A 72,089-nucleotide genomic window follows, 5' to 3' on the forward strand; every position below is an offset into this window, starting at 1 on the left:
TATTTTTCCCACGAACAATGCGCTTTCACTTTAATTCAGCACCTGCAGCACAGCAAAAATAGACTCAGTACATTAACAATCGCTGCACTGCTGCAGACGACGCACCGCATCTTGAACGCACTGACGGACCGCAACCTCGTGCAGTTGGAATCCGCTAATATGCACTGCAGACGGACTGTGTGTGAAACAGGCATTGTAAAGTAACACCAGAGCACTGCTGTGTTTACCCTCACCACATCTCGCAGTCACTGCTTAGAAGTGCAACATTGTAAAGGGTCCGTCTGAAACAGTGTCGCACGGCCGCAGCGCAGCATAACGTTACCGGTATGGCGGTATATTCCAAATTAACATCATAACGAAAATATACACCGGTTTTTGGTATGAACCGGTTTACCGCCCAACACTAACGTAAACACATGAAGAACATCTCCAGAACTGCTCTCAGAGTCACTTCATGAGCATTTGACAGTTTGATTTGAGTAAAACTAGCGTCATATATCACATCATAGACTGTAGTATCACATACACAGAACTGTAAAGGTACGGTAACCCGTCAAAATAAAAGTCTGGTTTAGTTTAAAGACAAGTATTTTCCAGAAATCTATTACTATTGTTCAGCAGAATTTACATAGCCTACTACTACTACTACTACTACTATTAAAGTTAAACGAACATAATTTCTTTAAGGAATAATCACACAACATTTCTTCCATGTTTTATTTTTAATAGTAAATCCCCTTTGTTTACCAAAAAAATAAAATGTTTTCTTAATTTTCAATAATTAAAAATAAATTAAATGAATGTTTTATGCCTTCATTTGATAACCAGAAAAATGTGAATACACAGAATTTCAGAGGGGAAAAAACATTTCATAAGGCTATTTTAAGAAAAAATAAAAATAAATTAAGTTGTTTTTATGCAATTAAAAAATTACACATGCTAAAACACAGAATTAGGTAACAATAAAACATATGGTGAAGAAAAAATAAAACATTGTATAGGGCCCTAAACATTTAATATTTGGCATATTTGTTTTTGCAGTAGTTTTGGGGGGTTATTTTTCCTGTAAAGATAGAGATATATCGTATATCGAGATATAGCAAAATATATCGAGATATATTTTTTGTTCCATATCGCCCAGCCCTACTCCATCAGGTTGGATGGGGAGTGTCGGTGAGTCATTTTTCAGATTTCTCCAGACTTGTTCAGTCGGTTTCAAGTATAGGCTCTGGCTGTCCCACTCAAGGACATTCACAGAGTTGTCCCGTAGCCACTCCTTTGTTATCTTGGCTGGGTGCCTAGGGTTGTTGTCCTGTTGAAAGGTGAACCTTCTGCCCAGTCTGAGATTCTGAATCATTATCATTAATGCAATCTCAATATTTTGGTGTACTGAGCTTTTTTTCTACTCTTGACAAGTCCCTCAGTTCCTGCCACTGAAAAATAGCCATAAAGCACGAGGCGGTTTCCACCACACTTTACTTTTGGGATGGTACTTTTCAGGTAATGAGCAGAGCTGGTTTCTTTCAAATATGATGATTGAAATTGAGGTTTATCAGACCAGAAAAAACTTGCATGAGGTAGTCTGTCTGAGGCTTCTTTAGGTGCTTTTTTGCAAATGTCAAAAGTTTTTTCATGTGTCTTCACGGAGGGGAGGATTGAGTCTTGCCAGATTGTCATAAAGCTCAGATCGATGGAGTGTTGCAGTGATGATTGTCCTTATGTAGGTTTCTCCTATCTCCACGCATGATCATGGAGGTGGAGGATGATCAAGTTCTTGGTCACCAGTCCAACCAAGGCCCTTCTTCATCTGTTACTCAGTTTGGCCAGGAGGTTAAGACACTTTTTTGATAAAAAATTATATGGTTGCTTTCAGGAAAAAAAAAAAAAAACATTCAGTCTTTATTATAGCAACAGAGTGAGATTTAATTTAACTTTTATATTTGCAAATACTGAATTAGTGTGAGGGACACCTGATTAAAAGGAAAATGTTGATTTCATTACAAATACATTTTATGATCATATTCAGAGAGCTCCCATAGTGTCCATAACTGGGTTGAATATTAATAGTGTTCATATCTTAAAATAATGGGCAATAAATAATAGTGATTTGAAGCCTGAGGTGGAAAAATATGTTTTTCAGGAAGTTAAATATGTCATTAATGCTGTGGGGTGTTCAGAAAAGTTATATTTTTTTGGTAAAAAAAAAATCTAAAAATGTGTAAGTCCAAATTATACCGGTTTCGTGGAATGACTCAGTTGTACTTGCTGTTATGTTTCCAACAGCGTAATGCAAAATAATGAAAAGTGTTTTTTCCTTCAATATACAGCATGGAGCCACCAGAACCCAGCTCTGTGTCCATGAAGAGTGACTGGTCAATGGAACCTCCACTTAACTTTAGTGGACACACTGTTACATCCAATAAAGCAAATTGTTACAACACTAATCTTGGGTTTAGGTAAATGCTGTACTAAACCTTACATCTTGTTGCACCTTTACTTACACAAAGAAAGAATTGTGCAAATTCAATACTGTTAAAGGTCTTCAGTGCCTGTTTGCAATGCATTTCAGAATGAAGATCGTAATTAGTAGCTCTGATATGTGTATGTCAACACAATAACAGTTGCACTTGCTGCATATGTATCCAAAGACATAATACATATTCATGAAATAATTTAGTCACCCAAATTTTATTGCAGTCATAAATATAAGATTATATGAATTACATTCACTTGTTTTTATCTTCAATATACAGCATGGAGCCACCAGAACCCAGCTGTGTGTCCATGAAGAGTGACTGGTCAATGGAACCTCCACGTACCTTTAGTGGACACACAGTAACATCCAATAAAGCAGATCGTTACAACACTAATCCTGGGTTTAGGTAAATGCTGCACTAAACATCTTGTTGCATCTTTAGTGAATTGTGCAAATTATTTTTTGTAAAGCAGTTATATTCAAATGGCCTGGCTCCAACAGGACTGCAAGACAAAATAGCAACAACAGAACCACTTTACCATTTATAATTAAAGATAGTGCTTCAAAACAATGGAGCAGTTCACACCAAAAGTGCTCTGGGTCGTTTAATGTGTGTTTGTCTAAATATATATATATATATATATATATTTATGTGTACTGTATGTGTGTATATATGTGCGTTTATATAATTTTTTAAATCTAGACCCAAACAGGCTTTATTCAAGCCTTTCCCGTCTGTGTTGCTTCTCTATAAAAACACTAAAGCACCATAAAGAGTGGTTTAAAAAAAAAACACGCAAACAGTGAGCAGCAAAACAGGTCGATACTTTTGATGAAACACTGCAGAAAACGATGCTGCTAATAGTGTTTTTTTTTTCTAATCTACATTTAGCATTATTAAAGCATTAAGCATATAAGAGCATTTTTTTATAAAAATGGTACAAGAGGAAACACCAAGAATACTTCAACAGGAAAACCCTGGCCCATCTGAACCCCCATACAGTATATGTTCTGTCACATGGTTTTCTGCCTTACATATAAATGTCAAAAATAATAATGGCTTGATAAAACATCTGATCTTATATTTTAATATTAAACTGATTATTATTATTTATTTATTTTGTTTGTATAAAATATCTGAAGCCACTGCCCTTTGCCCTTTGGGTATCCTGAATATTATATATATATATATACACACTTTTTCTGGACCTCCACTGGGAAGGAAATATAGAGACCGTATCATTTGGAACTTTAATTTAATACCCTGTTGTAAAGGGTCTTCTATCTTCTGTGCATGTAAGTAATTCATTTCAGAATGAAGATCGTTATTAGTAGCTCTGACATGTGGATGTCAACATGATAACAGTTGCACTTAATATATTTCATAATACATATTAATGAAATTATTTAGTTACCAAGAACATTAAATCATTACAAAAGTTGTTAATATCAGAATGTGTGAATAACATTTACTTGTTTTCATCTTCAATGCACAGCTTGGACCTGCCAGAATCCAGCTGTGTGTCCATGAAGAGTGACTGGTCGATGGAACCTCCACGTAACTTTAGTGGACACAATGAATTTGGGTTTAGGTAAATGCTGTACCAGACTATTTATCTTATCAAATCTGTAACAACTGTAACATCTGTAGATACAAAAAGGAATTGTTCAAATTTAACGCTGTAAAGGGTCTTTACAATGCCTGTATGCAATGCATTTCAGATGAAGATCTTAAAGTACCCCATTATGCCATTTCAAAGGTTCCTATTTTTTTTTAGACATCTATAGGTTTACATGCAAACAGTTAAAAAATAAATAAAAAAAATACCTTTATTTGTCCTACATTGTAGATGAGATGTTATACTTAATTGTAATTGTGTAATTCCTTTACATGAGCGGTAACATTTATGTCACTGACTCTTAACATCCTCATGTTTTGGTAGTACATGCAAAGTGGTTCTGCTTTCTTAGTGCAGAATAAAGTGTCTTCTAGACATGGCAACAACACAAAGCTATTCAAGGCCTCAGCTAACTACAGTGTTTGAGGGCTGTTGAAAGTACATGTTGTTCGTGGACAGACCATCGTGCATATTTGTTACAAATCTATGTAGGTTTGTGCATAAATGTAAAGGCTGGATTTATTACGACTCATTTCAGGCACTTCAGAACCGTGTTATCTTCTTTTGGGAGACAATAACTGCATTTGTTATGCACTTTGTAGAACTATTATATTCACAAACAGCTATATTACATGCTACCTGAAAGGTACTATTCATGAGAAATAAAAGAAAGAAAAAATAAACATAAAATAGGCACTTTAATAATAAGTTTGGATGTGAACGTGAACACTATAACAGTTGCACTTGCTGTTATGTCTCCTGCAGCATGATGCATTTTAATGAAATTGTTTAATTACCAAGATATCATTTATAAGTGAACTAATATAAGAAGAGTGTGTATGAATTACATTTAAATTTTGTGTTAAATGTCAATGGACAGACCAGAGCTGCCAGCATCCAGCTGTGTGTCCAGGAGGAGTGACATGTCAATGGATCCTTCACTTAACTTTAGTGGATATACAGATCTTTGGTTTAGGTAAATGCTGTGTTAAAAATGTATTGACTTGTTTATATTTAAATGTATGCATTTGAAAGATGCTTTTAATTTATCCAAAAAGACTTACATAGTGACTTAGTGTACATTCTAATAATTTGGTATTTTAATATTGCAGCCATGGCCCTCAACATGCCAAAGTCCTCAAGACATTTAGATCTAATCTGAAGAAGAAGTTTCAGTGTCTGTATGAGGGAACAGCAAAGCAAGGAAACCCTACATTCCTGAATGAGATCTACACAGAGCTCTACATCACAGAGACTGGAGAGATCAATAATGAGCATGAGGTGAGGCAGATTGAAATACAATACAGGAGAGCATCAACAGAGGACACACCAATCAAATGCAGAGACATCTTTAGACCTTTACCTGGACAAGACAAACCCATCAGATCGGTGCTGACAAAGGGAGTCGCTGGCATTGGAAAAACAGTTTCTGTGCAGAAGTTCATCCTGGACTGGGCTGAAGGGAAAGAGAATCAGGACATCCAGCTCATATTTCCCCTTCCTTTCAGAGAGCTCAACATGATGAAGGACAAAAAACTCAGCCTTTCAGATATTCTTAATATCTTTTTTCCTGATACCAAAGAAATGGAAATATCCAGTGACAAACATAAACTGTTGTTCATCTTTGATGGTCTGGATGAGTGCCGTCTGTCTCTGGATTTTCAGTCCATTCTGAAGTTGTGTGATGTACGTGAATCAGCCTCAGTGGATGTGCTGCTGATGAACATCATTGCAGGGAATCTGCTTCCCTCTGCTCTCATCTGGATCACCTCCAGACCAGCAGCAGCTGATCTCGTCTCCTCTGAGTGTGTCCATCGAGTGACAGAGGTACGAGGCTTCAATGAGTCACAGAAGGAGGAATACTTCAGGAAGAGAATCAGTGATCAGAGTCTGGCTAATACAATTATCTCACACCTGAAGTCATCAAGAAGCCTCCATATTATGTGCCACATCCCAGTGTTTTGCTGGATCTCAGCCACTGTTTTAGAGAAGATGTTGAGTGAAGCAGAGAGTGGAGAGATTCCCAAGACTCTCACTCAAATGTACACACACTTCCTGATCATTCAGACCAACATTAAACACGAGAAGGACTATGAAAAGAACGTGAAGGATGAGGACATGATTCTTAAACTGGGGAAGCTGGCTTTTCAGCAACTTGTGAAAGGCAACCTCATCTTCTATGAGGAAGACCTGAGCGAGTGTGGCATTGATGAGACAGAAGCATCAGTGTACTCGGGACTGTGCACTCAGATCTTCAGAGAGGAGTTTGGCTTGCATCAGGGGAAAGTCTTCTGCTTTGTTCATCTGAGCATCCAGGAGCATTTAGCAGCTCTATATGTGCTACTTTCATTCCTGTTAAACAAGACGGATGTGCTCAATGAAACAGTCAGCTCAAAACATGCACACAAGTTCACATGTCACACAATTTCTGACCTGCATCAGAGAGCTGTGGACAAGGCTTTACAGATGAGTAATGGACATCTGGACCTTTTCCTCTGATTTCTTCTAGGTCTCTCTTTAGAGTCCAATTAGCTGCTCCTGAATGTCCTTGTGACACATGTTGGAAACGTCTCATACAGGAAAGAGAAAACAATTGAGTACATTAAAACAAGAATAAAAATGAATCCATCACCGGAGAAATCCATCAATCTGTTCCATTGTTTAAATGAACTGGGTGATCATTCTCTGGTGAATGAAGTCCAAGAGTGTCTCAGATATGGAGGTCTTTCAAGCACCAGATTGTCCTCATCACAGTGGTCAGCTGTTGTATTTGTTTTATTAACCTCCAAGTATTTGGATGAGTTTCATTTGGGTAAATACATAAGCAGCAAGCAAAGTCAAGATCACCTGACACCAAATGAAGTACTTCAGAAGCTCTTGCCGGTAGTTAAAGCCTCCAGGTCAGCTCAGTAAGTAGCACTTTGTCCAGAATTTTTTTTAAACAAAAAGACACACTTGAGTTCCCTTTTCCCTTTAAAAGAGAACTGGAGCTTAAGATGCATATTTCTTGGCCTGGGTTTTGAATTTCTGACACCTATGTTGTCTGTGAGATTTCAACTAATGCCCATGCAGTAAGAATTTCTCTAACCTTCTGATATAATTTCACCAAATCTTTTGTACATATACTAAATTGGCCATTAGTGTTTGTTGGATTTTCATTAAACTAGATATGACATTTGCCCAATAAAGGAACCATGATTGAAGTGTTTACATGATCTTACACATTGATTAGACTTTTACTCTTCAAGTATAAAATGACAAATAGCCTAATATTTGTCTTTTTGAAGAGCACAGACACAGTAGAGAGAACACAAAAACAAGCGAACAATTAAAAACATTCTATATAATTATTATAAAAGATCAGTACAAAATGTATTCATTCAAATTCAAATTCATAGCAATTTGCATTAACACACAATAAAGCAATAGTAGATAACAAGTAATAAAAACATAAAATCTTCTCAGATTTAGGATTTAATATTATAATCTATCTGTGGTTGTGCAGTAGTTCCTGCAGTATTATGAGAGTGAGGAGTGTGTCATTGTTCTGCAGGTTAAGTCATTGTGGCATCACAGATATAGGTTGTGCTGCTCTGGCTTCAGCTCTGAAATCAAACTCCTCAAACCTGAGAGAACTGGATCTGACATGGAATAATCTACAAAATACAGGTTTGGCATTTCTTGCTGCTGGACTGAAGGATCCTCACTGTAAACTGCAGAAACTGACGTAAGTTTTTTTTTATTTATTTGGTCAGATAAACAAAAAAATACTTTTAGAAAAATTATCCATCTCTTAGACTTTATAATGCAAATTTATAGAAACCCCAAAGTTGATGCTTAAAACGGTCCAGTGCATTAATCGATCAGTTTTGTAAGAAATAGAATATAAATCATAGCTTCTGGTCAGCTCTCTTTGCTTGATTTTATATGGATAATTAAAGTCATTTACATCTGGGAGTGTGAGTAAAAGATAATATAATTTCCATTTTAAGAGGTGAACTTTTGCTTTAACAATGAACTAATTGAAAAGTACTGAAAAAAACACACAGATAAGGGATTTAATACACTTTAAAAAAACAAAGTAACAGTAAAAGACTGAAAAAATACTGTTTAACAGTAAGTTTCCATACTATATTCAGTGAATACATGTCATTTCATTTAATGTTATTTGACAGTAAAATACTGTTAAGAATTCCCTGCATGACACTTGTCACGGATTGGCCAGGTTCCTCCACCACAATCACCCAGCGATCACAGTCACCTGAGTTCTAACAATATACACCTGCACCCCATCAGCCATCCTGCTTCATAAGCACACACCAGGCTCCTCTCATTGTCCGGGATCATTAATTCGAAGCGGACTCTAGTGCTTCTCTCTGCGAGTGTCACTAACCAATCTTTCTTGTGTTTACTTACCAGTATTCGCTGACGATCCCAGTCTGTCAAGATCCTCTCTCCAGTGGAGTGCGAGCCGTGAGCCAGTCAGTCCTGTCAAGTGGTGCGTGTGTGTGCGCAATCAGTCTGTCTTCCACTTCAAGCGAAGATCTAATCTATACTGGAAAATCCCTTCCGTTGTTCCTGCAAAGGAAAGTCCTGTCATTCATTCAAGGATCGCACTCAAGGATTCCCCACACCTGAACTCTGACACTCACCCATTCCTGCACGTTAATTCACTCTGTTACTCTGCTGTTAAAAATAAACCACCTTCACTGTTACTTACCTGGTTGTCCGTCTGCTTCCGTAACAGTAAGCCCGGACCCAAAAAGACAGTAAACAGCATGAGTGTTCCAGATCCCTTCCAAGAGCTGGTGGATTCGCTGAAGAGGGTATTAACGTCCTCTCCTACCATCACGCCTCCTGCACCACCGACACCACCACCACCGAGCACTTCTTCGGCCACCGCATCTTCCAGTCCCATGGCCCGACCGGCGCCCTATTCTGACGGGGCGGAGGAGTGCAACGGATTTTTGCTTCAATGCTCCTTAATATTCACCATGCAACCAACTCTATATCCTACCGACCAGTCCAAAATAGCATTCATCACCTCTCTTCTCACCGGTCCAGCTCTCCAATGGGCCGAAACGATCTGGAAGCAAGCCGGACCAGCTATTAGTTCTATACAAACATTCGTCTCCCACTTCAGGGAAGTATTCGGCCGAACGGATGGAGAGATATCAGCCGGTGAGTAACTCTACCATTTATCTCAAGGTACGATGTCTACTCATGAATATGCCCTTCGCTTCCGCACTCTAGCTGCAGCTAGCGGATGGAACGAGCGGTCCTTACTAACCACCTACCGGCTGGGTCTTACACCCCAACTCCGTCTACAGCTAGCTGCATTAGATGACAATATGGGGCTTGAAAAATTCATACAACAATCCATCAGATCGTATACAATCTTATCAGTCCCATTCTAACACTAATGCACTCCTCCGCCCATCTGAAGCCGCCAGTCCTCCAGAACTAGAACCTATGATCATTGAATCTGGCAAAATTACCGCCGCTGAGCGACAGATGAGGCTGACCCGGTGTCTATGTATGTACTGTGGAGCCAGTGGACATGTTCGGTTGAACTGTCCAATTCGTCCCATACGAACATCGGTGAGTGTTTTCCGTACTGATGATGAAAAGATGCATCCTCTCACCATTTGTGTCCAGTTAGCCACCCCTACATCCTCTGTTTCAGTTCACGCTCTCATCGACTCCGGGTCAGCAGGAAATTTCATCTCGGGGACCCTCTGTCGCCAGCTCCAGCTCCGTACTGAAGCCTCGTCAAGTATTTACCAGGTCCAACCCATAACCAAGTTCATCACTGCACGTCCACGTATTCACCGGAAATGTGAGACCATATCACTTCAAATTGGAGCCATACACAAGGAGGATATTCAGCTGCTGGTTCTGGAGGGAGCCAACATGGATATCATCCTAGGGCGTCCGTGGCTGGTGAAGCACGATCCCATCATCTCTTGGGGCTCCGGGGAAGTGATGAAGTGGGGCAAAGAATGCGTACCAAAATATTTCCCGGTTCTTCCACGTCCTATTCCGAATCCTGTCCCAGTCTATGTCACGTCAGTTGAAAGCCCACTCGAGAAACAGCCCACAAAGATTCCTGACATCTACTCGTCTTTCCAAGACATCTTCAGCCCCAAGAGAGCTTCCCAGCTACCTCCTCATCGGCCATGGGACTGCGCCATTGACCTGATTCCTAATGCCCCTTTGCCCAGAGGAAGGATCTACCTGTTATCACTCCCAGAGACCAAGGCCATGGAGGAGTATATTCAGGAAGCTCTCAGTCAAGGGTATATTCGGCATTCTACATTTCCCGCAGCATCCAGTTTCTTTTTTGTGGCCAAAAAGGATGGAGGGCTGCGGCCATGCATCGATTACTGGACCCTAAACCAAGGTACCATCAAATTCAAATATCCCCTTTCTCTCGTCCCTGCGGCCCTCAAACAACTTAGGTCTGCTACCATCTTCACGAAGTTGGACCTCCGCAGCGCTTACAACCTGGTGAGAATATGGGAGGGGGATGAATGGAAGACCGCTTTTGTGACCCCTACTGGCCACTATGAATATCTGGTTATGCCCTATGGTTTGGTCAACGCCCCTTCCATCTTTCAAAACTTCATACATGAAGTCCTCCGGGAGTTTCTGCATCGCTTCGTGGTCGTTTATATAGATGACATCCTCATCTACTCCCGGAATGAAGTCGAACATCGTCACCATGTTACGGAGGTCCTCCACACACTCAGGGCACATCACCTTTTCCTGAAGGCAGAGAAGTGTTCATTTCATCTCCCATCAGTCCAGTTCTTGGGTTACATCATTGACCGACAGGGGGTCCGCATGGATGAGAGGAAGGTGGCTGCAGTAACTACCTGGCCAGAACCAACCACGTTCAAAGAACTTCAGAGATTTCTTGGATTCGCCAACTTTTACAGACGTTTCATACGAGGTTACAGCATCATTACCACTCCACTCTCCAACTTGCTCAAAGGGAAACCAAAAAATCTTCTCTGGACTCCTGAAGCGGCCGCAGCCTTCCATTCCCTCAAATCCGTCTTCACACAAGCTCCACTCCTGACGCATCCAGATCCAGAACTCCCTTTCATCGTAGAAGTGGACGCCTCGACTGCCGGAGTTGGAGCCGTCCTTTCTCAATTTCATGGGACACCCAAATTACTCCATCCATGTGCCTACTTCTCATGGAAGCTCAGCCCGGCGGAGAGGAATTACGACATCGGTAACCGAGAACTCCTGGCCATCAAGCTCGCCCTGGAGGAGTGGCGGCATTGGCTGGAAGGTGCCATCCATCCATTTCAAGTGATCACTAACCATAAAAACCTCCAGTACCTCCGTGATGCTAAACGACTCTGTCCCCGTCAGGCCAGGTGGTCATTATTCTTCTCAAGGTTCCACTTCTCCATTACTTACAGTCCTGGCCCTAAGAATGTCCGTGTCGATGCCTTATCTAGATTACATGATTCTCCAGAAACACCTGAGAAAACCCCCAACTTATACTCGAAGATATTATCATCAGCCCCATCGAATGGTCCGATCCTCCAGCCGTCGCCACTCCTGACCCTCGACCTCCGCCGGGTTGCCCACCTAACCATCAGTTCATCCCTAGGATACAATGGGTAGATCTCATTCAAACCATTCGCACCTCCCTGGGCACTGGGCATCCCGGGGTCAACAACACTCTCTCGCTGCTATCTGAGCGCTTCTGGTGGCTGGACATGGCAAGGGATGTGAGGAGGTATGTTCTAGGTTGTAAGGAGTGTGCAATGTCCAAAAGTCCCCGACATCTACCTGCAGGAAAGCTCCATCCCTTGCCGATTCCTAACCGTCCCTGGTCACACCTAGGAGTGGACTTCATGACGGATCTACCTTCATCGGATGGAAACACCTGCATCTTCCTCATAGTAGATTGATTCTCAAAGTTCTGTAGGCTATTGCCACTGAAAGGTCTCCCCACTGCCCTGGAAACCGCCAAACTTCTCTTCAATCACGTCTTTCGCTATTATGGGATCCCAGAGGATATTGCATCAGACAGAGGACCCCAATTCATATCCCGGGTATGGAAGTCATTTTTCAAACTCCTAGGTGTGACAGTCAGCCTCTCCTCTGGCTACCACCCTCAGACCAACAGCCAGACGGAGAGGAAGATCCAGGAAGTGGGACGATTCCTCAGGACCTTCTGTAATGGTCACCAGAACTCCTGGAACCAGTTTCTGGGCTGGGCGGAGTATGCCCAAAATTCACTGCGGCAACCCACGACAGGCCTCACACCTTTCCAATGTATTCTTGGATACCAACCCCCTCTATTTCCCTGGGATGGTGAACCATCTGAGGTCCCCGCCATGGATTACTGGTTTCGGGAGAGCGAGAGAGTCTGGGACGAAGCTCACCACCATCTGCAGAGGGCAGTTCGCAGATCCAAGACAGTCGCTGACCGGAGGAGGATTTCAGGCCCAGTCTATGTTCCGGGAGATAAAGTTTGGCTTTCCACTCACGACATTCGTCTGCGACTCCCCTCCAAAAAACTTAGTCCCAGGTTTATTGGCCCCTTTACCATCTTGGAACAGGTCAATCCTGTCACCTTCAAACTCCAACTACCACCGCAATACAGAATTCACCCCACATTCCACGTCTCCTTGCTCAAACCCTTTCACAAACCTCTTATTCCCTCCACAGAACCTGGCCACGAAGAGGAACCCCCTCCCCCCTTGACGCTAGAGGAAGGGTCCATCTATTCTGTTCGAGAAATCCTGCAGTCCCGACGTCGTGGTGGTCAACTGGAATATCTCGTCGATTGGGAGGGATACGGACCAGAGGAAAGATCATGGATCCCAAGAGCCGACATCCTAGATCCCACGCTCATGGAAGAGTTCCATTCCAGTCATCCTCAGTACCCTGCACCTCGTGGACGAGGGAGACCACCACGACGCCGGAGATCTCGGCCCTCAGGAGCGGGCCCTGGGGAGGGGGGTAATGTCATGGATTGGCCAGGTTCCTCCACCACAATCACCCAGCGATCACAGTCACCGGAGTTCTAACAATACACACCTGCACCCCATCAGCCATCCTGCTTCATAAGCACACACCACGCACCTCTCATTGTCCGGGCTCGTTAATTCGAAGCGGACTCTAGTGCTTCTCTCTGCGAGTGTCACTAACCAATCTTTCTTGTGTTTACTTACCAGTATTCGCTGACGATCCCAGTCTGTCAAGATCCTCTCTCCAGTGGAGTGCGAGCCGTGAGCCAGTCAGTCCTGTCAAGTGGTGCGTGTGTGTGCACCATCAGTCTGTCTTCCACTTCAAGCAAAGATCTAATCTATACTGAAAATCCCTTCCGTTGTTCCTGCAAAGGAAAGTCCTGTCATTCATTCAAGGATCGCACTCAAGGATTCCCCACACCTGAACTCTGACACTCACCCATTCCTGCACGTTCATTCACTCTGTTACTCTACTGTTAAAAATAAACCACCTTCACCTGGTTGTCTGTCTGCTTCCGTAACAACACTTCATATTTGATTTATTTATATTATTTATTCAATTTATGTATTATTATCTCATCAGTTGTGTACATTAGGGTTTAGTCTTACATCTAATGTTCTTAAATTAATGTTTATTGCATTTTTGCTGTATCATGTGTGTCACCGTGATGGGGTTTAGTGTTTGTGTGAATGACACTGTGCACCTTCTATATATATATATATATATATATATATATATATATATATATATATATATATATATATACACATACATATATATACATATATATATATATATACACATACATACATACATACATATATATATATATATATATATATATATATATATATATATATATACACATACATATATATATATATTCACATACATATATATATATATTCACATACATATATATATATATATATATATATATAAGTATTGTTCTCCTCAGCTCATAGAAAAGCTGTTTGTGATGAGCTTTAGTTCATCATGTCACTTTCTCATCATCACCAGTTTACGGTGGTTATCAGTGCATTACACTGGTTCAAAATGGATATTAGTACTTCATGTACTTGGTTCATTAACATTACATCAGTTAATGAAATACTGTATTTAATTGTGAATTTAAGTTAAGTCTGCAAAACTTAAAATGTTACTATATATTTTTTAAAGCAAAGTTCTGGCAACCATAGCTGCCGGTATTTTGCTGTAAATGTCACAGATATTTATGTTTTTTTATAGTCTGTGTGGTTGTTCATTAGTGTTTGCTGAACTAAGAGAGTAACGTGTGTCATTGTTCTCTGCAGGATAAGTTATTGTGATATCACACATAAAGGTTGTGCTGCTCTGGCTTCAGCTCTGAGATCAAACCTGAGAGAACTAGATCTGACTGGGAATAATCTAGGAGGAGGTCTGACGCTGCTCTCTGATGGACTGAAGGATCCTCGCTGTAAACTGGAGAAACTGAGGTGAGTTCATACATTAATCTCAACATAATATTAATGAAAATTTGCCAATATGTGACTGAATGCAGTGCTCTCTACAAATTTTGGCACCCTTGGTAAACATGAGCAAAACAGGCTGTGACGTAGTGATTCTGGCTATGGCAGTTAACTCAAATCACACTTCACAGAACAGTAAATGAACCACCATTTTACATTTGCAAAATGTTTTCTCTTATTCTTTTTAATGTAACTCAAAATGGGCTTATTTCTTTTTACAATGTCCCTTGCTTCAAAGCATGTTAAAGTGCACAACCAATAAACACCCGAAAATAAGCATGTCATGAATTAATTCACCATATAGGACAGCATCAAGGGATCGTTTGTCTTTCAAATGAGTGAGAATAATACCCGGGTCAACGACTCAAGACAACATCAATAAATATTCAAACAGTAACATTACTTCGGTGCATCAAGTCCATAACTGAACCAAACATAACCCATCAACTAATATCACATTAATTCATATATGAACATAAGGTTCTATCAACAGTTCTGATGACTCTTTTGAATGATTGTGTTCTTAAATGGAGAGTTTAAAGGGGAAATTATTGATGTTTTTTGTGTGTGTGTGTGTGTGTGTTAGATGTCCAATAGACCCATCTTTTCCAAGAGTCATTGATGATTAATTAGCTTAGTGGATATAATGAACTTTTCAAGGCCTACCTGGAGTCCAATGCACAATCAGGGGATTTGCAGTCCAGCCAAAACACCACAAACTCACTCAAAGTTACAGCGATCCAATCCCGCGTAGTTCAAACATAGCTGATAAATTAATGGCATACCACCTATGGTACCTACTGTCTGCTAATTCAGCTTTCATATGGCCCAGACACCACGAGGAAAGGAGCAGCTTGCAGGAATAGTAGAATCCAGGCACTCCTCCGCAGCGCAGCGAATGATGCTTACTGAAGACAGTTATCTCCAGTTTTGTTGCTTCATATTTTGCACATTTTAAACATCTATCTCCAGGCAGTTCAAACTTCTGACCATCGATTCAGCAGACAAAGACTCACCTCTCAACACTCACGCACACCTGTTTTAAATGGATTTGATTTCTCAATTTCCTCCAGCTGACTGACTCCTCCCACTTGATGCATTGTATTTTGGGCTTTGTAGTTCGTTTTGCAAAAATGCAAAAAAACATTAAACTTTTTAATTTAATTTTTTTTTTCTCATATGTATTGATGCCCCTTCATTTACTAGTGCAGCTCCTCTTTGCCTTCTCCTATAATGCATGCTAAAAGGAGAGACGTGACGTGACATTCAGCCAAGTATGGTCACCCATACTCAGAATTCGTGCTCTGCATTTAACCCATCCAAAGTGCACACACACACACACTGTGAACACACAGCCGGAGCAGTGGGCAGCCATTTATGCTGCTGTGCCCGGGGAGCAGTTGGGGGTTCGATGCCTTGCTCAAGGGCACCTAAGTCGTGGTATTGCCAGCCCGAGATTCGAACCCACAACCCTAGGGTTAGAAGTCGAACTCTCTAAAAACTAGGCCACAAATTCCCGACCACAAGGCAAGCCAAAATTCCTCAGATTTTGATAATATGTATCCTAAAAAGTTGTCTGGCTAACAGTTGGTATTGAGTATGTCCTTTGAAGACAGCAAAGGGCTTTGCAAGTGGGCCTTAATTAATGGTGCGTTCAAGTCATGTCGGATAGATCATATTTACGAGTTGATCACACATGCAACCACAAAGTCGTAAATCTGAGTAGGAAACTCAGGATATTATTTAAACCCAAAGATTATGAGTTGGTGGCGTATCAGTGAGAAAACATGTTGAATGCAAGAGCCATTGGCAAAGAGCCATTGAGAGAGACAATAGAAATAAAGTTGTTGAAATAAATTAAATTATTCTCTCTCTTTTTTTGTAATTTACAATAAAACTAATTTGCATGTGTAAAATATGAAAGTATTGCACAATTATGATAGTATATATAATGATTCCATTTACTACACCTTCAGAAATTTAATGAAAACAGGAAAAAAAACACAGCAATGCACATTCTTTATTCATAATTTTCTAGATGTAGAGTTAAATAAAAACATGTTGAATTTTATATTGAAAAGGCAGGCTACATCATCATCTAAAAATAAAAAAATAAATGTACAATGTGATTTTGAATATTCAGATTTTTACTCATAAGAGTCCTCCTGTCATGATCTCCAGCTGGAGTGCCTGTGAACTCCACCAGAGGGCACTTTACCCCTGACTCTTGCCACTCTTACAGACTATATTTCCCATAATCCTTTTCCCGGACTCATGATAACTTATTTCATTCACCTGTGTCTTTTTTACCGCCATCAGTCTCACCCTATTTATAGGCTGTCTATTCATTAATTCATTGCTCAGCATTGCCTATAGCGTTTTACATGGGCTTCATGTTAATTAACTTTTTTTGTTATGGACTAAAATTAACCATTAAAAACCATATTCCCCTGTGAGGGTCCTCGAGGGTCCCTATGTCAGTTTTTGGATTATGCCCTGTTGCTAACCGGTTCCCCATTCGCTTTGGGAGAGGCGGAGGATGTTAAGACCATTAAGAGTTTTATGGGAGGGGGCCATAACCGGCAAGTTATGCTGTCACACCAGAGCATCTTGACAAGATGGCCACCAGCTCAGAGCCTCTCCACAAGATGGATACCATTCCAGAGTCTCGTTCTGTTATGGCCACCATTCCAGAGTCTTGTTCTGTCATGACAACCATGTCCAGTGCCTCAAGGTCAGTCCCAAGGCGTCTGAGACTGGCATCTAGTATGGAGGATCCACCGTTGATGTTCAGTTCAATTCAAGCTTATTTGTATAGCACTTTTTACAATACAAATCATTGCAAAGCAACTTAAAACAAGAGGTAGTCAACCAGATGATGACCACAATTAACAGCAATTATTATATGATGCAATCACACTTGTAGCAATATTTGATGTTGGTGTGAGCAGAAGGCATCCCAAGGGCCTCAGCACTGGTTCTCACAGAGACAATGCTCCCTGTAATGGCGGTAGCCATCCTGTGTGTTTGGACTACTCATTGCTCTTTTACTCTTTCTGAGCCCACTCCAGTCCACGAGTCCATGCCAGAGCCTGCTCCAGTCCTTGAATCAGTTCCTTAGCCTGATCTAGTCCTTGAATCTGCTCCAGTTCCCTCATCATGTTCAGGAGTGCCGTTGCCTGTTCCAATGATTTTCTCCTTCTGAGGTGGCAGTTTGTGCTGCAGAACCTCCCGAAGCAGCGGCATTCACTCCAGCTCCCCCCGAGGTGGTGGGTTCTGCTGCACAACCTCCAGAGGTGGCAGCATTTGCCTTTGAACTCTCTGCCAGTCCAGCCACGACCAAAGAGGCTGTCTGTGAACCCTATGGTCCTGTCATTGCCAAGGAGGCTTTCTCTCTGCCTATTCAACCAAGGCCAAAATAATTGAAATATCAACATTATTGCAGTTTTAAAGAAGTTATGAGTTGGGGGCGTAACATGTTATGCCACTGAATGTATAATCATAATGTAACAGCATAATAATGCAAGAAGGCCTAAACACTTCCAAATGACAACAAATGTTTAGTATTTTTAATTATAATTAGATCATGGAAATTAAGTATCAAAATATTATTGTAATGGTCCGCCTACTGTGGTGGAGACGAGGAGATGAAAGAGCGCGGAGGCGAAAAGGATTAACATGAAACGTCTCTAGGTTACGAATGTGACCCTAGTTCCTCGAAGGAACGAGACGCTTTGTCGAGCGCTTTGGGGAAACGCCTTTGGCAAGATCAACTCTGAATATCGTGTGCAATCTGTCCAATGGAAGAGTGTGATGTCACAGGCAGGGTGACGTGGCGGCCAGGAAGCTATAAAGACACATGCCACTCAGCTGGCTTCAGCTTCGAGTAGGGAAGCAAGCACCGGCAGGGGTGCCGAGAGTATGGCTCCATAGTTCCTTCGAGGAACTATGGTTACATTCGTAACCTAGAGACGTTCCTCTTCAGGAACTCGAGCTGCGTCGAGCGCTTTGGGGAATGATGTGCCAATGCTGCCAGACTACCAATCCCCTGCCTAGTGTGTATCCGAAGAGCACAGCTAAGGCAAGAGGACAGAAGAGCCAGGAGTGGCTCGCATATCGAGATTGTAAAATCTGGCAAATGTAGAGGACATGGACCATCCCGCATCGTTGCAGATGTCCAAGAGGGACACACCTGCTAGAAAGGCCTTAGAGGCAGCCATATTCTGCGTAGAGTGAGCCTTGGCTCCCAAAGGAAGGAGAAGACCAGAGGACTCATAGGAGACGTTGATAGCCTCGACTATCCAACGACTAAGGGTCTGCTTAGCGGCAGGGGAACCCTTTTTAGGAGGACCGCAGCAAACAAGCAATTGGTCAGATTTTCTCCACAGGGCAGCTCCGTGGACGTATGCGTCCAGTGCTCGCACTGGACACATACAATTTAGCTTCTCCTGGTCTGGCTCCCGAAAGGGAGGAGGGCAGAAGGCCTGCAGTACTATAGGCTGTGGTGTAACAGAGGGAACTTTGGGAACATAACCCGCTCGAGGGTATAAGAATGCTTTGGCCATACCAGGGGCAAAGTCTAAGTAGTTAGGGGCCACCGAGAGGGCCTGAAGGTCTCCAACTCTCTTTAGAGACGTAATCGCCAGTAACAGGGCAGTTTTAAGGGTCAGATGTCTATCTGATATAACTTGGATTGGCTCGAATAGAGCTTTACAGAGAGCCTCTAACACCACAACCAAGTCCCACCGGGGAATACGGGACCGTACTGGAGGTCTCAGCCTCAGTGCACCGCGGAGGAAATGTGAAACTAGGGGGTGCCTACCATCGAAAGGGATGTGGTAAGCAGCTATGGCCGCCACGTACACCTTTAAGGTGGAGTGAGTTAACCCCGCAGAGAGCCTAGCTTGTAGAAACTCAAGAACTGTACCAACTGGGCAGTTAACAGGGTCAAGCTGGCGGTCTCTGCACCATGAGGTGAAGAGTTTCCACCTCAGGGCGTACAGTTTCCTCGTAGAGGGAGCTCTGGATTGGAGGAGGGTCTCAACAACCTCAGTTGAGAGACCGGAAGCTATGAACTGTGCCCCCTCAGGGGCCACACCCACAACTTCCACAGCTCCGGGCGAGGGTGGATTATTTTGCCCTGCACCTGAGAGAGTAGATCTGTCCTGATCGGAATCTCCCATGGAGAGCCGTCCTCTTATCTGAGACAGGGTCAGCCATAAATGCCTCTCCGCGGCCACCAAGGCTGTCTCTTTGGTGGCGCGGAGGGAGAGATCAGCGGTCCGTCTAAGCTCTGCAATATCGTCAGACTTGATCCCCTCTCCCTCGTCTACGTCTCTCAGCAGGTCAGCTTGATATGCCTGGAGGACGGCCGTAGTGTGAAGGCACGCCCCCGCCTGACCTGCTGCCACATAGCCCTTGCCCATTAACATAGATGTTGTTTTTAACGGTTTTGTGGGCAAGACCGGAGCCTTCAGAGACAACACTGAACCGGGTGACAGATAGCTCGCAAGCGTCTGCTCAACCCGGGGCATCGCTCTGTACCCTCGCTCATCGAGCCCTGCGACATTGCCGTAATATTGAGAGTCGGGGCCGAAGAGACGGGTCGAATAAGGGTGGTTCCACAATCTCGCTATTTCTTCGTGGAGATCAGGAAAAAAGGGAAGGCTCCGGGATGGAGGTGGCTGTCTCGGCCGCAGAAACCGCTCATCTAATTGACTTTTCTGGGGTTCTGATTTTTTCTCTGCAGGCCACTCAATTTTTAATTTATCAACTGCACGTGTAACCACCTCCAACAGCTCCTCATACTGGGGCGATAGGGGGGGCGAATCCCTACTAATAGTCTCCACATCCACCTCATCAGACGAAGAGAAGAAACCGACGAGCGTGCTTCCGAACCCAGGGTTTGGGCGCCGGATCTGGCAGATGAGGAAGGAGATAAGGACTGGTCCGTCTCCATACCCTCTGCCAGATCCACCTGCGAACCCCACGAGTGCAGCAGCCGCTCTGCCTCGGCAGAAGCGGGGCCAGCACCGCGGGGAGTGCTGGCGAAGGCTCCCTCCTCGAAGAGAGCCCTCCGGGATCGAATCGTCAGCATTGGCAATCGTTCACAATGCTGACAGTTGGCTCCCTCGAGAGCCGACTCAGCCTGCTTCGATCCCAGGCAAACCACGCATAAATTGTGTGTATCCCCAAACGTGATGTAGCGTGGGCAGGGAGGAACACACAATTTATAGCGCGATCTGGATTCGCCCTTCATATGTCTGGTCTTAGCTTTGCTCTTAGGCATTGTGTTGCTTTATTGGGACAGACAACAATAAATAAGACTCACAAGACAGACTTTTTGACATGCACACACAGAGCGCTTGCTGAAAGACACAAAGCTGAAGTCAGCTGCGTGGCACGTGCCTTTATAGCTTCCTGGTCGCTACGTCACCCTGCCTGTGACATCACGCTCTTCCATTGGACAGATTGCACACAATATTCAGAGTTGATCTTGCCAAAGGCGTTTCCCCAAAGCGCTCGACGCAGCTCGAGTTCCTGAAGAGGAACTGTATTTTATTTGACAGAAACTCACATGTAGGACGGGGGTTGATGTTCAATTCCAGACAAAGACAGACTGCACAGATGCAAACTTAAATACCCAGCGAAACTATGATAATGACTAGACTCAACTGGAAAACATTGAAAAACAATTAGGACAGGAACAGGAAGTAACAAACAAGGAAAAAAAGAACTGTTTTTACTTGGCAGTCAGATGTCCATATGTACAAAGGTACAGATCCTTAAAAAAGACCATAACTTTTTTTAGAAGCTTTTTATTAATTTTAAATAGCACTGCATGACTACACCACATCATGTACAAGAAGCTGCAAAAGACATGGGAGCAAGTGCAATGTAAAAAAACACAATGATGTTAATTTAAGTAAATATAATGGGCGACATATTGCGTCACCGAAAATTATTGTGGTCATGTATATATATTGCGTGAAAAGTTGATATATTGATTATTGCTTCTGGCCTACCTCTGCCTGTCCTGTTTCAGCCAAAGAGGCAGTTTCTCTCTGTCTGTCCTGTTCTGACCAGGGAGGTCTATCCTGAACTCTGTGACTGTCCTGTCCTGGCCAGGAAAGCCGGTCTTGAACTTTCTGACTGTCTAGTATTGGTTATGGAGGCCATCTGTGAACTCTCTGCCTGTCATGGCTGTGGAGGTTGCCTGTGAACTCTCTTCCTGTCCAGTCATGGCCATGGAAACCATCCATGAACTCTTGTCCTGTCCTGAACCAGCTGTGGGGATCTTCTGTCCCATCTGTTCTGCTGTGTTGGTCGTCTGCACCGCCGTGGGGATCTTCGGTCCCATCCGCTCTGATGTGTTGGTCATCTGCGCTGCTGTGGGGATTTTCGGTCCCGTCTGCTCTGCTGTTGTGGTCGTCTGCTCCGCTGTGGGGGTCTTCAGTCTCATCTGCTCTGCTGTGGTGGTCCTTTGCTCTGCCATGGGGATCTTCAGTCCTGTCTGCTTTGTCCTCGTGGTCTTCTGCTCCACCCTGGCTCCCTGATCTACTGGCTCTGCCCTGACTTCCTGCTTTGTCCTAGCAACCTGCTCAAACAGGGATCTGTCACGATCTCCAGCTGAAGTGCCTATGAACTCCACCAGAGGGCACTCCACCCCTCACTCTTGCCACTCTCAAAAACTACATTTCCCACAATCCTTTGCTGGCCTCATCATTACTTATTGCATTCACCAGTGTCTTTTTACCGCCATCAGTCTCACCCTATTTATAGCCTGGTTATCCATTCATTCAATGCTCAGCATTGTCTTAGCATGTAGCGTTGTCTAGTTCCTTTATTTCCTGTGTTTTCCTTGTTGCCTTGCTGCTTTGTTTTGTCTTTGATCCTGGACTGTTTCTCCGTCATCATGCCTCCTATGTTACACCTCCAATCATAGTGACTATCCAGAAGACAAACCCCAAACAACTGAAAAACATATAAATTATTCTTATTTGAATTTTTAGAGGTGTCAGTAATTTTAGCACTCATTTAGGTGGAAAATATCATGTTAAATGTAAAAATAACATAAATAGTTTCATGCAATTTTCAGAAAAAGTGATCTGCTTAAGTTATTAAAAGTGCAATAAACTGCAGAAGAGAGCTAAATTTATCACTTACACACTGGCAGTCAGCGGTCTGTGCCAAAAATAACAAATAAAATGAATTTAAAATTAATGTTGCACCTATGCATATAGTATTTTAAAATTCCTTCTCTTTCTGAGTTGTAACCTCTGATTTTGTGGTTCATATTCATTATAGTAGTGAACATCAGATTGATTGAAACATGAGACACCTCGAAATATATATTACAAATGTCAAAGTGTGTTCAAATTCTGAAATCTGAATACAGATTTATGCTTTCAAGTCTTAAACAGCTTTCTCACAATAATAATAATAACAATTTTCCTGCTGTGCATGTAAACAAAAAAATTTTCTCTGCAGGTTAAGTGACTGTGATCTCACAGCTGAAGGCTGTGCTGCTCTGGCTTCAGTTCTGAAATAAAATCCCTCACACCTGAGAGAACTGGATCTGACTGCGAATAATCTAGGAGACAGAAGTATAAAGTTGCTCTCCGCTGGACTGAAATCTCCTCACTGCAAACTGGAGACACTAAAGTAAGGTCTTACATATTAATCCTAACTGAAACAAGACATGTTATTTTAACATTTTAACAAAGTTGAAGTTAAGTTCCAGTTATTCTGGAACTTTCTTAAATGTATTGAATTCGATGTGAAATTACCCTATACAGTATATGTGAATGTAAGTGTGTCATTGTTCTGCAGGTTGTGGGACTGTGATATCACAGATACAAGTTGTGCTATTCTGGCTTCAGCTCTGAGATCAAACCCCTCACACCTGAGAGAACTCAATATGTTGGAGAATAAACTAGGATATAGAGGTTTAAAGCTGCTCTCTGTTTTAAAAGATCAACCACTATATAAACTAGAGACACTGCTGTAAGTATTGTTGATTCGTATCATATATCATATCATATCATATATCATATCATATCATATCATATCAAATAATTTCATACGAAATGCTCCACAACGCTTTGTTACTGTACTGTATGTTTTATTTTACTATTTTTATTTTACAGTTATTAAATGATGGTAAATATGGGGCCAATACTGGGACAGTATCATCAAAATCACAGTCATGGTGACCTCACTGGTGTGTGTCTGTGGTATTTCTATTAATTACTTTACTGTATATAATTGCAAATATGATGTTTTTGTGTACAATCTATTAAAATCACCCTCCTTCTTCATGTTCTGGTGGACAGTTTTTTAAATTTATTGATCATATAATTTTTTTTTTTTTTTTTTTTTTTACCAATTTTTATGTTTTATTTGCATTATATAGTATGGTTGTTTTATGAACTACTTTGTGATACTTGAACTGACCTGCAAAATACAGCATGGAGTTGAGGCATCTTTAACTCTTTTATACAACTAAGTACAGTAGTACAAACCAATAGAAGCCTACAAAAGCAGGTATCTTCTGAAATCCTCAAACATCCAATTTGTTGTTTCCGTGATCATCTTCTGTTGTTTTATTGCCATTCCCAACTTCTTCTTAGACTAGTTAAAAGTCATAGGATGCGCAGACGACAAGATCAGACAAGACACACAGATGAGTGCAAAAATATAAAACAACTGACATCAATTAAGAATACTATATGTGCTGTAGAAACTGTTCCTCCTTCATCAGAAACCAGAAAAAATACTTTATTGTGTCTTCCCCATTTCCCTCCCCTTTCCTGTTCACTCAAGGTTATGTTCATAATCAAAGTGAGAGTAAAATGTTTAAATGTCCATGTTTAAATGGAATATATATATATATATATATATATATATATATATATATATATATATATATAGTACAGACCAAAAGTTTGGACAAGAGTTTTCTTTATTTTCATGTATATGAAAATTGTAGAGTCACACTGAAGGCATCAAGGGTGCGCCACAGTGACCTGGCCTCCACAGTCACCAGACCTGAACCCAATCGAGATGGTTTAGGGGTGAGCTGGACCGCAGACTGAAGGCAAAAGGGCCTACAAGTGCTAAGCATCTCTCGGGGAACTCGGGGAACTCCATATATATATATATATATATATAATACTTGTATAATATAAATTTACTAGAATGTACATTTCCTGAAGAAAATGTGAGTGGTGCTTGCAGTGGCAAAACTCTGTCCTCGGTTGCTAGGGTGTTGCTAGGGCGGTCACTAGGGTCCCCAGGATGGTTGTTAGGGCCGTTGTTAGTGTATCTAGTGTGGTTGCTAGGGTAATCTGGGTGTTTACTAGGTTGTTGCTATGTGGTTGCTAGGGTACCCAGAATGGTTGCTAGTGTGGTTGCTTGGGTATCCAGGGTGGTTGCTAGGGTGTTGCTATGTGGTTGCTAGGGTACCCGGGGTGGTTGCTAGGGTCCCCAGTATGGTTGCTAGTGCAGTTTCTAGGGTCCCCAGGGTGGTTGCTAGGGTGTTGCTATGTGGTTGCTAGGGTACCCAGGGTGGTTGCTATGGTAATCAGGGTGGTTGCTAGGTTAATAGGGGTGGTTGCTAGGGTACATGGGATGGTTGCTAGGGCCGTTGTTATGGTACTTAGTGTGGATTCTAGGGTGTTGCTATGCAGTTGCTATGGCAGTTGGGGTTGTTTCTAGGGTGTTGTTTTTACGAGGTTGCTAGGGTATGTTGGGTAGTTGCTAGGGTGGTTGCTATGGTACCTGAGGGGTTGGCTATGCAGCTGCTAGCTGTCAGAGATCATTACTGTATAGTTTTATAGAGTTCTTGGCCTGATTTAGAACTTAGCTAATCAAAATTAGCATGTAGCTATTCACTACTAGCATGACTAGCATATTGGAATTCCTGTTTACTAGCATGGGCCAAAAGAACCAACTCCCATGTCTATACGATTTTCTGTTGCAAAGATATAATACTTACTACAAGGTTGCTAGGGTACTCTGTTTGGTTGCTAGGGAGTGGCTTGGCAGCTGCCAATGATGATTCTCCAAAGGCTGCTTGCCAATATAAACCAACGCCCACGTCTGTACGATGTTCTGATGCAATTATATAAGACTTACTAAATGGTTGCTAGGGTACTGTGTTTGGTTGCTAGGAAGTGGCCTGGAAGCTGCCAATGACGATACTCCAAAGGCTGCTTGCCAGTATGAATGATATAAACCAAGCCCCATGCTTTTACGATATTCAGATTTGAAGATATTTCTCTATGCTTTGGGTTGCTAGGGTGCTCCAAATGGTTGATAGGGCGTGGCTATGAAGTCTTGAAGGTTATTCATGATTGGCAGTTCGCTGCTCCGAGTCAAACGAGCCCACCCTCATGTTTCTATGATACTTCTATCCAAAAGTACTAACTTAACCTTTTCAATGGAAGTCTATGGAGCTTGTTACTAAGGCACTCTATATGGTTGCTAGGGCGTGGCTAGACAGCTTCATAGTGATCCTGAGAGTCTGATTGGTTGCCTGATTAAACTTAGCCCACCCACTTGTCTCTATGACATTGTGATCCAGAGTTAATTTCATTACAAAATCCCTATGTAATTTCCCATAGTAGGAAAAACACACTTGTTTCATGGGCGATCGCTCACCATAGTATGTCTATGGGGCAACTTTGGGGAACATTAGAGAACAGTAACCACTGTAGCACAAAAGAAGATTACAACTAAAATTTTGGAGGCTAACAGCTATAAGTGTAGAGGCCATTGCTTTGAATGACTTCAGCACATCTGCAGCCGCAGAACATCACAAGATTTTTACACTGCACTGGTGTGATCTTGGTCTACTCTTCTTCCATTCTCTTCCATAGTTCGGTGATTGCAGTGGGTTTCTTAGCCATAGATTTTCAGTATGGTTTAAATCTCTCGGCTGGCGATTTCATTATTTAATTTCAATGTTCTAAGCTTCAAGAAAGTGTGACGGGGTATCGTCTTGCATTAACCTATTAATTTCTTTAGGTAGATTTAGGTAGAATCCTGAACAAATAAAGAAAGGCTGGGGAAAATAAATATGCTTTAACCTTCTGCCTTCGATAATAGGATTCTGCTATAAGCCATAATTAAAGATTGATTGATAATAACTAAACTACAATCTACAACAAAAAATTTCATATCTGGCAACTCTGGTTCACGTCTATTGATAAAAAATCTCCTAGAGGTATTTGCCTGCAATATACTGTAATTGAGCTATTAATGTATTTGTGAAACATTTTAAATGTAAATGTTTAAAACCGAATGCATTTACAACAAAATTGGTGCTTTGTGTCAAATTACTTGAACAAGTTAAAAAAAATGAGTGCCTCTGGATTAACAGAGTTATTATAGCTTAATAGATCCTGTACAAGCCTAATATTATAACTAATATGATGTTTATCCACAACACCAGTTTGGTTCCTTTCCAAGGGAACATCGAACTGCATCCTTTAGGGGTCACCATGGGTAACACCTTCAGCGTGACCGGTGTCTGAAAGATACATCTAAACACGACAATAACATTGGCCGTCGACAGCCTGTGATGTCATCCCCCGGCACGATCACAGTATAAAAGGGCACCGGGAGAACACGTCATCAAGGAGTATTTTGTTTAAAGTGTGCATTTCTGGTAAGAATGATTATTCTTCTTTTTCAATGAGAGCACTAGTCCTCATTAATTGACACCTGATGACACACATGATCTTTGCATCTTTTGTTTGGATGAAGAGCAAGCATGAAATGTCATGAAATACTGGTTATGCCAACAACAAGGGGATGTGCGAGAATGGTTATGAAAAGATTCCCCCTGTTGAAGAGAAGCTGGCCTGCTATCTCTCTATGGGGAAGATCTCTTTTCTTAAGGATCCCTCCCTGCCGTCCAAACCCCTTCAGGATACATCTCGTTTGATTGGAAAGGCATATGCTGCAGCAGGTCTGGCTGCAGCTTCGTTGCACACCATGGCGGTGTTTCAGGCTTATCAAAGACCAGAGTCTATCCTCTGATGAGGTGGCTGAGTTGTGTCGCACCACAGATCTTGTTCTCCGTGCCACTAAGCAGGCTGCCACTGCCATTGGCAGGTCCATGGCGGCCATGGTGGTTATGGAGAGACATCTGTGGGTAATTCTGGCAGATATTAGGTTGAAAGAGAAGGGCTGTCTTGATGGGCCAGTCTCCCCTTCTGAGCTTTTTGGCACTTCAGTCGAGAAGTTTAAGGAGGCTAAAATGCACTTGGCTGCATTTAAATCCTCCATTCCACAAAGGTTCAGGTCTGAGACCGAACAACAAAGTGGTCGATCTAAGTACCAAAGGTGGGCTAAGAAGACTAGTGTCGCAACTCGCGTCCCTCCTCCGCCTGCGGGTAGGGCTCTAAATGGGCATGAGTCTAAGGGTGTCAGGGAAGATTTGAGGGAGGCGGTCCAGACTAGGTGTTCTCAGCGCTCTTGTCTGGTCTAGGGGTGGGCAAATCCAACATTCAGTATCAGTATCACTCCGATACTGCCACTTTCTGTTGGATCAGGGTATCGGTCAGAGAGGCTGATCCAAAACCGATATTGTGCATATACTATTCTGTTTGTTAGTAACAAATTTTCAAGCCCCATGAAAAGCACTAAAACATTATAAAGCACTATAAAGTTTTTATGCACTATATTTCAAGTGTTCTGAGACAGTTTCATAGTTTAATGTATTTAAGTATTTAAGTTAAATTCTTCTCTTTGCTGTGGCTGTTTGTCATCCTTGATTCTTGTGTATCATGTTCGGTTACAACAGTCAAGACGACGAAACTCTCTCTAAGATGAGACAATGTTCGTATTATTATACTTGATCTCTAGTTAAACATCGGTGGTTTTGCATAAAAAGGACTTTATCTTGCTGGAGTTTAGAGCTAATCCAAATCATGTTACTTTCTACCAGGTGTCTGTAAGAGATCACTGCACTTGTGTAGAGAGCACAACAAATTGTTCTTAACTCGCACATTAACTGAAATTTAAAAGGTTCAATAAACCATCACATAGATATAATACACTACACATCAATATCTCTTCCCTTTGTGCTTTGAACTTTTATATGTGGAGAGCTGCACGCTGTGACTCTGTTTTGCTTCAAGTGCATCATTCTGCTCACCTGATGTTCCAGTTGCGATCTGTCTGCTCCCTGGACATGGCTGTGGTCTCCTCAGTGCTGGAGGGTCCTTTTGAGCTCGTCGGTCCTGGGCAGACTGGGTGAGTCCTCCTCTCGACTTGAGAGTTAGGTCCTATACCCTGGGCTATTGGTTGCTATTGGTCAAGCTGGGTTCCTCTCTCTCCTCGCTAGGGGTTGAACCATCTGCTCTTGGCAGTGACATCAGGTAGTTGGGCCGCTTACTGCTTCTCTGATAAGCTGCCCCTATCAAGCTAGGCAGTGCTCCCCTCACCTTACCCTTTGAGCCTGCCACTCCTGACTGAGCATTTGTAGACCTCTCTCATCGAGTCCTCTGCTTGGCTGAGCTTCTCTGAGTGGCAGCCTGGACCATCTCCTGCCTCCCTGATGAGATGGTTGTTAAGTGAGGTAGCTGTTCTCCCCTCACCATAAGGGCCTCCTGCAAGTGCGCTGCTCTCTATCTAGGCATCTGTGAGCAGATACTTTGGATCCTGTTCTATGAGTGTACAGGTGCTTTGGATCCTGTTCTATGAGTGTTTAGGTGTATTAGATCATGTAGGGCTTAAGCAATGGTGTTTCTAAATCCATGCTATGGTAAGTGCACACGCTGAGCCTCTGTGCACTTTCTAAAATCCACATTGTGGTAAGTGTGCATGATAAGCTTTTTGCACACTTTCTGAAATCCTTTATGGTAAGGGTTACACGCTGTCAACCTTGTTCCCTTTCTCTGAGTTGGTTTAGGCCCCGGCTCTCGCCTTGGGGTCCACTTAACTTATGTGTTTCTGTTGATACATTTCTGTGCAGGGTGTTGCAGGGATAATGTCACCGACAGCCATCAAAACATACTTTGAGACAACTCCCATGGTCATGGACCAGGTGGTCATAGAGTTGGAACTTAGGTACGCTCACTGTGGTTTCTGCCATGCACTCCCCTCAGCATGACGACGTGGGTATACCGTTCCCCATATTGACCTCTGGAGGGATAAAGACCATCTCTTTTCAACTGGTCAAGTTTGCCCCAAAAACTCCAAATCCAAATCCAATTATTCTGTGGGCACAGAATATAACAGTCTCGTCACCACAGTAAGGATGGAGGGGACCAGAGCATATCACAATGACATCGTATTTGCAACTTCATAATTAAAAGATTTAATTTAAAAAAATCTCAGGGGTATACTTTTCACCCCTTCATCATTATTTTTTATTGTTTATATTTTCACTTAAGGGCACTACACAAGTGCTTTTTTTTCTTCAGTGTTTTATTTCCCGACATATCACAACTGTAGGATATTTCACATACAGTCTGCAAATTTTATTTCCAACCTGCTTCAGCTCACATGGCCTGTGATTTTTAATGTGATCCTTAAGAGTTAAGGATAGCCACAGCCTTCCTCAAGACCTTGATTAACTGGTTCAGGTGTGTTTGATTAGGGTTTCAACTTTCCTCTTAAGGAACAGACTTATGCAATAGTGTCGCCCTCTAGTGCTGCAGATGCGTAACAGCATCATGAGCTATAAAGAAAGAGCATAATGAGCATGAATATTATCATAAATGTTATCAGTCTTTGTAATGTTTTGAAATGAAGCCTCATAATTCAACTGGCCGATATTGAATTTCCTTTCAGACCACTTATATTACATAGAAACTTACCAGGTGAAAACAAAACAAAAGCATGCATATCACTGGAAAAGTGCTCAGGTTGTGTGGTCGACAAAGGAAATAATAAGAAAACAAAAGTCCAAAGCTCCTAAAATGTAATACCGGACTATAACACATGGTGACCTTTCCAGCAAACAGGCCAACTTACCAAGATGATTTAACATAAAGATATGAGTCTTAACTACATAATTCTTATCATTATAATAATAAATGTAGCTGCAAGCAGCAATGATTAGCCCAAGCACCTGGTGCCAATGCCACCCCAGTGGCATTAGAGGTACATGCATTTGCAGTAACCCTCTGGCAGTCTGGTTTTACAGTAATGAAAGGGTTACTCCTGATTAGAAAATCGAGTAAAACAAACACACACACACACACACACACACACACACACACACACACACATAACTTTGGTAATACTTTACAATAAGGTTTAATTTGTTAACATTAATTAATTAATATTAGTTTCATAATGCATAAATATATATAGAAAGAGAGAGAGAGAGGAACATATGTATTTGATCACCTGCTGATTTTGTAAGGTTGCCCACTTACAAAGAAATTAAGTGTCTGTAATTTCTATGGTGGGTTTATTTTAATGGACAGAGACACAATACCAACCAAAAATAAGTATTCGATTCCTTACCAACCAACAAGAAGTCTGGCTCCCACAGACTGGTTATGTGCCCATGTGGAACACAGACTAGTCCTGCCACTTTAAGTTACTCCTAATATCAGCTTGTTAAGTGTATAAAAGACACCTGTCAACACAATCTGTATCTTCCATCCAACCTCTCCCACCACCATGGGCAAGACCAAAGAGCTGTCAAAGGATGTCAGAGACAAGATTGTAGATCTGCACAAGGCTGGAATGAGCTACAAGACCATCAGCAAGAAGCTTGATGAGGAGACAACTGTTGGTGCGATTATTCGGATATGGAAGAAATACAAAATAATCATCAATTGGCCTTGGTCTGGAGCTCCATGCAAGACCTTGCCTCATGGGGTAAGGATGATCATGAGAAAGGTGAGGGATCAGCCCTGAACTACACGGGAGGAGCTTGTTAATGATCTTAAGAGAGTGTGGACCACAGTCCCCAAAGCAACCATTGGTAACATACTACACTCTATAAAGTAGTACAGTTCCAACTTTGACAGCCTGGTGCTTCTGACTCAAAGACTGTAACTACTTTAAATTTTTATATTTAAAGAATTTGTCACTGAAGATTCAAATGCAAGATTTGATAAGTGTAGAGTAGCGGTTATTTTTTGACGTTTCTCCGATCACAAATACAGACATGGTTTTATGTTTACGCAGCACGATACGCAATGCATAAAAAGACAGCATAAGTAATTATAATCAGTAATTGTCACCACTGGATGCAACAAATGCATCATTTGTAATGGGTTTTATTGGTTTTGTCTCATCGTGCCGGGAAACGTCATCACAGTATGGTAAGGGGTGTAACATTTCCGTCATATGCTTTATTCAGCCAATTATAACACACTGGATAGCTGGCCAATCAAAGCACACCTCACTTTTCAGAATGATGAGCTTTGTAAAAATTGAATCCTTTGTTTTTTGTATTTTTTTTTTTACCTTAAACAGCATAAACACATTGCATTACACAACATAATGTTATTTTTAGCAATCCCAGCAAACATTTGGATGTTTATTTTTAGCAATCTCAGCAAACATTTGGATGTTTAATGACCGTTGAAAGAAGTCCCTCCGACACTTCCCATCATAGTTCCAAAATGAAAGTTGAACGGACGTCTTTGTCATCATCTGGCCGTGAATTCCATGTCTTTTCTGCACGTCCCTGGACGTCTAAATGCGTCGTCTTCTGGACATCTAAATACATCATCTTCTGGATGTTTAAATGTGTTGCAGCATAGTTTAAATGTGTGTATATATAAGCCTGCATATAAAATAATCACACACCCATTGTGTAACATCGTGAAAGGCAATCAATTATGTCTTGAGGTTTAACACATCTTGACAAAGGTTCAAAAACGGTCCAGTCAGATCTGGACGTCCATAAAACGTCTTGATCAAGTGGACATCACAAACAAAAACACATTATTTGTGGATATAAGCAAAAAAGAAGCATGTTCTGATTTAGCACATTTTATTATTTTTGAACAGTTTAGCATCTGTTAACCAACTAAAATACCAATTACAAAATACTGAATTATCATATAAAGGGATAGTTCACCCAAAAATGAAAATTCTGTCATGTACTCACCCTCATGTTTCAAACCTGTATACCTTTCTATGTTCTGACGATATTGTTTTAGCGTTTGCTTTACTGGGACAATGACAAATAAAAATATACAAGATGATAAAAATCTAGTTAAAAAATTAAATTTTCAGTGTAATCTTTGACAGTGGAAGCAATCAAAAACAACAAAAAGAGCAATGATATATAAGTGCTATAAGAAGTCTCTGTTAGCTTAACACAGTACACTTAGCAAGGGCTTTTAAATAGTATAATAAATAAAAAGAAAACAAATAGAATAGAAAAAGAATAGAGCAAGCTAGTGTTAGAGGTCTTATATATATATATATATATATATATATATATATATATATATATATTAATTTTTTTTTTTTTTTTTTTTTTTTAAGAACAGAATTAGAATAGTGATTGCTAAAGAGTGGTCAAATAAAGATGGAAGAGATGGGTTTTAAGCCAATTCTTGAAGATGGCTAAGGACTAAGCTGCTGGGATTGAGTTGGGGAGGTCATTCTACCAGGAGGGAACATTTAATTTAAAAGTCTGTAAAAGTGACTAAATTTAGGTAAATGGGTGAAGAGCCAGTGGTAGTTTTGTAGGCAAACATCGATGCCTTGAATTTTATGCGAGCAGCTATTGGTAGCCAGTGCAAATTGATAAAGAGAGGTGTGACATGTATCCTTTTCGGCTCATTAAAAATTAACTTTGCTGCTGCATTCTGGATTAATTGTAAAGGTTTGATAGAACTGGCTGAAAGACCTGCCAAGAGGGCATTGCAATAGTCCAGCCTGGACAGAACAAGAGCTTGAACAAGGAGTTGTGCAGCATGTTCCGAAAGAAAGGGCTTGATCTTCTTGATGTTGAATAAAGCAAATCTGCAGGATCGGACAGTTTTAGCAATGTGGTCTGAGAAAGTCAGCTGATCATCAATCATAACTCCAAGGCTTCTAGCTGTATTTGAAGGAGTTATGGTTAATGTGCCTAACTTGATGGTGAAATTGTGATGAAACGATGGGTTTGCTGGAACCACAAGCAGTTCTGTCTTGGCAAGGTTGAGTTGAAGGTGATGGTCCATCATGCAGGAAGGAATGTCTGTTAGACAAGCTGAGATGCGAATAGCTACCGTCGGATCATCAGGATGGAAGGAGAGGTAGAGTTGAGTGTCATCAGCATAGCAGTCGTATGAAAAGCCATGTTCCTGAATGACAGAACCTAATGATGCCATGTAGACAGAGAAGAGAAGTGGTCCAAGAACTGAGCCCTGAGGCACCCCAGTAGTTAGATGTTGTGACTTGGACACCTCACCTCTCCAAGATACGTTGAAGGACCTATCTGATAGGTAAGACTCAAACCACTGAAGTGTGGTTCCTGAGATGCCCTTTGGCAGTAGGGTTGATAGGAGGATCTGGTGGTTAACCGTGTCAAAAGCAGCAGACAGATCAAGCAGGATAAGTACTGAAGATTTGGATTCCGATCTTGCCAGTCTTAGGGCTTCAACAACTGAGAGTAAGTCAGTCTCAGTTGAATGTATACAAATCGTGTATTTCATAAATATAATTTCTGTAATTTTTTTTTTCCAGCTAGTTTAGCTTGGACGTCTTTTCATAACCTTGACTAGATGTGTAAAAGACGTCAGTGGACATCTATTCACAACCTCTTAAAACTACTTGGTGCACTTTAATTACTGCAGTGTTAACCAAGGTTTAAGCACAGTTTTGCATATTTCACAAGGATTTTATGGAGGGTCATGATGGACGTGTAATTTAGTTAAAATAAAGTTGATCTGCCACGTTTAGGGTATGAGCCAAAACGCAATGTTGTTTTGTGTTTATCCCCTTTAAATGAAAATGAGCTGGTGCTCCTGCCTCCCTTTTCAGAAGAGTAAGGCACTTCAAGAGCTCATGCTCGGCGGTATACTGGTGTTATGTTTTAACTGGTGGTGACTGTGTTACTGACCTCACATTGCTAACAAATGCAATTTTCAACTACCACATTCCTATTTATAATCATTGTGGTAGCACATGAAGTCAGCATTAGTGAAAACAGGCAATGGTAGCTTTAGCAACATTTGCCTTACAGAGAGCCAAGAAGCTCTTTTGGAAAACAAAATGCTTACTTTGTCTGGAGTCTGATCATTTGCGCACAAAGCGTTGGTATCGATCGCTCTTTCAGAAGCAATCTTTGCACAACTCCAGAGCTGAACTGAGCCTCGTTTGTGAGGCAGTCCAGTGTAAAATGTTAATACAAACGTATAGGAATTTTACGTTTTTTTTTCTGGAAATCCAGGAAATACCTATTGCTGCAACTGAATAAACAGAAGATTTAACAGCTTTCATTGATTTGACGTGACTAATAAACTAAGGCAATAGGCTATATGATTTATCCCAGTTGTTATTATAATTTTCATCATAATAAAGTATATCTATAATGAAATGCTAATAAACATTTACTGTATCACTTATCACTGCTTAGAATGCTATAAAATATTGTGTGCCTTAATTATTATGTTTAAGAAACCACATCATCTCATAGAAAGATTAATTTCAAATACTCAACTATTGTTATGAAGTGAGTTTGGAGTAAAAAATTTAGTAAATGTAGTATTTTCACACGCTCTCAGAAGGAGCCTTTACTACACAGAGCTGTAGTTCTCTGAGAAGATATGCAAACAGCTGTAACGGCCTTACTGATAAAATGTGAAAGACAATCATGATTAATCACGATACAGCCCTATAGTTTCCAGTTAATATTCTCGAGATGGTTACTCTAGTAAACAATAGCATTCATATATGAAAAGGTGAAGAAAAATCAAAACAATAAATACACACACACACGCCCGCGTGCGCACACACACACACTGAATATGTTGATTTATTCTTATATTTATCACATTATTAAGCTTGTGGAGGGAATAAGAAACTATCATGAAAGAGCTTGTCTGTGGAAGCTCCAGTTCAACTTGACATTTAACACTTGAAAATATATTAAAAGAATCAAAATCAAGAACATTTGAGCCTCATTGATTACATAAATTATACAAAATACTTCTATTGAGTGGCTACCGGAAGTTCCCCTTTGGTTCTTCTTTTTGTTGTAAACAGGCACTGAATTTTGAAGTGAAAGGAAAGTGAGTTCCCATTAATCACTTTAAATAATTTACAGATTTAAATTTTCGTTTACTACTACTAATCGTTACTACTACTACTACTACAACACTGAACAAAATTATAAATGCAACAATTTTGTTTTTGCCCCCATCTTTCATGAACTGAACTCAAAGATTTAAGACTTTTTCTAGGTACACAAAAGGCAAAAAAAAACAGTCCGTATCTGGTGTGACCACCATTTGCCGCACGCAGTGCAACACATCTCCTTCACATAGAGTTGAACAGGTTGTTGATTGTAGCCTGTACAGTGAAAACCAGGATTCATCTGTGAAGAGAACACCTCTCCAAAGTGCCAGACTCCATCGGATGTGAGCATTTGCCCACTCAAGTCGGTTACGATGAAGAACTGCAGTCAGGTTGAGACCCCAATGAGGACGACCAGAATGCAGATGAGCTTCCCTGAGACGGGTTCTGACATGCAAACTGATTGTTGCAGCAGCTGTCTGGGAGGCTGGTCTCAGAGGATCTTGGAGGTGAAGATGCTGGAGGTGGAGGTTCTGGGCTGGTGTGGTTACACGTGGTCTGCGGTTGTGAGCTCGGTTGGATATGTCTAATCAGCATCTTGATATGCCACACCTGTGAGGTGGCTGGATTATCTCGGCAAAAGAGAAGTGCTCACTAACACAGATTTAGACAGATTTGTGAACAGTATTTGAGAGAAATTGGCCTTTGGTGTACATAAAAAATGGGGGCAAAAACAAAAGTGTTGCATTTATAATTTTGTTCGGTGTATTTTGACAGCACAGTGTACACAGTACACTGTTATAATGTTACTGTTACAATTATTATATCCAAATGATCTGAGATTGCTCATCAATAAGCCTCAGTGCACAAAATGTAATGTAATATTCAGGTTTTCTTAAAATGAGAATAATTAACAACAAGACATAATGTGAAGTTGAATATTAGATCATAAGTAGTGCTCCCTGAATTACTATTAAATCTTTCAGTAGTTTTGTTTTTGCTCCTTGAGTGATTTGTTACGTGAATCACTTAAAAATTAAGCACAGCCATCATAAGAAAGAAACACATAATGAAATACTGAACTAAACAAATGCAGGTCCATAGTGCCAAACTTTAGTTAAAAAAAACAACAACAACTAAACACTGATTTCAAGTATCAGTGTAACTTTAAACAGACAATAGTCACATTAAAGAAGAGAATAATAATATCTGGAAGAAATTGGAAAGCTTCAAACAGGACATTTAGTAAATCCAGTGTACACTTCATCATTGCTTAACCCTGTAATTGTCTGTGTAATAATAATACAATTCATTTTACTACCATATTTAATGTTAACGTATCACACAAGAAAACATGAAAGAAAAACACAAAAATGCAAGGATATTCATATGGTATATGTATGAACTCTGTATCAGACAGATGGTACCAGTTTTACTTGTGGTTATGGAGTAAATAACCTTTGTTTTACACATGATTAGAACAGTTGTGGCATTTGATGGTTTTATTAATAATTTAAGATTATTTTTTAAGAAAAATTGTATCATCTGATACATTTAGCATAGCATATTGTAGTTAAGCCATTGTAACCATGTATGTCTAACCAATTTACAATTTTAAATGCATTTAAACAAGACAGCAACTATATGAGTGTTGGGGGTGGGAGGGGGTATTTTCCTGTTCAATTCAATAAATTGAAACATAGACAATGAAGTGATAAAATACATTTTACATGTCCTCTCTGGGGGTCCTGGAAATGTTCTGGGAGGTAGTGGGGGATTCAGGTTCAAAAACTTCATCTTCCATTCCTTCTTCAATTGGCTTCATAGTCGTGGATACTTTTGTCAGAGGAGTTTTCTCTAGAGAAAAAAAAAGTTTTTTGAAGGTTTCATATGTAGTTACACATTAAGATTCAAATATAATGTTTTAGAAAGTCATATGGAGACAAAACCTTCATTCTCTTAAAGTTATTTACTGTGTCCATCACATGTGCCATCACAGTAATGTGAATAAAATCACAAACATTAAAATTTTTAACTGTTATTTACACTCTGTGCATGTTATATAAAATTAGCAGTACTCAGAATGTTTGGGCTGGGAACCAGTTTTTTAGTCTTGTTCCTGAAGGTTGGGTCACACTACACTTTTTGTTAATGTTAATGTTCCAAAGTTTGAATTCTGTTCCAAATACGTTTGTTGTGAAGACGTTGATCTAGATATGTCACTTTAAAGCTGCAAGTTTGCAGCATTGCAGGGAAGTGGAGTACATTGTATTTTTTAACAATTATTTTATTACTGTTATATGCTGAATTTTTGTTTTTAAAAAGTTGCCGCAGAGATTGACGATGTCATATTATGGTAGTTGTAGTATCCAAAGAAATTTTGCATGTCCAAAGTCTAGTGTGACTGCAGTGTGAAAGAAGTGTTTTTATTGTGACATTGATTAATGTCTGACGTGCATTAGTCTGCAGTACATTAGTGTGCATACCCCTTTAATAATCTGCAAGATGTTTAAGTCCTACTGTATTATAACTGATAAACAAATGTAAGGCCTCTAAATTATCAACATGATCAAATGGGCTGAAAAACCTGTTGTACACAATCTACTACATGATTTCTGCAATCTGATTGAATTGATAAGTTTATACTTTTTAGCAAGTAAAAGGCCTCCTGTAATTTGTGATAAATGTCAAAAAAGTATTTTTTGCTGTGTAAAAATTAAACTATAATACATCAGGATCAATACATCATCTCTATATCGTCGTATTGCATTTCATGAGTTTTGATTTTACTAGTCATTCTTATATGTTGAATTACTAATCTTACTATCATATTATTGGAAAATATAGGGACAACTGATATTTATGTGCATTTTATGCAAGTAGTCTGCTATAAATCACTGGACTAAAAGATAACCAGAGATCTCATTGATTTACATTACAAGCTATTCATTGAGCATTTTATCAAACTGTCATATAAATATCAGCAACTGCACAGTCATTTTGTCTTCTTTTCCCCTCCTTGAATATTCTCCTATGTCATACTATGGTATATGAGCCATAAAAGCAGAATGAATCAAATACTCAAAAATACATTTTTTTTTAAATTTTGTCTAAAGGTTCAATAGTCTTCCATTTGAAAAAAAAAAAAAAAACTATCATAAATCATATATCATAAAATTAGCATTTTGTATTGAAAATATGTGTGAATGTATAAAGGGCTAAAAAAAACACCTCTTTAATACAGAAATGAGAAGGGGCTACAGTTAGAGCACAAATCTGAAATAATATTTTGTGAGAGGGAGACCAGAATCTCTACACACTGAAGAAAAAAAGGAAATACCTTGTACCCCCCCCCCCCCCCCCCGCTCCTCCTTAAACAAATAATCAAGTCACAAAAGAAAAACTTTTTTCCCCCACATTTCTAAATAGTCACATTTACATTATAATCAGATTCAAGTCTTCAACAAATTTATCACATGTCATCCATTCATTCATTCATTCACATAAAAAATATGGACAAGCTATTAACACTCCTTCCTTAACAAGTCACAAGCTGAGAGCTTTACTTTATATAGGCCTCTCACTAGCCTTCAACACCTGTGGTCACAAATTTATAAAAACTACCTCATTTTACCAATTAGCAGGTTTTACATAACCTGAAGTTCAGACAGGAAACTCCAGATGGAAAGGGCTAATAGGTGCTTGGCATAGAATATTGCTAGTAATAAAACTGTATACTAATGAGTGCTTTCGAAACACTGCTTTATGTAGCTTCAAAACATTTGTCAAAAATGCAGAATTATGAAATTTAAAGAGCAGAGGTACTGCATAGAAATCCTTGGATTATATCTATAACAGTTAATTAAATTGAATTCCAAAAGTGGTTTATAAACTTAGGAGACAAAAGGGGTATGCAAACCTTAACTGTATGTATATAGATGATGATATCAACTCGCAAAAACCCAAAAGAGTGATCTGGAACCTGTTGCAAAGCAAAGCCGCTAACTGTCCATTCTCCTATTATTAATATGTGACCGTTTGTCAAATGAATAAACGTATATGAATAATTTATTTTTAAAGAGAGTGCAGAGTGATACGGAAAGTATGAAACTATATACACTGATCCGCCACAACAATAAAACCATTGACAGGTGTAGTAAATTAACACAGATTTTATCATTACAATGGCACCTAGGGTGGGATATATACTGTAAGAAGCAAGTGAAAAGTCAGTTATTGAATTTCACTTGAAGAAGGAAAAACAGGCAAGCAGATAAATCGGGGTGACTTTGACAAGGGCCAAGCAGTGATGGCCAGGTGAGTCAGAGTAACCTCAAAAGGCCAAGTCTTGTGGGGTGTCCCAGTATACAGTGGTTAGCACCTACCAAAAGGGCTGCAAATAAGGACAAAGAGGTGCTTCCAGAAGTCATAGATCCTCTTCTGACTATTATTAATTCCTCATTGTCATTAGGATATGTCCCCAAAACCTTCAAACTGGCTGTTATTAAGCCTCTCATCAAAAAACCACAACTTGACCCCAAAGAACTAGTTAATTATAGACCAATCTCGAATCTCCCTTTTCTGTCCAAGATACTAGAAAAGGTGGTATCCTCACAATTATATTCCTTCTTCGAGAAAAATGGTATATGTGAGGATTTCCAGTCAGAATTTAGACCGTATCATAGTACTGAGACTGCTCTCCTTAGAGTTACAAATGATCTGCTCTTATCATCTGATCGTGGGTGTATCTCTCTATTAGTTTTATTGGATCTTAGTGCTGCGTTTGACACAATTGACCACAACATTCTTTTGCATAGACTTGAACACTTTGTTGGCATCAGTGGAAGTGCATTAGCATGGTTTAAATCGTACTTATATGACCGCCATCAGTTCGTAGCAGTGAATGAAGATGTATCCTATCGATCACAAGTGCAGTATGGAGTACCTCAAGGCTCAGTACTAGGGCCGCTACTCTTCACGCTTTATATGTTACCCTTGGGAGATATCATCAGGAAACATGGTGTTAGCTTTCACTGTTATGCTGATGATACTCAGCTCTATATTTCTTCGCGGCCCGGTGAAAGACACCAATTTGAAAAACGAATGGATTGCATAGTCGATATAAAAAACTGGATGACGAGTAATTTCTTACTGCTAAATTCTGAAAAAAAAAACAGAGGTGTTAATTATAGGACCTAAAAACTCTGCTTGTAATAACCATAGAACACTGTCTAAGACTTGATGGTTGCTCTGTCAATTCCTCGTCATCAGTTAGGAACCTAGGTGTGTTATTTGATCGCAATCTTTCCTTAGAAAGCCACGTTTCTAGCATTTGTAAAACTGCATTTTTCCATCTCAAAAATATATCTAAATGATATGCTCTCAATGTCAAATGCAGAAATGTTAATCCATGCATTTATGACCTCAAGGATAGATTATTGTAATGCTTTATTGGGTGGTTGTTCTGCACGCTTAGTAAACAAACTACAGCTAGTCCAAAATGCAGCAGCAAGAGTTCTTACTAGAACCAGGAAGTATGACCATATTAGCCCGGTCCTGTCAACACTGCACTGGCTCCCTATCAAACATCGTATAGATTTTAAAATCAAATTTTTTATTGCTTATTACTTATAAAGCCCTGAATGGTTTAGCACCTCAGTATTTGAATGAGCTCCTTTTACATTATAATCCTCTACGTCCGCTACGTTCTCAAAACTCTGGCAATTTGATAATACCTAGAATATCAAAATCAACTGCGGGCGGCAGATCCTTTTCCTATTTGGCGCCTAAACTCTGGAATAACCTACCTAACATTGTTCGGGAGGCAGACACACTCTTGCAGTTTAAATCTAGATTAAAGACCCATCTCTTTAACATGGCATACACATAACATACTAATATGCTTTTAATATCCAAATCCGTTAAAGGATTTTTAGGCTGCATTAATTAGGTAAACCGGAACCGGAAACACTTCCCATAACACCCTATGTACTTGCTACATCATTAGAAGAATGGCATCTACGCTAATATTTGTCTGTTTCTCTCTTGTTCCGAGGTCACCGTGGCCACCAGATCCAGTCTGTGTCCAGATCAGAGGGTCACTGCAGTCACCCGGATCCAGTACGTATCCAGACCAGATGGTGGATCAGCACCTAGAAAGGACCTCTACTGCCCTGAAAGACAGCGGAGACCAGGACAACTAGAGCCCCAGATACAGATCCCCTGTAAAGACCTTGTCTCAGAGGAGCACCAGGACAAGACCACAGGAAACAGATGATTCTTCTGCACAATCTGACTTTGCTGCAGCCTGGAATTGAACTACTGGTTTCGTCTGGTCAGAGGAGAACTGGCCCCCCAACTGAGCCTAGTTTCTCCCAAGGTTTTTTTCTCCATTCTGTCACCGATGGAGTTTCGGTTCCTTGCCGCTGTCGCCTCTGGCTTGCTTAGTTGGGGACACTTCATCTACAACGATATCGTTGACTTGATTGCAAATAAATGCATAGACACTATTTAACTGAACAGAGATGACATAACTGAATCCAATGATGAACTGCCTTTAACTATCACTTTGCATTATTGACACTGTTTTCCTAATGAATGTTGTTCAGTTGCTTTGACGCAATGTATTTTGTGTAAAGCGCTATATAAATAAAGGTGACTTTGACTTTGACAACCAGTGAACTGGCATCAGGGTCTCATTGATACACCTGGGAAGTGAAGGCTAGCCCATTTGGTCTGATCACAAAGAAGAGTCACTGTAGCTCAAATTGCTGAAAAACTTAATGCTGGCTATGATATAAAGGTGTCAGAACACACAAGACATGTGAGTGTCAGGACTGGACTATGGAGCAATGTCTGTTCTGATTAATCAGATTTTCTTTTAGATCAGGGGGAGATGGCAGCAGGATGCAATATGGGAAGAGGACAGGCAGGTGAGCCTGTGATACGCTCTGGGCAATGTTCTGCTGGGGAAGCTTGTGTCCTGGCATTCATGGGAATATTATTTTGGCACATACCACCTACCAAACCCTTCATGGCAGTGGTGTTTCCTGATGGTAGTGGCCTTATTAAGAAGGATAATGCACCATGGCACACTGCAAAAATCGTTTAGGATTGGTTTGAGGAACATGACCTAATGGCCTCTAAATTTTCCAGATCTCAATCTGATTGAGCATCTATAGCCACTTTTCCACCCTTGGGCTAAGCATCTCCTGTTGCTTAACCATTCTGTTTCGTGCCGATTCAGGGTAGCCAGTTATGGTTTCATTTCCCATTGTGGTGCTGTTAACGGAACACTCTTTGGAATGTAATAGAAAGTGTCAGTCATTGCTTTGGTAATGCAAGTGTTTACATATGGTATGAGATGTAAATAGTGGCCGCATTATGGAAAATTATCAGATATTTTATTTTGCTCAAATAGGATTTTCTTTGCTCAAAAAGCATGCTTGGCCAGCTATTAGCTTAATTAAAACTGGTTGCCAGACAACAAACAAGTAACCAGTCCACTTCCAGACAGAGAAAGCTTTGCAATTGTACCATGCCAAACCAAGCTCAAGTGAAAATATAACTGTACCCATCCATTACCGTTCTTAGAACTATTCAGGCTGACAGTGAAAAAAAAAAAACGAATAAGCCTTGGATGTACTGGACCAACAAACCCATCACAAGGTAGCATAATCTTGCAATTGGCAGGACTTAAAGGATATGGCTAATGTGCCATATCCATTAATTACCATGAGACATATTTAGAGCTCTTGCACCTTGATGCATCTGAGCCGTTTTGACAACATGAGGGGGACCTACGTAATATTAGGTAGATGGTTTTAAAATTGTGGCTGATCAGTGTACATAACATATACAGTGTAGTAGCTCATATATTGATCTGATGATCTGATGGATTTACTTGTATGATGACATGGTTTATGGCATGAAAGTTATGGACAAACTCATCAAATGCAGTTTTTTGGATGTTAAAGGTTAACTTCATAACAGGTCTGGTTATCGGAAGTCATTTGTTTTGACCAGTAGAAGGGAATTAATCCACTTTCTGGTTATGTTAAAAATGCCGATTTTTGTTGGGGTTGAGGAAGAGAAAGATAGTGAGAAAAAAATAAACCATCTTACACCCCATCAGGCCCGATCTGAGGACACAGCTAGAGAAGAAACAGGAGGAGAGAACGTCAGGGATACACCCAATATTAATAGTTTGAAATCACACCAATGTATTGTGCAATACCACAAATTTAGTACCCTATTAGCAACTCACACTGGAACAGATGAAGTTCAGAGTGGAGGTGAAGAATGCAAATTAGACATGTCTTGACATTTTAAATAAAGTTAGAAGAGACATAGATGAGAGAGCTGTGTGTTCTGGTTTATATCAGCATTTGTGGAGTCTAATATCGGAACATATGTAGCCTATTGAGTATATTGTGGTTATTACTTAAAATACAGCTTAGCACTGACTGATTAGTGAAAGATACTTAGCTCAAGAAAAGTCTGTAGACTTACGGAGTGATGAGCCAGTTGACCCGCCTCTCAGGATCTGGTTGAGGACATCGTCTGTCTCACTGGTGTCAGCCATGCTGTTCCTCATTTGCATCATAGACAGCTGAGAACATAGACTTGGATGACGGTCCATTTTCTTCACAGCCTATGGTTCAATCATCATAACGTTAGTTATAAATAATCATAACCACATGATGTCCTTAGTAAAAACTATTTATTTCTGTAAATTACATAATCATTAAAGTCAAATAAACTACAAATCATCTTCAAAGAATAGACAAGAACAGTGTTTGGAACTCATTCTTAATTATTACTATTTTCCATCTTTTATTCATCAAAACTGTGAAATAACACAAATAGGAATTACATGGGAATTGTGTAATAAGACCAATCCATTCCCTCAACCAACTTCCATCCTGGGATGTTAACATGTACTGAAGGACATTCATGTATACTAGACACATTTTTATACTAGACAAGGTATTCCTTCACTGTCCAAACATGTATTAGATTCTGAATTTAGTTATAAATATATATGTAGGCATAAGTTTTCTACAAGTATATCTAGCTCAGTCATGCAAGTAGGGTTACCATATGTCTTCTTTGTGCTGGACCTGTCCTGGCTAAAATGTACAGGTTATGCCTTTGTTTTCCATTTGACGTGCTTTCTACAGCCTTCATACATACTTGCACACCATGATTAAGCAATTATCTACAATACCTGCATGATATTTCTCAAATAGCTTTTCAGCCATTACCTTCAGCAAGTATGAAAACAATAGGAAAAAGTCAAAACTCAGACAATTTAGGCAGTTTATAAATCCTGGCTGAAACATGTCCTGACCTTACAGGCCTCTGCTGATTCTGCATCTAAGTAGATTGCTTGCTCAACATTTAAATTGTCTGTTATAACCCTCCACCTCCCCCAGCACCGCTTGTCTATATCTGCTAAGGGATTTATGTATCCCTATTCAAGTGGCAGGATATGCGCACAGCAGAATGTATGTGTATTTATGCAATAGCAGCTGTGGCGTGCATAGCATATCTACTCTGCCAAGACCAAATATATTAACAATGTCATGTTCATTAATTAACAGCTATGTTCTTACCTTGTCACTAAGGGTTGGGTCATTGAGAGAGTAAAGCTTGTTGGTGATGTCTTTGCCAATGAGGTACCTGAACACCTCATTCAGAAAAGTCTCTGACTCCAGGAAGTAAGTCAGACGCTCTCTAGACCAGCAGATAAGCTTGCAGTTTTCCTCAGCAGTGATCATCACCTGTATATTCATGTGCATGAGACCGATAAATGTAAATGGTGTGTATTAGTTTACTCTTCCACAAAATGACCAGAAATGTGACATTGTCTTTCTAGAGATGGCTACGCTCCTACGAAGTAAACAAACACAGAAAGCACAGACACAGAAAAATCTCAGACAGACGAAATCCAGAAGAACTATGCCAACATCTCCAAGAAATTTACCTACAAAGCTACCTGAAAAACTATGAACAACTGCACCTAGGACAAAGGCTGTTTTAAAGAGCAAGTCATATGGGTTTTTGAAAAATATATTTTTTGCAGTGTATAATGTAGCTATCCTTAAATGAAAACAATCTGCAAAAACAATCAAAGTTGTTAATCAAAAAAGTGCATGATAAATAAATATATTGTCTATCAAAAGAGAGAGTCGGTTCTGAATCACCTTAACAAATTGTTACATTTTTTAAACTTTTGCCTGTTACCGGTATACGTCACTGGGTAACACATTTGCATAATCCCCGCCTGCCTGTGAAAAATGAACATAGTCTGACCTGCCAACAAACACTTCCTCTACTTAGTGTGTTTACGTCATGTTGAAAAGACACTCTGTTCAAGAATTCCACAGAAATACAATTCAAACCTTTTGTTGTGTGCATGTAATTTTATCAAGGACTGCTTCTCTAATCTTGGCTTTTATCTTCATTGGCTTCTAATCTTCTTAATTTGGACTAACAAGCTGTCTGAACCACAACCAGTGAGTACGGTTGATAAGCTGTGTACATTTTCAATTGAGTGCTCAAAGAAAGTTTTTGTGCTAATATTTGATATACCTAGTGCAGCTTTAAGTTTCCAGGTAAAGCTCTTACAGAAGTATTTCTGATAATTTGCTGTGAACCTACTATTTCCTAAGAATGTGTCGCTTAATGTAGACTGATGTTGTTCTAATTACTTCATTTAATAATAAAGAATGTAGTGTAGCACACAGACTTTATAATCATTGTGAAATTGCTGTTTATTTTGCTGCACCGGCAGTTATAGGGTTAATGCGGGAGACACGAGTGAGTTAGTTAAAGGGGTCATATGATGTTGCTAAAAAGAAAATTATTTTGTGTATTTTGTGTAATGAAATGTGTTTAAGCGACGCAGTGTCTTGTTCCTTCAAGGAACTAGAGTTAGAGGACCTTTCTCTTCAGGAACTCGAACTGCGTCGAACGCTTTGGGGAACGATGTGCCCACGCTCCCAGACTTCCAAATCCTTGCCTAGTGTGTATTCAAAGAGCACAGCTAAGGCGAGAGAACAGAAGAGCCAGGAGTGGCTCGCAAATCTATATTGCAATATCTGACGAAAGTGGAGGGCGTGGACCATCCCGCAGCCTTGCAGATGTCCAATCCATTAGGGACTCACCTGCTAAGAAGGCCTTAGAGGCTGACATACCCCGTGTAGAGTGAGCCTTGGCTCCCAACGGCGGGGGAAGACAAGAGGACTCATAGGTAATGTTGATAGCCTCAACTATCCAATGACTAAGGTTCTGCTTAGTTGCAGGAAAAATCCCACTTTGGGGGGACCATGGCACACAGGCCGTTGGTCCATCTTTGTCCACAGGGCAGCTCTGTGGACGTATGTGTCCAGCGCTCGAACTGGATACATTCAATTAGCTTCTTCTGGTCGGACTCCCAGAAAGGAGGAGGAGGACAGAAGGCCTGCAGTACTATTGGTTGTGGTGTGACAGAGGGAACTTTTGTAGCATAACCTGCTCAAGGGTATAAGAGCGCTTTGGCCATGCCAGGCGCAAAGTCTAGGTAGGTAGGGGCCACCGAAGGGGTTTAACCCTCTGGAGTCTAAGGGTATTTTTGGGGCCTGGAGAAGTTTTGTCATGCCCTGACATTTGTGCTTTTTTCAGTTTCTTATAAATATCTAAATGGCTAAAGTCTAATCTCACTGTAATCAGCACGAACTGGGCTGTAATAATATGTGAGCAGCATGTATCTACATTGTGTTTTTGAGAAAAAGTTTTTATGCGTGGTTAGTGAAAAACTAAAAATGTTAAATCACTTTAATAAGGTCATAAAACACAAAAAGAACATTGGTTCCCGGGGACTTTTGAGATCTTGAGCTTGTAGCCTACAATGTTTTTTTCTAAATTATGTGAAAATCATCTTGTTTACTCACTCACAGAAAACAATATATTGATTCAAATTTTCTAAGACACTTTTTGTTGGTAAAAATCATATGTGAGCAGGCACCAACTATCATGAATATCATTGTGACTTACACCTGAGAAGACAAAGACCCACATAATGAGCTGCATAATGAGCCTTTCAGACAGCTGTGTCACTGAGAGGGAAGAGTTACAAAGAAAGAATGTGAGGACAAAATAAATGTATAAAATTTTATGTTTGCAGTTTATTTAGAATACATTTAATTATCCCACAACACAATTTAATATCCACTTGCGAGTGCAGATAAACAGAGTATTAGGAACAATCAAAGCTGACTTTCAAACTGAATTTTTTGCATCATTACTCCAGTCACACAATCCTTCAGAATCCTTCAGGGTTTTTTTTTGGGGGGGGGGGGGGGAGGGGTAACATATAAATGTTACAGTTACATTTATTTGTTACATTTATATTATTTACATCAAGCTTTCGAATGGTATAGTATATATAGGAATTATAGTTTGGAAAAAGTCTTGGGAAAAAGTCTAAATAGTAAAATGTTTACACGTTATGTGAAAACTATTGTAAAAGTATATAAATAAATAAAAAGAGACTTACTCATGTTTATGATCTCTGCTGAAAAAAGTGCTTCATTCTTTTTTTCTGAGGAAATCCAAATCTCAAATCCTCAACACATCTTTTTGGGGTGAATTATGTCTTATTATTCTCATTGCGAAGCAAACAGTAAAATAAAAACTTGAAGAACAGTCTTGCTGCGTTGTTTTCTGTTGTGTGGGCATATTCAAGCCACGCGCTTCAGTGAAACATTAGAATCTCAATAGGGATCAGCGTGGGGGCGTGGTCGCATTAGAAGATAATGAAGGGAGACGTGAAAAATGGACATCGCGTTGTTTTCATATGAATCACTTTATCACAGAATATTGTAAATACTTGTTTAGTTTAAAAGTAGACATGTCATGCTTTCTATAGATATATCTCTCATGTCTTTTCGTTGAGTGTTCACTGAGTTACAGTTAATTTTAATGACACGTTTGTAAATGAAGATCAGCACACCATGTTTATCTTTATTTTATAAATGCACAACGTTTTGTTGTTATGTCTGTATACAAAAAATTAGACCCTTTACAGATTCGATTGATATATTGCTCTTATCTGTACGATCAAAACTGAAAGTGTAATTTAAGTTCTTTTCGGGTTATCAGGAGAAAAAGCCTCATAATGCGTATATGCGTCAATTGACTCCAAAGGGTTAAAGGGTCAGATGTCTATCTGAAATATCTTGAATTGGCTAAAATGGAGCTTACACAGAGCCTCTAAAACCACAACCAAGTGCCAGGAGGGAACACGGGACTGTACTGGAGGCCTCAGCCTCCGTGCACCGTGGAGGAAACATGTCACTATGGGGTGTCTACCCACTGATTGACCACCGGAAGGGACATGGTAAGCTGCAATAGCCGCCACGTAAGCCTTTAAGGTGGAGTGGGTTAACCCTGCAGAGAGCCTGGCTGTAGAAACTCCAGAATTGTACCAACTGGGCCGTTAACAGGGTAATGCTGGCGGTCTCTACACCATGAGGTGAAGAGTTTCCACCTCAGGGCGTACAGTTTTCTCATTGAGGGAGCTCTGGATTGGAGGACGGTCTCAACAACCTCGGTTGAGAAACTGGATGCTATGAGTTGTGCCCCCTCAGGGGCCACACCCACACTTTCCACAACTCCGGCAGGGTGGCCACTCATGACCGCACCCCAACCAGTGAGGGACGTGTCTGTCGCTAGCATTATACGGCGACAAAGAGCTCCCAGCACTGATCACCCCATAGTGACATGTTTCCTAGATCAAAGATCGGACATAACCCCCCATTCTTTGCCAAAATGCACCTTGAAGATTCTAAAGGTTTATGAGACTAAAATTTAATTATTTGGATTATCCAGAAGGGAAAAATGGATTGGGGCAAAATACCATCAAATTCGTGAGTAAAATCTGCAAAACTGAGCACACAGTGGCTCAAGCAGAAAATGGTGAATGTTCTTTCATGGCCTAGTCAGAGTCCAGATTTAAGCCCCATTGAAAATCTGGAATGACTGAAAGACTACAGTTCACAAACGCTTACCATCAAATTCAACAGAACTTGAACAGTTCTGCAAAGAAGAGTGGCCAAATATCGCAATGTCTATACTCACCCTTAACAGATAAAAGGATAGTACGACAAAGATCGCTTTCCTCAGCAGACATTGAAACTAATGTTTTATTGTTAATATGAGATTGAGCTGAAGAATGAATACTGTCAGATGCAGGTTATCACACTCGCTCAGTCCATCTCTCTCTCATATGCGGCTACACATAATATGCAGCTTTTAATACAGTAATAAAATAAGCTTTAATTAAGTAACATTGCTTTGTTACTAGAGACGATTTCAAAATTGGTAACAGAGGCTTGAGCTCATCTATTAACCTGACAAACTGAGATTTGGATCTGTAGAAGAAGGAAGTAGTTCTGCACTAAAGAGAGTTTTTAAAGACACTACGTTGTTGTTTTACTTATGTATTTACACATTTGTGCAGTCGAACTGTTGTATAAAAGCAATATCACACTCGTAGATGTGAAATGTAGCTGTACATGTATATCAGCACTCTGTGATTACCTGCCGATATACTGATGTCCACTCATGCGAAATTGCTCATATATGTAAGGGTACAGAAATACAATGTTGATGTTACATTCTGAGAAGCACTTGTGAATGGCACTTTTTTACTATTATAAATTTAAATGAATATTATTAATAGTAAACTTTAAACCCATTACCTGAAACCTCTCACTCCTGTTCATCTGAGTTGACCTGAACTCTGGAGAGTCGATGAAGGCATTGGTATAAATATTATGCAAGAAATGGCCACGATATGATACCTTCATCCTGTCAAATGCATAAACTTGATCAGATAATTAAAAAACAATACACATGTGATAGGAGATCTAGAAAGTAAGTGTGGACTTAATAAAATGAAGCACCTACTTTCCTTTGAGAAGAACGCTGAGGTGCTCATCAACAGAGGTTTTATCTTCTACTGCATAGACCTGGCCCTTCTTTAGGGCCTGGATGGTGCAGAACTGGCCAGTGAGCCTCTGAAACAGAGCTTCACGTACATGCAGGGGCTCGAACATACGCTTGTACAATGATTTTAACTCCCTGTCAATCTTAATCTGGAATTAAACAACATAACCAAACAGATATATTGAATTCAAGACAATGGGAAAGTTAATTCTGAGTCAAAATTCATTGCCAGCAATGTGATCATCACTACTAGCCACTGTACAGACACTACAATTGCCCACTCATGAAGACATCAGAGAACAGATGAGAGCAAATCATCTTCTATCTCAATACAAATCATGGTATTTGACCTTTGGATGAAGTTTAAGCATCTCTCAGCCAAGGACATTCAAACAGACTGTATCAATAATATGTAGCTTGCTCATTGGTGAATGTACTCACCGGTCTGCGTTTATAAAGAAGGAAGAAGAAATGCATGAAGTTCACCAGAAGGAAAACCACATTCCAAACCATCACATCCAATGTACATCTATATAATGTGGCCCACGTTATGAACAAAAAGCACCCTGAAATCCAATAAAGATAAGCATTTCAATTCCCAAAAAAGCTGAGTGTTGTTATGAATCAGTACATCAAACATCAACATCAAAACAATCCAAAATTATTGTTTACATTTAGTTAAAAATCTGTTTTTGGTTCTCAAAAGTTCATATGAAACTTAATCCAAAGTAAAAAAATGTTATGTTTTATTGTGATACCCCTTTAGGATTTCAAAATATTCTGCACAGACTTCGTTATTATATTAAATTGATATAGACAATACCTGCCACAACTTTTAATATTATTATTTTTTTATGTGATTAAAACAACTGTAGTACGTAATCTCAAAACCTTTTGTCATTCTGGAATTTGAATGGTTTGATAATTTGTTACTTGAGGTTGCAAAATATTTTGAAATTAAAATTGTTAAATCCTTTCAATTCAAGATTTATTAGTGTTATTTAAATATAATTTATACTATTATAGTATTCATTAATATTTTTATATAGTTAATATAGTAGCTTGTATTTGTATATTTTAATTTTTAGTTTAAATTTTAGTAATTTTGCTATGTTCTTTTGCCTTTTTTTGTAGTTTATTTATAAATATATTATTCCTTAATATTCTATTTTTTTTTCTTTCATTTGTAGTGGCAATTAATAGTACATCAACTTATTTATTTATTTTATTTCGTTTAGTTGCCAAGACATATATTATTTTTTTTTCAATCCAATCTTAATACTTTATTTTTTATTTCAGTTTAATTTCAATTAATTAATGGTTTTAGTTTTAATACCTAATGTTATATGTATTATCACTTTTTTAAGTACATTTAAAGGACGCACATTAATCTGTCAATATCTCAGCTCATCAAATGAAATGACTGGCAACAAACTTTACAGAATTTAAACTACAATGCTTCAGTTCAATACCCTCTAAACATATATATATATATATATATATATATATATATATGCTGGTTATATGTGCGCTATACAATCGTGTATGTGACGAATACAAATCTTGAATCTTGCCTATATTTCTAATCATTTCAGTTGTGTCAGTAGGCCTACATGTGTATGACCATTTTATTTTTCTGTCAATTTGTGATATTTAAAAAGGTTAAGCTTTAACAGTGTTTAACAGTACATGTATGATAACTAGGTTTTAACTAGCATTCGTTTTCTCCTGTTGAAGGCGTTCTGCACCTGTCATCAGCAGCAGTCTGAGGAAGATCATATGAAGCGCTACTGTGGTGGGGATGAGGAAACCTAGAGCAAGGCTCAGGTTGGCCAGGTGGAACAGCAGGTGATGAGACTGCTCCCAGTCCTGGCACAATGTGGTGTTAGGATCGCCATTGACTGACGGGACACTGGAGGGCAGTGCAGATATTGTGTAATTCAAGGAGTCTGACATTCTGGAGTTTTCAAGCTGATGGGGAGAAGGCCAGAAAGTTGAACAGTTAGAACCGCCACATTCATAAACAAATACATTTGAATCTCAAGCATTTAACTTCATTCAATAGCCTACATAGCCAATCTGGACATAAATGTTCTAAATGTCTGTCAGCGCGTAATAAATGTAACTTAATATAGTTACATGAAGATAGGCTACTGTCAGAAATCAGAAACTGAAATGCGCAAACCTATTTCGGGGAGATTTACAAACCCAGAGATGCAGTCACTGACCTCCAGTAAACTTTCTATAGAACTACATTTTAGTTTATCTGTTGTGCTTCGTGTTAATCTTGGATGCCTTTAGTTTAAATATGTTATTTAAAAATATTTCATTATAGCCTATTAATTAAAATATGTTGTACTCACCCGTGTTGTCGAGCTTGTTCGAGCTCTAATGTGCGCGGTCTGGAGGAATGTTAAGGCAGAAGATAACAGACTGATAGCTGAGAGCTTGGAGTGTATCATGAACCCATTCCAGCCAGATGACAGGCATTGACTTAAAATGGGCACAAACCAAGCGGCCACTCCCCTGCGCACATACGCGTCTGCACCACTAGAGGGAGACACCCGTGATCATGAGGCGTTTGTCAACAGACTGGTCTGACACGGAGCATGCCCTTAATTGTAATCAAACTAAATTAAGGAAAAGCACTGAGATCAATTTTCGTCTGGCAAATATATTGTCTGTCAGCTGAATTTGTAGGCTAGGATATTTGTAAATAAATACCCACATTACAACTCGCTTCATGCATTGTGCATCTACTAGCTACAGGAGACTAGACGGATACTCCAGGCCGTTCTCATCCCAAGGCGTCATATACTGACCCTTTTGACATTTCGTCAACATCCTACGCACATGGCGCCCTCTAGCGTCAATATTAGAAGCAGATAAAAATGGGCCAGAAGGCGCCTCCTAGCGGTCTAACCCTAACCCTAACCTTAACCCATAATCTGTGTCTCATATTGACGCTAGAGGGTGCCATATGCGTAGGATGTTGACGAAATGTCAAGAGGGTCAGTATATGACGCCTTGGGATGAGAATGCGTTAGATACTCATGTATCACACTCACAGTTTAGACAAAATGTGAACTACACGTGGTTGAAATATTCCGTTTACCTGCTCAAAACAAATACGCATAGGATAATAAATAAATATGCTAAAAATATAATCTCGACAAAAGAGAGATAAATTTACCTGTGTGAAAAAAAACTTTTATCCTGTATATTGTCCCCTTTAATTCCGATTGATTGCTATGCTCATTAATAGTTGATTTTTAAACTCTATAATATTTTGTTCTTTTATTTTCAAAATAATGTGTGAACATATAATATGTGTGTAAAGCAAACAAACTAGGCTATACAGACAATATGGGCAACAGTTATAACAATTTCAGACTGACAGTGTTCATGTAGGTGATGCAGAGAGAAGAAAGACGAGTCTTCACGTGAAAGCTATAGCTAAATAGTTAACATCGCATTAATAGATATAAGATATTCCAATGCCTTGATATAGCCTACAGTTTGGTAAGATATCTTGCTCAAAACCAGTTAATCTTCTGAACAATTGTTGAGAAATGTCTTACCTGAACAAAAACACTGATTTCAGGGCACTATACAATTAAATAAAATAAGGACAAAAATATTTGTGGAACATAAAAGAATAAAACAATGCATGACAAAACCCCAGTGCCATTCATTACAATCAGTTAAGGCTACATAAAATGTGGAGCGCGTTTCTCATGAGTGTCTTTCTGTCGGTTTGCTTCACTTTGTCCCAGCACTGGCCGGGATTCACTTGTGTTTTCTATTTCTGGCTCTGGTCCGTGATAGAAGCTTGGTAACCGGAGATCGTAGCTGAACCCGCGGGTGTCGAAAGCCTTGTCGTTGAGAGAGAAGAGTTTCTCCGCGATGTCATTGCGCACCAGCAGCGCGAAGATCTTGGCGATGTAGCGGTGCTGCGCGAACAGCAGATAGAGCTTCTTCCGTCTCCACGCCACGTACCTGCACCGGTTATCTGCACGTAACGTGACCTGGAACCAGGGCCAGATTAAAACTTCGTTGTACCCTGGGCAACAATATTCAAGGGCCCCATCATCACGACCCCAGGATCACCACAATATGGTCATATACAGAATATATTACTGTAATATACAGTAAATATACTCAATACTTCAAATTCTAACTGTCATCAGGTGTATTTTGATTTACAAATATTTAAATGCTCATAGAACTACAAATGCACTACTATGTCCCCTATCAAAGACATTCACTCACATATGATGCTATGAAAACAAAACATCAGCATCTGTATAATCTGGTAAAATTGACCCACTACATTGAGAGGGAGGGAAATATCCTCCATTTTCACAAAAATGAATAAATAAGCAACCACTTTCAAACCATTGTTTATTTAACAACATTTATTCCCAATAGAAATGTATTGAATTGATATAGCTATAACAGAAGACCACAGACAACACATCAAGAAACATTTTGGTCCTCAGCTCATTTTAAGCAGAAATCACACTGACAGGGTGACCCTGTTTCCTCAGAATTCAACAAGGCAATCAAGTTATTAGTCCAACACAAACAATTTGAAATCTGCCAGTTTTCCCTCCTCAACAATATACAGCATTTTAATAAAGCTGGCACCTCAAGGAAAAAATAAATAAATAAAATGCAGTATCACTGTTATCTGCTCATAAACATTTTTATCCTAAGCTCATTTTAACTTGTTTTAAAATAGAACAACAACATATCACAGCACAATTAACCAGTTAAACATTGTAGTGCTACATAAACATTTAGAAATCTGTCAATTTCTCTGAAGAAGACAAGACAGAAATAAATGCTACATAATCTGGCAAAACACACAATTTTAGTCCTAAATAATGAGGAAGTGCATGTTTGAATTTGAAATGCCTTCATTTGGCAAACACATCTTACAATGGCTTTTTTCTGGACTTTGACTGTGCAAACTGGTGTACAGTATAACATATTCAAAATCAAGGCCACTAACAAGTTCATGTCCAATAGCTAAAATAGAAAGTGCAGAGCCGTGTCTGTGACACAATTTCTCTCTAGAAGACAAGATAAAAATAAATACTACAAAACCTGGCAAAACACACAATTTTAATCCTAAATAATGAGGAAGTGCATGTTTGCTTTCATTTGGCATCTTGTAGAAATGTCCTGGCTAGCTGAGTTGTCCTCGTCGTTGACGGAAGCTGACTTAACAGAACTGTCGGCAACATTAACAGGAGTGAAGAAATTACCTATTTTAGGTATATACTTTACATTTTCTGCGTGTCCTTTTCCTTTTTTAATTTCCGCTTCGCGCTCCCATTTAGCTTCTCCATGTCAGATTTTTTTTAACTTGAGGCCCTCTCTTCATTGGTCATTCCGCATGAGACTGACTCTCAACCGCTCTCAACTCACGTTCAAAGTCATAGGCAGCGCAGCGTCTCTCTGTGCAGCGCAAAAGCCCGTGTTGACAGTTTGTTTAATGTAAAGCGGTAGATTACCAGATACAGTATTTTGCTCGTGCCCTTGCTGCCCTGGGCCCTTTAGAGGTCTTGGGCCCCTGGGCAATTGCCCAGTTGCCCGTATGGTTAATCCGGCCCTGCCTGGAACAATACAAGAAGTCGTCCCATTACAACTTGAACAGTACGAAAAAAAAACACACAATTCATTCACAATGTATTCACATGAAACACCCCTTCTTCTGAAGGTCTAAGGGAGTCCCACTCCGGAGAGTCCAGGAACTGAAAGGGATGGATGTGGTGCAAAAACTCCCCGTTCACCGTCACTCGTATCCTATTTCAGACAAAACGAGAGCTTTGTTTGCCTTGAAGCACACAAGACTAAATACGTGGATTATTTCTAGTTACGAAGTCTGTTTACTCACCTGCCTGAGATGAGAACGGACAGGTTGTCGATGGAGGTTTTACCCTCCACGGCGAAGCAGTGGTCTTTTTCTATAGTGTAGATATCGCCCTCACAACACTCCACGATTTTTCCAAAATGAGTTAAGGATACTCCCAGCTTTTTGAACATATAATCGTAGAGATCCTGGAACTCCTTACCGAAAGTGACTTTGCGCAGTCGGTACGACACATGAACAACTTGTGCCAAACAGAAGACGAAAAGCGTGAAGCTCCACGAAAACGAGTCAGTCGTGCAGGGATCCGACCATGACCACATCGAATAACAGAAGAACCCGAGCGTTAAAAAGATGAAATCCATAAAAGCCGCTGCCTCCCATAAATCCCAAAACCAGCAGTAGCTATATGTGCGAGATGAAACATTGATCCTTCAGGATTTTCCTTCCATGCTGAGCACACTGGGTAGCCTATTCCAGAGTCTCTGCTGTCAAGTTATTATATGTCAAATGATTCATAATAGAAAACTAGATAAAAAAGTTCGTCAAGACAAACTTTAAGTTGGCTTGAGAAAGCCTGGCCAGAAAGTTTAAAAAGTTAGAAATGGGTTAGAAACAGACAGATTACATATAGATAGATAGATAGATTAGAAACAGACAGATTATAGATAGATAGATAGATAGATAGATAGATAGATAGATAGATAGATAGATAGATAGATAGATAGATAGATAGATAGATAGATAGATAGATAGATAGATAGATAGATAGATTAGAAACAGTCATATTATAGATAGATAGATAGATAGATAGATTAGAAACAGACAGATTGAAGATAGATAGATAGATAGATAGATAGATAGATAGATAGATAGATAGATAGATAGATAGATAGATTAGAAACAGACAGATTATAGATAGATAGATAGATAGATAGATAGATAGATAGATAGATAGATAGAAACAGTCAGAAGATAGATAGATAGATAGATAGATAGATAGATAGATAGATAGATAGATAGATAGATAGATAGATAGATAGATAGATAGGTTAGAAACAGACAGATTATAGATAGATAGATAGATAGATAGATAGATAGATAGATAGATAGATAGATAGATAGATAGATAGATAGATAGATTAGAAACAGACAGATTATAGATAGATAGATAGATAGATAGATAGATAGATAGATAGATAGATAGATAGAAACAGTCAGAAGATAGATAGATAGATAGATAGATAGATAGATAGATAGATAGATAGATAGATAGATAGATAGATAGAAACAGTCAGAAGATAGATAGATAGATAGATAGATAGATAGATAGATAGATAGATAGATAGAAACAGTCAGAAGATAGATAGATAGATAGATAGATAGATAGATAGATAGATAGATAGATAGATAGATAGAAACAGTCAGAAGATAGATAGATAGATAGATAGATAGATAGATAGATAGATAGATAGATAGATAGATAGATAGATAGATAGATAGATAGAAACAGTCAGAAGATAGATAGATAGATAGATAGATAGATAGATAGATAGATAGATAGATAGATAGATAGATAGATGAGTTTGAATGGGTTAGTAAAAGTACATAGAAGGTAAGTCTGATTGAGTCTAATGGGCTTCAGTGTGTTTAGATTTTAATTTTTGACAGTTGGAGTTCACGGAATGTTCAGTTGAGCAGAGACTTTTCAATGTAAGTCTATGGGATTTTTATGATTTTTAATCTTCAGTTTTATGAAAAGTATAAGTCCGATCAGTCTAAAAAGATATAGCAACTAACTTCAGATCAGTCTGAAGAGCTGGGCTGAGTTTGGAGTCTGTAGAGTTAAAGCTCTAGGAGGAGTAGCAGTTGAAAATTTTAGTCTCAGAAGAATAATAATATGTTAATTTGTCTTTATATGTCTTTCTCAAGCCAACTTAATAATAAGAAGTTTAAATAGAATATCAGTAAGTTGGCTTTCTCAAGCCAACTTAATAAATAATTCGCCAGATGACGCGAGTCGTACAGTATCAAACTCTGCGTTAATAAGCGCACTTCCTCTGTAGAGATGATCAAGGTCCTGCGCACTTTATTGCGCACACAGAAACCTAACCCTTCAGCCTCCCCAGAGGAAAACTACTCAAAGGCTGCTGCGTTGGAGACATTATGGAGTTGTGTGTTTAGTTCAAGTATGCGACTTTGTCTGGGACGTTTCTGAATCAAATCTTGAGTTTTCAGTTGTGACTTCTCTGCCAACTTTAAATCAAATTTTAATATGATGACATGAATTTAAAGCCCTGAAATGTTACCACCTCCCCACTTTTTGCCAGATTGTTTGTTATAGTATGGATGTGACTGAGAACATGGAGTATGCGTTTATAATCATTTATCATTTAATAGATTTATTATTCCATTCAATCCTTTGATCCTCTTTTTGGAACCTGTAAAATGTTATCTTATGTCAAACCTTTTTCCCCCATGGCTAAAAAGTACTCTTCTTATAATTGAGTAGTATTCAAGGATTCTTTAGTTTAGAATTTACATAAGAAAATAGGTTACTTATTCTCAAAATAAGCCACTTGAGAATATTAATGAAGTTATGCAAGTACTTTATACCCACAAAATGAATGATGGCATTTTTTTCACAACATATTTGTTATGTTAATAAAGGTTGCATGTCCAATACAATTTCCAAGACTTTGCTTCAGGTAAAGGAGAATGTAAAGGGCAGACAGTCTTTATGTGTGTAAACGTCACACTATAACTAGATTTGAGACATGTGCATAACACTGGGACAGATCTTTTCTCAAGACACAAATCAGGGTGTTTCAGCAGCGGCAGTTTTGTTCTGGTTGAAAATAACTCACTGTTAACACACCGACCAAACCCCAGCCTGCAGCCTGCCAGCTGAAGGTGCCTTTCATACACACTCTGAGGTATGAAAACAAACTTCACCCGAGATAGAGATTGAGGACAAACCTTCTCTACAGTCTCAAGTCCTAATAAACATCATATCTTCAGTTTATCCATAGAATCCACGTGATTTTGAACAAACATAGAGAACATCGCAGAGCCGGTTGTTAAGAGAGCTGACTTGAGTTAGAGGTTCAGCCATGTACAACTCTGCCTTTATACTGGCTATCAGACACCCAGCATGTCTATATATAGATCCAGACCCCAGTATATCTGTCAGTGGATGTGTGTGTCTACCAAAGAAAGAGACAGAAAAACAGGGAACTGGAGCATATTAATTGGGGTGTGAGATCAATGTATGCATAACTTACATGGTAATGAAAAAACTAACAGCATCATTATATTAGATTGTGTGTCAGTCCAGGTGCGTGCATGTTCACTGACAGATGAAGCACCTGCGGTCATTAATCGAAAAGAACAGCGCTGAGTTTTGAGACCAAAGACACCTTAGCTGAGAGGTGTTACAGAAAAATAGAACACCACCGGTGAAGGTGAGCTATTCTCATTGCTGTTGGCAGGTTTTTTAAATCGCATCTTATTATGTCTTAAAATATCTCTGACTGTACAGGTGGGGAGTCTTTTGGCTGACTACTAATACTGTAACTAATACAGGCCTGGATTTGTCAAAAGAAAAAAATCATTAAATAAATAAATAAATATATATACAGTTTGTATAGAATAGAATATACAGTTTGTACAGTAAAAAAACCATTAAGCCTATGGGATGTCCCCACTTTTCACAAAAACAAACGCGTGTGTGTGTGTGTGTGTATATACTTAATTGCACATATTTAATTTAATAAAGATATGCCAAAATATATTGCAACACTATGGATTCAAATTTAATGATTTCACTCAATTAGCCTATAGGTTTTAATGTGTACACAAATTATTCATTAACAAATGGGAACCAAATACAATGTCACAGATAAAAACATTTTTATGACTAATGTTGATATTCAGAAGAGCATAGGCATTCATCAAATGTGTGAGATTTTGTGCCAAGAGAAAAAAATAAGGTTGGGGTAAGAAGTCATCTTGCTCTATTGAATTTCTGATTGTTGTACAATTTTCTGTACAAAAATAATACAGAAAACCCTGGGCAGCAATTTTCTCGCCATTTTGTTTAATTAATTTAAGACTGGTCTCTGACTGCATGTATTTTTTAAGCTGTTTACACTGATACACATTGATTTAAAATACACCACAGCACTATCAGTTTGAGGGTGATGAAATGGTGTGTGAATACCAATAATTTCAAGATATTGGTGCAACATGGTCATCATGAGACAATATATGAAGATGTTTTGGCCAATAGGAATTTCCTTTGAGAAACCCCTTGAGGCCCATTATATTAAATCCTGTATTGATACTCTGTTCTTAAACCCATTTAATCCTTAATTTGATCATGATTTTATGATCATGATTTTTGTTAAAGAACTAGAGAATTCTTATTTATAAATCAATAACAGACCCTTTAAACAACTGTGTTAAGGTTTGCTTGCTTTCTTTTATTTCACTTACAGCTGATAAAAACAATCACAATAATCTACACCACTCCAGTCCATCAGTTAACATCTTGCAAAAAGAAAATGTTTGTAAGAGACAAATCCATCATTAAACTGTTGCTTCTGGCCAACATAGAAGTTAATGGTTAATTTCTCCAAGTCAATCCCCTGTTGTCCTCTCAATTCAAAATGCACCAACATTTTGTTTAGAACTGTTTTAGACATTTTTTGCTTGTGAACCGTTCTTGATCTTACATATTTGTGTTGTGAGTGTTGGCTCTGTGATTAATTGCTTTGTTCCCCTTTTGTAAGTCTCTTTGGAATAAAAGAATCAAAAATTAATAATTGCATAAAAGTACATATTTTTATCTTGATTCAGATGAATTTCTTATATATATATATATATATATATATATATATATATATATATATATATATATATATATATATATACACATACAATGGGTACTGAAAATATTCAGACCCCCTTAAATTTTTCACTCTTTGTTATATTGCAGCCATTTCCTTAAATTAAGTTCTTTTTTTCTCCTAATTAATGTACACACAGAACCCCATATTGACAGAAAAACACAGAATTTTTGAACATTTATATAAAAAGAAAAACTGAAATATCACATGATCCTAAGTATTCAGACCCTTTGCTCAGTATTTAGTAGAAGCACCCTTTTGATCTAATACAGCCATGAGTCTTTTTGGGAAAGATGCAACAAGTTTTTCATGCCTGGATTTGGGGATCCTCTGTCATTTCTCCTTGCAGATCCTCTCCAGTTCTGTCAGGTTGGATGGTAAACGTTGGTGGACAGTCATTTTCAGGTCTCTCCAGAGATGCTCAATTGGGGTTAAGTCAGGCCTCTGGCTTTCCGTACCCACTGTATATATATATATGATATATATATATATATAGGATATGGCTCATATTTTAGCCAGAAATGTCTGTATTTGTTTCTTACAAACACACAGCTTTTCATTTCACAAGATATTAACTGATGCACTGGAGATTTTAACAGTTATTTGGACTCACATTCTGACGGCACCCATTCACTGCAGAGGATCAATTGGCGAGTAATTGATGTAATCATACATTTTTATAAATCTGTTATGTTAAACAAACAAACTACATATTGGATGACCTGAGCTGAGTAAATCTTCAACAAATTTTCATTTTTGAGTGAACTATTCCTTTAATAAACAATTAATAGTGTAGCAAAGCATAAATAATCTGTTGATATTACAAACAGTTTGTCATCATTGGCTCTACACACCACCTGGATTTGCAAAATAAGACAATGCACACACACACACACACACAAACAGGACCACCAATTCCCATTTCCTTTGTTCTCGTGTTTCTACAAAGATTCAGCTCTGGAGCGGGAAATGAAAAAGATTGAAGGGAAAAAGTAGCCTCAGATGAAAAGGAATCTGACAAACAGCATCCCTCTTTTCACACCACATAAAAATAGCAGCCAAGGGGGAAAAGTGATTTTACCTTTCCCCTTAGGACTTACTTTGCTCTCCTAAAGAACACACAGATGTTATTTTATTAATTAACTGTGCAAAATGGAACACAGAATAGAAAGGGACAACTGAATAGTGCCAGACACCTATATTTTACCGATATTCTACCTCACAAACACATTCAAAAGCACACTAGTATTTATGCATAGCTGGATTTTATAAGGTGTTCTGTGTGGTTGAATGTGGGATGTTATGTGAAAGATTATTATTTACAGCTCTCATCCTCTGGTCTAAGCAAAAGCAAAACCCTTTTCCTAAAATCTGATGGCTGATAAAGTATAAATATTTTTCCAGGACCAGAAATTATTGGCAAAATGATGGTCACTACCTTGGTAAACTTGGGTGTGGCCAATATTCTCATTTAAATATGCAATTAAAACAACAACAACAACAACAAAACATTAAGTTAAATGAATGTTTGCAATTCTGATATGGTTTGTACTAAGAAATAATGCAAAACCTCCAACTCCTACACAGTCCCTGTGACAGCTCTATAAACACTTCTCTTCATGTGGTGGTTTAGCCACTGCAATCATAATCAAGACTTTCTCAAAATGTGGGGTAGAATATAAGATGTGCATGTTGAACTTTTAGGAAGGTTAGTCATATTAATCAGTGGAGGACAGTGGGGTGTAATGCCTGCTGATTATGGCAATAAGTGATGCACAAGAATGACAAAGGACCACTCGAAAATAGCTCCAAACAGCACTTCAATCTCGGCAATAACATGATGAAGTTATAATTTTAAGTTATGATCCTGATCCTTTGTAAGATGGATGTCCTGAGCAACAGAACAAAACATTGACTATTCTATCATTACAGAAACAAGCATTAACTCCATATCATGGTGACCGTTGATGACCAAGGCTGACAATCAGTGATGTTTACAGTGTGCCACCTTGTGGGTGAAACATAAACTGTGAACATTAACATGGTACTTTGCAGTCCTATTTAAATCAGCAATACTGTATTCATAGGCCCAATACAATACAATACAATACACATTTTATTTCTATACCAAATTTAAAACAATTGCCGTTGACCAAAGTGCTTTCCAGCAACATTATATACAGTCACACTAACAAGATTCAACATTAAAATGTAAAACCCTCTAGTTAATTCTAAAAACTATTTCAACTAGACTTAAAAGCATCTGAAGCTTCGATGTGAAATGTGATTTTAATTTTGTTTTGGGAACATGAAGAATCATCTGAATCGAAGATCTCAAGTTTCTTGAATTTTGATAAGGAATCAATAGGTCAACAATATATTTTGGGGCGATGCCATGCAACACTTTAAAAACCATCTGCAAAACCTTAAATTAAATTCTAAATTCTACAGGCAACCAGTGTAAAGAAACCAAAACTGGAGTAATTATCTCTCTCCTATTTGTGCAAGTCAAAAGTCTGGCAGCAGCAATTTTGTTCCAAGTGAAGATGAGGTAATTGACCCTGTGAAATACCTATATATATATATATATATATATATATATATATATATACATATACAGTGTTGGGGAGTAACTAGTTACATGTAACGGCGTTACGTAATCTAATTACAAAATTAATGTAACTGTAATTAGTTACAGTTACTAAGAAAAAATTAGTAATTAGATTACAGTTACTTATGAAATTTTTAACGATTACAAAGGGGATTACATTTGAATATTTACACACATCCACATACAGATTTAACTGATTTATTTCCCAAATTGCACTGACTATTCTGAGACATACCGCCCTAATAATTTCCGGGATGCGGAAACTCAGTCATAAACCCAGTCATAAAAACGGAATGCCTAACGCGGACGGAATATACCACATTTTGGATGACTAAATTAAAAGTAGGTCAGTACACTTGAATCAAAACATGACATGGACTAGTGTCTGTGAATATTAAGCCCCAAAAATGCAACATATGACTCCTGCACGTTCTGTGTGTCTGTGGAAATCAGGCGCGGACTGGACACCGGGAGAACCGGGACGATTCCCAGTGGCCTGGCAGCCGATTTGGCCCGCTATTTTAATATCATTATTGTATAACTGCCTGCCGAATGTAATAAAGCGATCATTTGCGAATCCGCCATTTGATAATTAAATCTCGTGACTCGCGCGCTCTCCGCGCTTCCGCCAAACGGTTTGGATCAGACTCAGAGTAATCAATGCGAGAGAGAGAAAAGAGTGCACTGTGGAAGCGCACAGCTGGAGCCGAGAAGCTGAACTACTGTTCACGGTTTCAGGTCAGTTTCATCTGTAAAGATGCTTTTTTTGTCTTTGTTTTTTTATTTAATTAATCAAGCAGCAGCACGTTGCTCATCAGTCATCACTCAAAATACTATATAAAGGACATCATTATTATCTGTTGTAATGTTACAGTAGTAATTTAGCTGAAAAATAATCAGATTTTTTTGTGGAAGCTACGACAGACAACAACACAACCCTTACGAAAATTAAAGTTTTGTTATTTTACTAATAATCCAGAGAACATGGTTACTATTGTTTAAATGTGGTAACCAAAAATTATTTTACAAATGTATTTATTTAAAAATAAATAGAAATCCATTTGCAGAACAAAAAACAAAACAAGGTTATTGTACTTTTATATAGGCTAATAAAAGCATGGTCAATTTTTTGTAAGGGAAAAACATGACTCGTGTACAGTATTAGGATTTTTATATAAATATATTGTAGTATTGTAGAGTATGGTATTGTAAAGTATAGTTTTGTTCAATCTTGAGTATTAAAGTCATGAGAGAGATGGATAACAGGGCAAAATAAAGAGACTGAAGAGAAAAATGGAAGTGAAGGTGCAGTTCAGGAGAGAACTTTTAATTATTTTGCATGTCCCCAAATTAAAGATTTAAACCTTTTTTATGTCAGGTCCATACAAAAAATAGTTTTGTCCATTAATTTGTTTGTATGAGTTTGAATTTTCCAGTCTGATTTTTTTCCCAGTCCGCCCCTCCTGTAAATTAATGGCAAAGACATGGTTTCATTTACTACACATAGGCCTACTGAAGCTCGCAGTGTTTTCAACCTCTGCCATCTCAATATATGAGTACACGAACACATAAACATAATTTCTAGAACTGCTCTGTGTCACTTCATGTGCATTTTACTTATTTTGAGAAAACTATCATCACATCATATACAAAGAGACAGCAGTTTAAAAAAAACACCAATGTTTCAGGAGTTTATTACACAGAATACGTCACATGCTTATTAGATAACTGTATTTGAGTTGATGTATATGATTTTATTTATTATTATTTAATTTTCACAAATTTAGAAAAGTAATCAAAAGTACTCAAAAGTAATTAGTTACATTACTTTAATAAAGTAATTGAAAAAGTTACACTACTATTACATTTTAAACAGGGTAACTTGTAATCTGTAACCTATTACATTTCCAAAGTAACCTTCCCAACACTGTACATATAACACCCAGATTCTCAACATGATCTGAAACACTTATCTTCGTAGCGGCCAATCTACTTATAATTTCCTTGGAAGCCGAAGAAAGTCCAAAAACAACACACTCAGTCTTATTAGTATTAAGATGAAGAAAATTGCTTGCCAACCAGGCTCTTAAACACTAAACACAACCAGACCTAAACACTGAGTAAGTCCATCAAAGGATTGAGAAACATTTGGATCTATTGGGATATATAACCGAGTGTCATCTGCATATAAATGCAGATGAAACAGTCAAGCAACAGAGAAGGACAGCAGCTTGTTAGTGTTTTGTGTCGTTTTCTCATTAGACTACTGTGTGATCGTCATTGCTAGGAAAGTTTTTGGTTTAAATTGTGTGTGTCTTACCCTGGTAAATACGTGCTGAAAGTGGCGCTTGGTTTTGCGTTTGCCTATCGCGGGACTGCCCAGTTTCGATCTGCTAAATAGTGAGGCGTGGCCAAAGCCAGTGAAAGTACTTAATTAGCTGTTTTGAAAGCACTTGTCAGAAGAAACAGTCAAGCAACAGAGAAGGACAGCAGCTTGTGAGTGTTTTGTGTCGTTTTCTCATTAGACTACTGTGTGATCGTCATTGCTAGGAAAGTTTTTGGTTTAAAAATTGTGTGTGTCTTACCCTGGTAAATACGTGCTGAAAGTGGCGCTCGGTATCGCGGGACTGCCCAGTTTCAATCTGCTAAATAGTGAGGCGTGGCCAGCTGACTTCAATCACCGGTAATAAGGCAAATACAAAAGTGTTAGGTTTCACCGCGGCAGCGGTCGCGGCAGCCCTCGTGTGAGCCCTCCTCGTGTGAAGACGGACGAGTGTAAAGACAATCAACTCTACCTGCGTGACTCCACCGAGCAAGGACACCGACTGGGCACTTGAGTATTGCTTTTCTCCTCTTTCTTTACTTTTTGTATACCTTGTTCTCAAATATCTCTTACACTTGTAGTCACTATGTGCTTTCAGATCTCTACTATCACTACTAACACTCGGAGAGCACGCTATGTACGTCGCAGGAAGGCCTGTCTGACAAACCTACAACCTGTCCCTCTGACCTCTACTACTACGCTCTCTATTCCAGTTGGTCTCTGGAACTGCCAGTCTGCAGTTAACAAAGCAGTCTTCATTTCTTCTATTGCTACTCATTCCGGTCTCAACCTCATGGCACTGACTGAGACTTGGATCAAACCTGAAGATACTGCCACCCCTGCAGCCCTCTCCACTAATTTCACCTGTTCCCACACTCCTCATACCACTGGGAGGGCTGGAGGTACGGGTCTCCTTATATCAAAAGAATGGAAATTTGATCTTCAGCCATCACCTACAGGTACTGGTTCATTTGAATCGCATGCCATTACTGTAACCCACCCTGTTAAAATCCACTTTGTGGTCATTTATCGTCCCCCAGGTCAATTGGGAAACTTCTTGGAGGAGTTGGATGTGCTGCTATCGAACTTTGCTGAAGATGGTACTCCTCTGGTACTGCTTGGTGACTTCAACATCCACCTAGATAACCCCCAGGCTGCTGACTTCAAAACTCTGCTCACCTCATTTGATCTCAAGCTAGTGTCTACTACAGCGACTCACAAATCAGGCAACCAACTGGACATCATCTACACGCGCTGTTGCTCTGTGGACAACTCTTCAGTTGCTCCACTGCACACCTCAGACCACTTCCTCATTACTGCTAACCTAGCACTTACTCCTGAAGTGCCTCACACTCCAACGCAGGTCACCTTTCGACGGAACCTACTCTCACTCTCTCCATCTCGCCTATCTTCTGTGGTTTCATCCTCACTTCCTGCACTCTCTCAGTTTTCAGCTCTGGACACTAACAGCGCTACGGACACTCTTTGCTCCACTTCAACATCTTGCTTGGACAACTTTTGCCCACTGTTGTCTAGACCAGCACGCACCGCCCCATCTGCCCCCTGGCTGTCTGAGGTTCTCCGTGAACATCGCTCTAAACTCAGGGCTGCAGAGAGGAAATGGCTGAAATCAAGAAACTCTACCGACCTCAATGTGTATCAGTCTCTCCTCTGTTCCTTCTCTGCAAATGTCTTCATGGCTAAAACATCCTACTACCACAACAAAATTAACCACTGTTGTGACGCTCGGACACTCTTCAAAACTTTCTCTTCAATCCGCTGCCACCACCTCCTCCATCGACTCTTACAGCGGACGACTTTGCAGCTTTCTTCACAAATAAGACAAGATCCATCAGTGACCAATTCTGACTGAGGACAACTTCACAATGACCAAAGCACACTCTTTCTCCTCCTTCTCCCCACTCTCAGAGATGGACGTCTCCAAACTTCTCCTGTCCAATCATCCTACTACTTGTCCACTTGATCCGATCCCCACTCACCTCCTTCAAGAGATCTCTTCTTCAGTCATACCTTCGCTTACTCACATTATCAACTCTCTTCACTCTTGAACATTTCCCTCAGCATTCAAGCAGGCTCGGGTAAGCCCGCTGCTCAAGAAACCATCTCTAAATCCAGTGCTTCTTGAAAACTACAGACCGGTATCCCTTCTTCCATTCATTGCAAAGACACTTGAGTGAGCTGTGTTCAACCAGCTTTTTATGTTCCTTGTACAGAACAACCTCCTGGACAGCAACCAATCTGGCTTCAAAAGTGGCCACTCAACTGAGACTGCTCTGCTCTCGGTTACTGAAGCCCTGCGACTAGCAAGAGCAGCTTCAAAATCCTCGGTACTCATCTTACTGGACCTGTCTGCTGCTTTTGACAATTTTAATCACCAGATTCTCCTGTCCACCCTCAGAAAGATGGGCATCTCTGGAACTGCACTCCTGTGGGTTAAGTCCTACCTCTCTGACAGATCCTTCAGTGTGTCTTGGAGGGGTGATGTTTCAAAGTCACACCATTTGCTACTGGGGTTCCTCAAGGCTCAGTACTTGGACTACTTCTCTTCTCCATCTACATGACATCATTAGGATCTGTCATTCAGAAGCATGGCTTTTCTTATAACTGCTACGCTAATGACACCCGACTCTACTTCTCATTCCAGCCAGATGACCCGACGGTAGCTGCTCGCATTTCAGCCTGTCTGAGTGACACTTCTAGCTGGATGAATGACCATCACCTTCAGCTTAACCTTATGAAGACAGAACTCCTGGTGATTCCAGCTAACCCATTGCTTCATCACAACTTCTCTATACAGCTGGGCTCATCAACCATTACTCCTTCGAGGACAGCCAGAAACCTAGGAGTTGTGATGGATCATCAGTTAAGCTTCACAGACCACATTGCTACAATGACCCGGTCCTGCAGGTTTGCCTTATACAAAATTAGGAAGATTAGACCCTTCCTGTCAGAGCAAGCAACCCAACTTCTTGTCCAAGCTTTTGTTCTCTCCAGACTGGACTATTGTAATGCTCTCCCGGCGGGCCTTCCTGCATGTACTGTCAAGCCTCTGCAGTTGATCCAGAATGCAGCAGCGAGGGTTGTCTTCAATGAGCCAAAAAAAGCTCACGTTACTCCTCTCCTCATCAGAGTTCCTCATCAAATTCAAGGTACTGATGCTTGCCTACAAGACGACCACTGGCACGGCACCAACTTACCTAAACACACTGGTTAAATCTTATGTGCCCTTTAGAAGTTTGCGCTCTGCAAGTGAACGACACCTTGTGGTGCCATTTCAAAGAGTTCAAAATCACTCTCACAGACCTTTTCCTGGACTGTGCCCAGCTGGTGGAATGACCTCCCAATCTCAATTCGTACAGCTGAGTCTTTACTCATTTTCAAGAAACATCTAAAGACTCGCCTGCACTTAACCAACTAACACTAGCACTTTTCCTTTTCTTGTCTTTTCATTTATAAAAAAAAAACCTGGCTATGCCTTCCATACTAGACTAATTGAGACTTGTCATGGCACTTGTATACTGTAGTTGTTCTCTTGTTGACCTGACTGCTTCTATTGTTCTCATTTGTAAGTCGCTTTGGATAAAAGCATCTGCTAAATGATAAAATGTAAATGTAAATGATACATAATATTATATTTACGAAAACTTGAGCCCAAAGAGCCCATATATAATTAAAATAAAATAGGCCCATGTATAGACCCCTGTGTGTAACGAATGCACACAGGAAACGAGAGATCCAATCGCAGTATTTTAATGAGGTAATCCAAATCAAAATCCAAAAAACAGGCAAGAGGTCATAACCACAAAATCTGTCCAAAACAAGAAACAAGAAAAACACAAGGGAACACGAGAAAGCTGGGTGATGGAAAACAAGGACTCCATGAAACAGAATGAGACAGGCTGGCTTTTATGGACAGCTGAAAACGATGAAAGTGGAGACAGCTGAGTGTAATAACCGGTGTGCAATTAACAGTGATGAATGGGACAAAGGCTTGTGGGAAATGTAGTGCCTGCAGTGGGGTGACTATGGGGAAGTGAGACCACTAGTGGACACCCAGGGAAACACAGACCAGACACTGTGACATTACCCCTCCCCCTCTAAGGAGCAGCTACCAGATGCTCCACCGAACACAAGAACAAACCAAGGAACACAGAAACCAGGAGGGAGGTGGACTAGTGGAGGATAAGGTGGAGGGACAGAGGGCCAGGTCCATAGAAGGAAACTGAGACAGGAAGTGAAAAAAAAAACAACCACAAGGAGACCAGGAGGGAAGTGGACCGGCGAAAGACCAGGGGGAGCTACAGAGGGCCAGGTCCATAGAGGGAAACAGAGAAAAACAAAACAACAACAAAACAAAGAGGCCAGGAGGGAACGGAAAGTTCAGGGGCCCAGGGCAGAGCCAACAGGGTAGGAATCCAGGGTGGAGCAGGTGGAACTGGAGCTCACCGGGATGGGGCAGATGGAACTGGAGCCCACCACAGCCGAGCAGACGGGACTGACGCACACCAGGTTGGTGCAGAGAACCACCACCGCCTTGTGGTCGAGACAGAGGCCCACCAAGGCGGCGCAGAGGGCCACCACAGCCGAGCAGACAAGACAGATGCCCACCAGGGCGGCGCAGAGGACCACCACCTCCGTGTTGTAGAGACAGATGCCCACCAGGGTGGCGCAGAGGACCACCACCTCCGTGTGGTCGAGACAGAAGCCCACCAGGGCAGCGCAGAAGACCACCACAGCCGTGCGGTCGAGACAGAAGCCCACCAGGGCGGCGCAGAAGACCACCACAGCCGTGCGGTCGAGACAGGAGCCCACCAGGGCGGCGCAGAAGACCACCACAGCCATGCAGTGGAGACAGAAGCCCACCAGGGCTGCGCAGAAGACCACCACAGCCGTGCGGTCGAGACAGAAGCCCACCAGGGTGGAGCAGAGGACCACCACAGCTCTGGTAGTTCAGCAGAGACGTGAAGAGGCTCTGGTAGATCCGTGGTGATTTGACTGGGTTCAGGAAGATCAACGGTGACTTGACTTGACTCATGAAGATCATTGGTGACTTGCCTTTGCTCATGAAGAACACTGGTGACTTGACCTTGCCCATGAAGAACACTGGTGACTTGACTTTGCCCATGAAGATCATTGGTGACTTGACTTGACTCCTGAGGTCTAACTGTGGTAGTGCTTGACTCATGAGGCTCTGGTAGTTCAGCAGAGACGTGAAGAGGCTCTGGTAGTTCAGCAGAGACGTGAAGAGGCTCTGGTAGATCCATGGTGATTTGACTGGGTTCAGGAAGATCAACGGTGACTTGACTTGACTCATGAAGATCATTGGTGACTTGACCATGCTCATGAAAGAACACTGGTGACTTGACCTTGCCCATGAAAAACACTGGTGACTTGACTTTGCCCATGAAGGTCATTGGTGACTTGACTTGACTCCTGAGGTCTAACTGTGGTAGTGCTTGACTCATGAGTGTTAATGGTGACTTGACCTGACTCTGGAGGGTCAACAGGGACCTGACCTGAATCTGGAGGGTCATCG

The 72,089-nt window shown here is 39.9% G+C and overlaps 1 protein-coding gene and 2 pseudogenes across 1 annotated transcript; 1 reads left to right on the top strand and 2 right to left on the bottom strand.

Moving 5' to 3' along the window:
* Positions 1-4,967: 4,967 nt before the first annotated feature.
* On the top strand, positions 4,968-23,853 carry LOC132103784 (NACHT, LRR and PYD domains-containing protein 12-like; annotated as a pseudogene).
* Positions 23,854-37,538: 13,685 nt separating this feature from the next.
* LOC132103785 (blood vessel epicardial substance-like) lies at positions 37,539-52,766 on the bottom strand. Its single transcript, XM_059508877.1, has 7 exons — positions 52,559-52,766; positions 51,252-51,376; positions 50,772-50,959; positions 50,564-50,672; positions 45,434-45,601; positions 44,328-44,469; positions 37,539-37,673 (listed from the first exon to the last, which is right to left on the bottom strand). Exons 1-7 carry the CDS (start codon positions 52,764-52,766, stop codon positions 37,543-37,545), a joined length of 1,071 nt encoding a protein of 356 aa, XP_059364860.1. The 3' UTR covers positions 37,539-37,542.
* A 1,754-nt stretch (positions 52,767-54,520) lies between these two features.
* Positions 54,521-59,803, bottom strand: LOC132103786 (popeye domain-containing protein 3-like; annotated as a pseudogene).
* Positions 59,804-72,089: the final 12,286 nt, after the last annotated feature.

This window comes from Carassius carassius, chromosome 24 (assembly GCF_963082965.1).
Source record: "Carassius carassius chromosome 24, fCarCar2.1, whole genome shotgun sequence".
NCBI lineage: Eukaryota > Metazoa > Chordata > Actinopteri > Cypriniformes > Cyprinidae > Carassius > Carassius carassius.

What these genes read in the sequence shown, in the direction of transcription:
- LOC132103785 (XM_059508877.1), bottom strand. Translation starts at nt 52,766, where the DNA reads ATGTCAGACTCCTTGAATTACACAATATCTGCACTGCCCTCCAGTGTC. An exon ending in AGCGTTCTTCTCAAAGGAAA is followed by an intron (nt 50,673 to 50,771) that starts GTAGGTGCTTCA and finishes TGCATTTGACAG; the next exon opens with GATGAAGGTATCATATCGTG. An exon ending in ACCCAACCCTTAGTGACAAG is followed by an intron (nt 44,470 to 45,433) that starts GTAAGAACATAG and finishes ATTGAACCATAG; the next exon opens with GCTGTGAAGAAAATGGACCG.